This window comes from Muntiacus reevesi, chromosome 1 (genome assembly GCF_963930625.1).
Source record: "Muntiacus reevesi chromosome 1, mMunRee1.1, whole genome shotgun sequence".
Lineage (NCBI taxonomy): Eukaryota > Metazoa > Chordata > Mammalia > Artiodactyla > Cervidae > Muntiacus > Muntiacus reevesi.
Genome location: NC_089249.1, coordinates 225,371,644 through 225,443,732, shown reverse-complemented (window position 1 = coordinate 225,443,732; position 72,089 = coordinate 225,371,644). Strand labels below are relative to the sequence as shown.

The 72,089-nt window shown below is 40.2% G+C and overlaps 2 protein-coding genes across 2 annotated transcripts; one reads left to right on the top strand and one right to left on the bottom strand.

The window, feature by feature from the left end:
- The first annotated feature begins 17,733 nt into the window (after positions 1 to 17,733).
- On the top strand, positions 17,734 to 29,747 carry LECT2 (leukocyte cell derived chemotaxin 2). Its single transcript, XM_065935478.1, has 4 exons — positions 17,734 to 17,779; positions 19,842 to 19,938; positions 21,566 to 21,711; positions 29,581 to 29,747. The coding sequence occupies exons 1-4, from the start codon at positions 17,734 to 17,736 to the stop codon at positions 29,745 to 29,747; spliced, it is 456 nt and encodes a 151-aa protein (XP_065791550.1).
- Positions 29,748 to 33,538: 3,791 nt separating this feature from the next.
- On the bottom strand, positions 33,539 to 50,366 carry LOC136167895 (F-box/LRR-repeat protein 21). Its single transcript, XM_065935469.1, has 5 exons — positions 50,253 to 50,366; positions 41,653 to 42,019; positions 41,077 to 41,199; positions 34,812 to 34,983; positions 33,539 to 34,182 (listed from the first exon to the last, which is right to left on the bottom strand). The coding sequence occupies exons 2-5, from the start codon at positions 42,016 to 42,018 to the stop codon at positions 33,539 to 33,541; spliced, it is 1,305 nt and encodes a 434-aa protein (XP_065791541.1). The 5' UTR covers position 42,019; positions 50,253 to 50,366.
- Between the last annotated feature and the right edge of the window lie 21,723 nt (positions 50,367 to 72,089).

Sequence of the window (72,089 nt, the reverse complement as noted above, 5' to 3'; positions counted from 1 at the left end):
AAAACTGATAAAAGATATTAAGCCACAGATTCTAGAAGCTCTAGGAACCCAAAGAAAATCCACACACAGATAAATCATAATAAGCCTGTTGAAAACCAAAGACAAAAACAAACAAAAACAGATTACCTTCAATGGAGTCCCTACTGAACTAACACTGACTTCTTAAAGACTGGGAGCCAGAAGATTCTGGAATAATACCTCCAGAGGACTGAAAAACATAACTACTAACCTAGAATTCTATACCCACAAAAAATGTTCTTTAGAAACTGTGACATGATAAAATCCAGACAAATAAAAAATGAGGTAAGTTTTTCTCCAACTACTTTGCACTAAAAGAAATATTAAAAAGTATCTTTCAGGTAGAAGAAAAATGATCCCAGATGGGAGTCTGGAGATGTGGAAAGAGACAATGAAAATGGAAAATATGTGAATAAATTGAAATTACTTTCCAGTGCACAAAATAATAAAAATGCATTGTATGTTTAAAAGATATAAGCATTAAAATACAAACAACAGAGAGTGAAAGTATTAAATAAAACCAATAGTGTCCAGAAAGAAATATCAATTAAGACCAGATTTTGATGATATATATTATAATCTCTACAATGAATAACTATTAAAAGAATGACTATAACTTACATAAAACTTTCAAGTTAATAGAGTGATAAATGCCATACATAAATAATTAGTCAAAAGGAAGGCCAGAATGGGGAGAAATAAATAGAATAGGCAAGGAAAATAGAAAACACTGAGTAAGATGGTAGATTTAATTCAAAATGTATCAATTTTTACATTAAGTGAATTGGTTGAGGTAGAAAAAGTCTGCCTCCATTTGGGGATGTTCGCTGACAGTTCTTTAGTCTCTGCCTTCCCTCTTGCCCTCTGTTGTACATCAGAGAAGAAAAATATGGTGCTTCCTTCTAAGGCGCCAGTGGGAGCTGCAAGCCACACACGCCCTCTTGTTTGGGGACATCCCAGTACCAACACAATCTCCTAACTGTAGTCCCCTTTCCTTGCTCTCAAGTCATTTCAGGCCTGTGTGGGAGGTCTCATCGCTTTCTCAGGCAGTCAGCAATAAATCTTTCACATCCTCTTGATGTGTATGTATGTTGTCATTGGTTTCCACTTTCAAACCAAAATCTGGGTAGGGGTCTATCCTGCTTCTTCAGGGTGGTTAAAACAAGCTCTAATTAAAAGACCAAGATTACAAGACTTGATTAAAACTACAAACCCAAATACATACCATTTACAAGAGCTGAATCTAAAACAGAGGCATACCAGAGAGACTGAAAAGATTGAAAAAGATAATATGGAAGTCACTGAATATATTTGGTTTTTCCAAAGACAGACTGCAAAATAAAATGCATTACCGGCATCAAGAGAATACTTCTAAAAACACTTAGAGGACAATGTAAGTATTCTAAAACTGTAGCCTCTAATAAAAGAGCCTCAAAACATCAGTGCACAAATCAAGCTTCAAACATGAAGAGAAGCAGAAATGTGCAGTCATAGCGGAAACTATTGCACACCAATTTCAGTAACTGGAAGAACAAGGAGATAAAAAGCTGGTAGAAATACAGGAGAGGTAACAACATGATCAAACTGACACAGTGGACATATTTCCTACACTTCACACTGCAAGATACATTTTTATTCTCTCAAGTGGTATTATATAGAGCTTTCTTTTTTATCAATCACTGAGCTGTATTTAAAGTTTTATTTATATTACTGCTTTTGTACTACTTTTCACAATACTTTAGAGGTTCTCCACCTAGGATCAAGACCCTTCACGGTGTCAGAAACCCAGCCTTGTTCTATTTTGCTGTTCCACTATATATATATTTCCACTTTGAAGGCTGCCTCAGTCCAAAGTGGCTGCTGAAAACTCCAGCTATTAGGATCACATTCCGAACGCAGGAAGGAGAAGGATTTCATAACCTCCTTTTAAATACACTTTCTACAATTTGCAAGTACTATTTCTACTTATATCTCATTGGCCAGAACTTAGTTACTTTCACATCTAGCTCCACAGAAAGCTGGGAATAGAGTCTTTATTTTGGTTGGCCATGTACCTAGTGAAAAAAAATTGAAGATTTCATTATTACACAGGGAAAATTATAATGATATGCAGATACTGAAATAGAGAGGGGAAAAAAAAGATTCACATTTTATCTTATTTAATGGACATTTTCTCCAGCCTCAGCCTATCACCATCGAACAAAAATGACAGAATTTGCCCCCTAGGATCCCCTCTGTGTTCCTTTGGTGTGGTATGAGGGGGGACAGCAGGGAGGAACAGGCAAGCAAGCAATTACTAAGTCAAGGGAGCTTTGCATCCATACCCTAAACATAGTAGGTTGACTAAATAGGCTGTGGAGGTCTTGCTTTGCAAGTTAAAGTGAGTGACTACACGGAAACTGAAGTCATTAATAAGTACAGCCTCTATTTCATGTAGGATATCCAAGTCTAAATCAAATGCAACTGTTGGAAGGCCAGATGTTATTCCCATTGCTACACTGCAGTGTTTTCCTGGAAGTGATCTCACCCTGATGGTAACGCTGTTGTCCAACTGTTCATACTATTTATATCTAGAAACCCAGCTTTCAGGTTTAAAATGCATCAAGCTGCAAATAGCTATTGCTTTGAATGCTGAGCCTGTTATCGAAAATTCAAGCAGAATCCTCAGGCAGTGAGGTGTTAACTTTGATGGCTGTTAGGAGGCAAAGTCTTATGTAACTTGTAAACATGTGGGTCTATCATTACTCATGGTTCTGGACAACACCACCACATTAACTGATGTGGGGAATCAAAGTCTTTGCTGTCCTCTTCTATGAAGAAAAAAGTTAACTTGATGAGTTATCTGCTATAGATTAGAAATTATATCACCTCAAAGCCAAAAAGGATATTTAGTAAGAGCCATAAACAGAGTGCCAATCCTTAAAAGAATAAACAAACAAAAAAGAGCTACCAGAAAAAAGTGTGATGATAACCTTTGTCTGAAATATTTTCTTCTTTTTTTCTCTTTTTAAAATTTGAGGGTAAAGAAAGGCACTGTGAGAAAATAAGCTGTTTTTGAAGAATAGATTTTTTAAGGATAATTATATCATTTTGGTTTTACCTATTCATCTCACAAAAACATGACTAGTATGATGAAGCAAAAACAGTACAGTTATTAACACATCAATAGGTATACACACACAGCAGTTCATTCACATTATAAAAGAAATGGAACATTTAGATGGTTCCTATGTTGAGCAGCAGTATGAGGACAACTAAAGCCTAAGACTGATAATCACGACAGCTTCCATTTCTGGGCGGGATACTTTCTATGGGCCGGGCCCTGTGCTAAGTGGTTAGTATGCTTTATCTCACCAAACAGACAGAGGTCCTATAGTTATCCCCAGGTTCAGCAGACGAAAGTATGGTGCAGGAAGGCTATGTCACTGGCCCCAACCCACATGGCCCGTGAGGAGTGCAGCTGGGTCTTAAGCCCAGGTTGCCTACTCCAGACCCCATCCTTGTAGGCCTGGGATTAGATGAAACATGTTGTGTTATGGGTATAACAGTAGTTAGAGCTGAGCTGTCCCTAGTGGCTCAGCTGGGAAAGAATCCACCTGCAGTGCAGAGACCTCAGTTCGATACCTAGGAGGGGAAGATTCCCCTGGAGAAGGGGTAGGCTACCCGCTCCCGTATTCATGGGCTTACCTGGTGGCTCAGATGGTAAAGCATCCGCCTGCAAAACGGGAGACTGGGTTCGATCCCTGGGTTGGGAAGATCCCCTGGAGGAGGGCATGGCAACCCACTGTAGTATTCTTGCCTGGAGAATCCCATGGACAAAGGAATCTGGTGGGCTACAGCCCATGGGGTTGCAAAGAGTCAGACACACACACTATGTTACGGTAACTTAGTCACGCACCTGGCATCTAATGAGCTGCCAATAAAGGTAAAATGTAGGATATTTACACAAAAACAAGCTAAAGCAAGTTGCAATACACATACCATATCACTTCCATATCACTGAAGGTGCCTGAGAAGACAGTTAAGGTAATGAAAGATAACCTGGTCAAGGGTCCCTTTTTGGTTCTACCACTGCTTCACAGTTACCCCTGGGGAGCAGCCCTGGATCACTCCCCAAGAGGCTGTGTGGCTTTGGACTAATCACTTACCCTCTCTGGACTGACTTTCTGGCTGGAATGATTCCTAAACTTTCCCTTTGCTCTGAATTTCTACAATTTTAAGTCACCTCTAAGATTTTGCCTGTGAGAACCAGTCCAGGAACCCAGGGAAGCTAAAAGCTTCCTTTGCTATTTAGAAAAGATTAACTGCCCTATTAAGAAAGAGAGCCAGGCACTGAAAGGATCAGCATTTTCCACAAAGGATCAGCTCTTGTTTCGATGGCAACAGGCTGTGGTAGCAAAACTGCAAGCTTCCAGAGTGGGCATGACTCAAAACCAGAGGGCCAGGGAAGGCGTTTAGAAGAGCTGATGGAATCGAATTATGCCAACGACTTTCATAATCCTGCTCTGTGTGAGACCCAAGTGCGTCAGTCCAGATGGAATCGCACACAGGCTTTCTGCCGGGGGCAGAGGCAGAGGCTCCGAAGTCCGCTCCATGGCGCCCACTAGTGGAAGGCCGCACTGTGGAAGGCAGACTTGCTGGCTGCGGAGGTTCCAACAGCTCCACACTGTGTAAGCCCAAAGTCCAGGTCTGCATCTCCTGACTAGGAAAACAGGAGACAAAGGAAGTGTCTTGTCCAAGGCCATCAGCTAGCTAGAGGCAGAGCTGACCTTCTGGCAGCCATTGTGGTCAACACGGAGAAGTTATCTTTTGTACAACCACCAATGGTTCTCCAGCATAACCTACTATTTCATATTCGTTTGTTGCAAGATCCTGATCGTCATATGAAAAGAAAATGCAAACTTGCTCTATCCTTAACCCAAGGAAATATAAAATGTCTGGACAAAGTCTTAGGTCTTCTGATTTTTGTCATTTAATAGCTGTGTAAATAAATGCTAGGGATCCTATGAATATTTTATTCACTAATATTTTATTGGAATCAGAACTCCCATGAATATTTTATTGGAATCAGAATGGTTCAGAGAAAAAAATTATATTGGAAGTAAGAATTATTTGACAGATACTTTGAACTTCTCATGAGTGACCAGAAGAGCATAGTACTAACTCTCAAATATAAAAAATCTGACAAAATCCACCAAGTCATCTCAAGTATTGTAGTGTATATCTGTGTGTGTTAGTCAGTCACTCAGTCATGTGCAACTCTTTGAGACCCTATGGACTGTAGCCCGCCAGGCTCCTCTGTCCATGGGAAAGAGTGGGTTGCCATTTCCTCCTCTGGAGGGTCATTCCAACCAGGGATTGGACCTGTGTGTCTTGTATTGCAGGCAGATTCTTCACCATCTGAGCCACCAGGGAAGCCCCCAAGTATTATGGTAGTAATGCCATTTATTTTCTGGATAGTTAACCATACTTGAAACATTTAAGAGTATCTGTGTTCAAACAGTGTTTAATCATGTTAGGAAAATAAAAGCAGCATGTGACTCAATTCTTATCCCCCGAGAAGCTGTACATCTTCACAAGGAAATGAGATATACACAGTGTATACAGCATGTGACTGTATCTGAAATAAATTTAACACCCCAGAAAAAAGTTTGGAGGGAGTCTCAAGAAGGGCTACTGACAAATCTAGAAACAGCTAGGAGAACTTCATGGAGCAGACAGGACTTGAGACAGGACTCCCAACCTTAAAGGCTGAGAAGGGCACTGAAGTAGAAGGAAAGGAAGACAAGCGTTCAGAAAAGGCAAACGCACAAGGACGCAGGGTGGTGGCTGAGGCAGGAGGAAGCTCCACAGAGAGAAAGAGTGTGTTCAGAGCAGTCCTGTCATGGCTCATCGCATCGTGACTTTAGTTTCCCAAACCTCGCCCAATCCCTAGCTGGCTTCTCTCTTGCCTCTCTATCCAGGCTAGATCTCACGGTCAGCCTTTCCAATCAAGGTTGTCGACCCTATGCTTTAGCTATCCTGGGGCCTCCCTTTGCTCCTGGTCCTGGGCAGTCGGACACTCCTGGGGCATCACAGAGACTGGGCTCCTGAGTCCCAGCTGCCTGGCAATCCTTTTCTTCGTTTCCCATTTATCAGTGACCAGTCCAAACCACGTCCAATCTCATTCTGGTGGTCATTTCCTTGTCACCCTCATATTTTCTATGCCTCTCATCTCAGAAGATTGAGGCTCTTCTACACGGGCACCAACATAACTTCTCCCCCTTGAAAATGTTTCTTTATTGCCACTTATTCTCCATGTTCCAGATCACCCCCTCACCTTTACACATCACATCCTCAGGTTAGACTATAATTAGGTCCCCCTAGTCCCCATATCTTCAGTCTCTTGCAGAAGAGAGCACTGTCTTTGCTATTTGGCATTCTGTGTGTTACGTGAATATGACACACACAGAGGAAAACATCTAACTTACGGAGTCAGTCCTGTAGCTTCTTTGATTTCAACTGGGATTAGTAACTGCCCAGGGAGACTGTCCTTGGAGACAAGAGGATGGATTCAAGAGAACTTCTCAGGAGTCAAGGTCAGACCATCATCGCTTCACCTGCCTGAGCTTCAGTTTTGGTACAAACAAGGAGTAGGGACAAATGAGGTAGTAAACTTGAAAACGAAAAGGTGTTTTTTTCTTTAAATGGAACACACCAAGGAATGAACTCCCCTCAATTGTTAAATGAAAGACTACTGAGTAAGCATTCTAATTTTGGTACAAAATTGTTTTCTTTCTTTCTTTTTCTGTCCACCCCTCCCACTCTCCTCCCGCCCCACCTTCCTTTCTTTCTTTTCTTTCCTACAAGATTTGGGGGGAAAAGGAATAAACTAACTTTTGATAGTAAAAAGATGTTTCAGAATATGTGATAATGACAACAAAACCCTAAGTCATTTAGCCTGTAATCTGTTTTCATGTAGCAGGTTTTGTTTCAAAAACTATGGGGCAGAAAATCTTTTTTTAACTAATCTTTTTTTTTTTTTTGCTCTTAAATGATAAATTGGAACAGTGTATTATTTGCTATTTGTTATGAAAATGTGGAGGCTGCAGGCTAACCTCAATGCATGCTCCCTCCCTTGTGAGATTCTGTTTGCTCCACACACCGCCTACTCTTCGCTCTAACAGCCCTTCTGTTTCTGTATGGTTTGGCACTGGTAAAACAGAAAGATGTGCGGAGTGCTCACAAAATGCAAAACATGCTAATGAAACGTGGGAGTTAGGGATTTTTTCCCCCACTGGCTCCATCATTTTCATTATGTCTTATTTCTTCTCTAACTCCTCATCAAAGGTTTTAAATTGAACAGACTATAAGGAAAGTTTTCAATGAGATTGTAATTGAGTATATAAAGTGTCCATAAATTAAACCAACAGAATGAAATTTTCTGAAGTCTCTTGAAAGCTCCGACGGCATGCCAAGCTTTCCTTCTGTCCTGGTTCAACTCTTGGAAATCAAACCACAGAGTTTAATTTTTTAATTCCTGAAGCAAAGGCACTGCAGTGTTGTGCTACTTAATTTTATGTATCAACTTGGATAGGTCATAGTACTCAGATATTTTGTCAAAAGACTATATAAATGTCTCTGTGAAGGTATATTTTAGATTAACACTTAAACCAGCAGACTGTGAGTAAAGCAACTTACTCTATAATGTGGGAAGGTTTGAGTCAATCAAGTTGAAGATTTTGAGAGAAAAAAGATAGAGAGGTATCTAAGGAAGGTAACTTAGGTACCTGCCCTCAGACTGCCTTGGACTCCAACCTGTAGCATCAATTCATTCCTGAGTCTCCATCCTGCCCACCTGCCCTGGAGATTTTGGAGTTGTCAGCCTCCATTACTACATAAGTCAATTGCTTAAAATAACATACACTCTCTCTTTTAGAATATAGTATGGTAGTGGTGGTTTAGTTGCTAAGTCATATCCGACTCTTGTGACCCCCATGGACTGTAGCCCTCCAGGGTCCTCTGTCCATGGGATTTCCCAGGCAAGAATACTGGAGTGGGTTGCCATTTCATACTCTTGGGGATCCTTCCTGACCCAGGGATCAAACTCGGGTCTCCTGCATTGCAGGCAGTCTCCTGCATTGCAGGCAGATTATTGAAACTGAGCCAGCAGGGAAGCTCATAGTATACCGAGGGTTATTTTATATATATATATATAGAAAAAATATATTGCTATTTTGTGTACACACTCAACACCCCCCCCCCCCACGGGTGCTGTTTCTCTGGAGAACCCTAATAAAACTGGATATTCTTTGTTAATTGCAGAGAGAAAACAACATCCCCAGCAGAAATAAATTCTCTGAATTTGGAATTACAGAGGATACTCTCCAGGCTAGGACTGTTATACTTTCCCTGAAAAGTTCTATTTACCCTGCTGTCTGGCAAAGGTTTAGGTAGAGTCATCTAGTCTGAAGGTCACTCTGTCTTTTATGTCTATCAGGTCCAACCAAGTTCCTTTCTTTGATAGTTCCTATTTAGCAATAACAGGAAAAACCTGTTTTATGTCTCTGATATATCTTCTGATAAAACAATTTAAAAGCAAAATTTGAAAACACAAGTGTATCTAGTCTTTGCACAAATATCTAAACACCCAGCAATGACTCACCTGTCCTCTCTCACAGCATCCAACACAAGTATTCCTGTAGCAATTCCAGACCTCCCTAGGATGAAATGAAATTTAAAAATTCCATCTTTTTTGTTAGAAGTAAGCAAACAGTGGGATTAGTCTCGATTTACAAGGCCGTCTGAAATGCTTCATGGGCTCAGCCAATGACAGGACCATCAACACTCCCCCTACCTGTTTCCCTCCACCGACCCCTGCACTCGCCCTCATCCTCACATCCAGGGCTGACCCCTCCGTGTTCGCAGTCTTTCCTGGCTTGCCTGCCTCCCTGATCACCTTTGCATTTTCACAGCACTTAGCTGAGTGCCTTGTACAAGCCACTCACTAAACATGAGCTAGAGCTGTTGAACAGTGGGGCAATGCTGTAACTTTCGGAGCTATTTATGTTGACAGTTCCTTTTTTAGAAGGTGTCAGTAGCTAGAGAGACAATGTAGTCCCCAAACAGGGGAGCATCATTTCTTCCATTATCATAATTCATTTATTACTCAGTTTAAGATGTTCAGCTGGCCTGAGTCAATCTGAACAATGGCGCCAAGAATGTGTGTGTTGTAACCTCTGGCAACACTCTGACTATGTCTGTGTGTGGTGCAATTTCAGGTTCAAAGCTCAGCGGGCCAATCACATCTGTTTACCATTGCTTGGGGTAATCTTGGTCTTTGTTTCCCTAGGTGGCCCTGGGATGTTTGCTTTCTGTTGGTCAAAGTACTAGCAGATGGTGAAACTGGGTGAGGAAATATGCCCACTGGGGGTCTGTAAGTATTTGATAGAGTGAAGACTGTCTATTGACTGGGCTTAGTACATTCTGGAAACTTAAATGGTCAGTTCTGACACAAAATTCTCAAAAATCCTCTGGTGGGATTTTAAAATCAAGAGACTCGCATCTGAACAAACAGATTTAAATAAAGAATAGGTTTTTTGCATATTTGTATCCAGTGAGATAAAGGACAGCTTCACTGGTAAAAGTTCAAGTCCAATTTAAATCTAACAGGCTAGAATGATCTTGTTTTGCATAGATGACCACCACTGCCTTTTAGCTACAAAGGTATGCAAGAGATAATCAGTTGGTTCACAAGTGTCCTTGAGAGCAATCTTAGGTAAAATACTGATGGCTGTAGGCAGAGAAGGTAGACATGGTAAATTAAGAGTTGGGAGGAGTAGCCTTCTCATTTTTGACCCCCTGCCCTTAGCACACAGTAGACAGAAAAAAGGAGGACCTTTACATCCTACATAGGTATAAGCATTTCCCCGGGGTCATGGCCAGATAGAGACATACAACTTCATGTAGGGACTATGCACAGAGAATAACCAATAGATACCGCCCCTTGGGAAAACCTGACATTCCACATACCAGACAAAGACTATAAATCAGCTACTTTAAATAATCAAAGAACTAAGGGAAATCATGTATAAAGAAGTAAAGCATGAAGAACAATGTCTCAACAAATAGAGAATTTAAATAAAGAACAGAAACTACATGTAAGAGAATCAGAGGAGAATTCTAGGGTTGGAAAACACAATTATTGAATTAAAAAATTTTCTAGTGGGGCTTAAAGAAGATTTGAGCAGGGAGAAGAAGGAATTAAGATACTTGAAGATAGGTCAATTGAGATGATCCAGTCTAAGAAACAGGAAGAAAAACGAGTGAAGAAAAATGAACTTAGAGGTTTAGGAAACTGTGAGGAACCCCCAAGAACACCAGTATATGCATAATGGAAGTCCCAGGAGGACAGAGGAGAGATAGAAAGGGGTAGAAAGAATATTTAAAGAAACAATAACTGAAAATTTATCAAATTTGATGAACAACATTAATCTACACATCCAAGAAGATAAACAAAATCCAGATAAGATAAACTCAAAAATGCAAAGATTGGACACATCATAACCAAACTTTCAAAAAACAAAGCCAAAAATAGATTCTTAAAAACAAGAAGAGAAAATGAATTCTTCACAAACAAGGAATTCTCAAAGAGGCTAACAGTTGATTTATCATCAGAAATCGTGGTGGCCAGAGGCAGTGGTAGGATACAGAAGAAACATATCGAAAGTACTAAAAGAAAGTTGTCAACCAAGAATTCTGTATCTGGCAAAATTGTCCTTTAAAGAGCCTCTTGATTAAAGTGAAAGAGCAGAGTGAAAAAGTTGGCTTAAAACTCAACATTCAGAAAACTAAGATCATGGCATTTGGTCCCATCGCTTCATGGCAAATAGATGGGAAAACAATGGAAACAGTGAGAGACTTTATTTTTGGGGGCTTCAAAATCACTGCAGATGGTGACTGCAGCCATGAAATTAAAAGATGCTTGCTCCTTGGAAGAAAAACTGTGACCAACCTAGAGAGCATATTAAAAAGTAGAGACATTACTTTACCCACAAAGGTCTGTCTAGTCAAAGCTATGGTTTTTCCAGTAGTCATGTATGGATGTGAGAGTTGGACTCTCACATCCAGCTTTCTAAGAAAGCTGAGTGCCAAAGAATTGATGCTTTTGAACTGTGGTATTGGAGAAGACTCTTGAGAATCACTTGAACTGCAAGGAGATCCAATCAACCCATCCTAAAGGAAATCAGTCCTGAATATTCACTGGAAGGACTGATGTTGAAACTGAAACTCCAGTACTTTGGCCACCTGATGTGAAGAATTGACTCTTTGGAAAAGACCCTGACGCTGGGAAAGATTGAAGGCAGGAAGAGAAGGGGATGACATTAGGAGGAGATGGTTGGATGGCATCGTCGACAGGATGGACATGAGGTTGAGTAGGCTCTGGGAGTTGGTGATGGACAGGGAAGCCTGGTGTGCTGCAGTCCATGGGGTCGCAAAGAGTTGAACACGACTGAGTGACTGAACTGACTGATCCTTTAAAAAATGAAGGATAAAAAAAATGAAGTATAAGTTAAGACTTTCTTAGGTAAAAACTGAGAGAATTTGTTACTAGCAGATCTGCTCTAGGGAAATGTTATGGAACTCCTTCAAGCTGAAATCAAAGGACACCAGACAGTAACCTGAATCTCTGTGGAAAAAACAGCGTGTACTAATAAAACTACAAAAGTAAATAAAGCAACAAACATAAATCTGTATATTGATGAGCACACAATGTGTAAAGGTATAATTTATATGACAAAGCACAAAGGAAGAGGGGAAGAGTGAGACAAAGTTTCTGTATACTACTGTAGTTAATTTGGTATTAATCTGAACTAGATCATTGTAAGTTAATTTATAATCACCAGGGCAACCACTAAGGAAATAATTCAAAAGTATACAGCAAAAGAAATGACAAGGATGGGATTTTCCTGGTGTTCCAGTGACTAGGACTCCATGTTCCCCAAGCAGGGAACTAGAACCCCCTGGTCAGGGAACTAGAACCCACATGCCACAACTAAGAGTTCCCATGCTGCAACAAGAAATGACAAGGAAATTATAAAGTCCAATAGAAAATATTTATTGAACACAAAAGAAGGCAGTAAACAGATGAATAAAAAACACTATTTTCAGATTAAATGAACTTGTATATAGACAATTCTAAGGAATTCATAAAAAAAATCTGTAACATCTAAGAAACTAATTTGGCAAGCTCACAGGATACAAGACATATATACAAAAAGCATTTGTGTTTCTATATATTAGGAATGAAAATGGTATTGATGAACTTATTCCCAGGGAAGGAATAGAGATGCAGATATAGAGAACAGACTGTGGTCACAGTGGGGGAAGGAGAGTGTGGGACGAATGGAGAAAGTAACACAGACATATACACACTATCATGTGTAAAACAGATAGGAGTGAGAAGTTGTGATATAACACATGGAGCACAGCCAGACACTCTGTGATGATTTAAAGTGGTGGGATGGGGTGAGCGGAGGAAGGCTCAAGGAGGTGATATAAGGCTGATATATATATATATATATTTAATTATGGCTGATTTGCATTGTTCTCCAATTAAAAAATAAATTTAAAAAGTTTCATTTATAATGGCATCAAAAGGAATAAAACATTTCATAATACACTTAACTGAAGAAGTGCAAGATATGTACCCTGGAACTGCAAAATTTATTGAAAGAAATTAAAGAGAACCTAAATAAATGGAAAGACCCCCACCATGTTCAAAGGTTGTAAGACTTTATAATGTTAAAATGGCAATACTCCCCCAATTGATCTACAGATTCAACTCAATCTCTATCAAAATTTCATCTACCTTTCAATTTTGTTCAGAAACTGACAAGATGATTCTAAAATTAACATTGAAATGCAAAGGATCCAGAATAATCAAAACAATTTTGAAAAAAGTAGAAAAAGCTGGAAGACTCATACTTCCAGATTTCAATATTTATGCTAAAGCTACAAATCAAATCTGTGTGGTACTTCCATAGGATATACCTATAGATCAGTGAAACAGAACTGAGATTCCAGAACAGCCAAAGTAATTTGGGCAAGGGTTCCAAGAACATTAAATGGGGCAATAATAGTCTTTTTAATAAATAATGTTGAAAGAACTGGCCACCTACATACAAAAAAATATGAATTTGAACCCTCTACTTCATCCCATACAAAAAAGTTAACTTGAAATGGATCAAAAACTTAAATGAAAGAGATAAAATTATAACATTATTAGAATAAAACATAGGCATAAATCTTCATGAATTTGGATTAGATAACCATTTCTTATATATGACATATAAAGCATGAGTAGCCAAAGCAGGAGGAAGATATATTTAACTTCATTAAAACTAAAAGTTTCTATGATTCAAAGGACACTATCAAGAAAATGAAAAGACACCCCACATATGGGAAAACGATATTTGCAAATCATCTGTCTAATAAAGATTTTGCATCCAGAATATATAAAGAACCCTTACAACTCAACAATAGAAAGATAAATAATCCAATTAAAAACTGGGCAAAGGATTTGAATAGACATTTAAAAGACAAAGAAAATAGACAAAAGGGCAAAAAGCACATGAAAAGATGTTCAACTTCATGAGTTATGAGAGAAATTCAAGTCAAAACCACAACTATATACTACTTTATATCTACTAGAATAGCTATAATTAAAAAGATGGATAATAACAAGCGTTGGTGAGGATGCAGAGAAATTGCAACTCTTAGTGCTGGTAGGAATGTAAACTGAAGTAGCCACTTTGGAAAACCATTTAACAGTTCCTCAAAAATCTAAATACAGAGATACCATATGACCCAGCAATCCCACTCTTAGGTATATGCCCAAGAGAACTGAAAACACATGTCCAGATAAAAACTTGTACATGAATGTTCATAGTTCCGTTACTCGTAATAGCCCAAAGTGAAGATAATCCAACTGTTCACCAACTGATGAATGGAGAAACAAAACATAGTCTATTCATTCAATAGAATATCATCCAGTGATAAAAAAGAAATAAAGTACTTACCCATGGTAAAATGTGAATGAACCTTGAAAACATTATGCTAAGAAGCCAGACATGAAAAATCACATATTCTCCGATTTCATTCATGTAAAATGTCCAAAACAGGCAAGTCCAGAGAGCGAAAAAGTAGACTAATTGTTGCCAGGGGCTGGAGAAAGTAGGGAATGAGGAGTGACTGCTCATGTGTCAGACTTTTTGTTTTGGGGTGATGAAAATGTTCTAGAATTAGATAGAGGCATGAGTATATGATATTGTGAATACACTAAAAAACCACTGAATTGTGCATTTTAAAAAGGTAAATTTTATGATATGTGAAGTCTCAATTTAAAAAAGATCAAGCTATGTTAGCAGATATAAAACATGCATGATATTTCTATGTATACAAATATACACAAAACTATAGTTGTCAGGTGATTAGCAACTATAATTTCATCTGCATTCTTGTTTCTTCCTTGCCATGTACATTATAATTCACAGGGTCTAGGGTTTGGTATGTAAATTTGAGGGAGGGAGTTACTTTGTGTATCACACAGAATTACACTTAATAAATGTAAAAGGAATGATGTAAATAGAAAAAAAGTATGTTGTTTTATTCCTCTTCGTTTTGCCCCATTTCCAAATCCAAAAGAAATATTGACAACCTATGCTTATCCTTTGGCTTTTTGTGTTATCTGGCCCACCTGCAAGTACTCCTGGTTGAAAAACATGGGCCTAGGAAGCCAGGAAGGAAATCAAGGAGCAAGATGTTTGTAAACCCATTTGGTGTCACTCAAGGAGGATACATTTTCTAGTCCATTTTATCATGGAAAAGGAAAGATTTCTGACTAGACCATACAGTTTGTTGGAAAACCACTTAAAATTCTGTCTTTTTTGTTCTCATTCCACATTCACCAAGCCACTTTCCCAAGGGTTGTAACACCAAGAGAGCACATCCTCCCAGTAGAGAGGAGTCATCTCTGTTGAAAATCATCTATCAAGATAGCTAGCTAGCTATCATCTATCTATCTCTGCATTCAGCTTCCTATAATCTGATGAACTCAAGTCATTCTCCCTGAGTCAGTCTTAGACAGCGAAAAGACTAAGGGTTAGACTCTGGATTAAGGGAAATTTACCTCAGTCGAGGATGATAAGCAGGTTTTTATATGCTAACCGACCATACTGGCACCATGATCTTGGACTTCCAGACTCTAGAACTGTAAGAGATAAATTTCTGTTGTTTACGAGCCACCCCGTCTCTGGCGGTCTCTACAGCAGCCCAAACAGACCAAGATAAACACAAACTATTAACATACCAGAATCAATTTGTTCATAACCTCCTGCCATTTGGCCAGCATGATCACTCTGCTATTTCAGCACAAGTTCACTACCTACCTCATCAGAAGCAGAAGGCAGAGTTGCAGAGAAGCAGAGACAGGACAGGAAACAATCGAGCCTTGCAACTGGGTGAGAGCCCGGTGGGCTACAGTCCATGGGGTCACAAAGAGTCGGACACGACTGAGCGACCACCACACTTACATGACTTTATCTCAAGCTTTTCTAACAAGAGATGAGACTAATGAGCTGAAAGTAACTTAGTTCATCACAATATAGGAAAAGAATAGTTTTACCACCACTGCCCTCAAATTTAAATTTATAGCCAGTTTTGAATTTCTCCTCATCTCGGGACTCCCTACCTTTAGTGAAATGCTAAGAAAAAAAATGAAAAGATCAAGGCGTGAGGTACAGGTCGGGGCATAGTTGGTGGGGCTGGGGGTGGTGTCCAGGGGCTGGGGGTGAGTAGGAGAGAAATGTGAAGCCAACTTACAGGGCTGATAGCTGACTACATCTTCCAAAAGTTAAATACCCATAATTGTAGCCCAACAAGAATTTGTAGTTCCACATGTATTTCTTTATGAAGTATAGCTTAGAGAAGATAAAGCTGTCTATTAACAGATCAGTGTTTAATCAAAAGATTTCTACCACGTAGCAACCATCTGATCGTACCTTGTAATCGCTGGTTATACAAAAGAACAATGACAGTGCCTTCTGGTCCTCAGATCCCATTTCAAAATGGACACTTGCCAGCTTTGTTCAGAACAAATTTTCAGTTAGCTAGCTTATAAACAACATTTGCTTTAATCCCCATATTTTTTCCTTAAACATAATGGAGTTTAATTATTGTATTCAATAATTAACATTACAATTATTGGAAGCTGGTAATTTTTTGATGTAAATTTAGGAATATGGTTCAAGTAATTTAATGTGTTGATTCCCATCATGATGTTTTTAAAATTGTCAGTTAACACCTAGACAAATTTAATTCAACATGTTCTTCATTCTAGTTACAGAGAAATTGTTAGGTATACTTTAGCTCGGGCTTCCCAGGTGGCACTAGAGGTAAAGAACCTGCCGATGCAGGAGACATAAGAGACGCAGGTTCCATTCCTGGGTCAGGAAGATTCCCTGGAGAAGGGCATGGCAACCCACTCCAGTATTCTTGCCTGGAGAATCCCATGGACAGAGGAGCCTGGTGGGCTACAGTCCATGGGTCGCAGAGTCGGACACGGCTGAAGTGACTTAGCACAGCACAGCATACTTCCTATTAGGGATGTACAACTTTGGCACGATGAACATTTTGGGCCAGATAATTCTTTGCCCTGGGGTATGTTCTATGTCTGGTATGATGTTTAGTAGTAGCCCTGGCCTCTGCCCACTATGTTCCAACAGCGGCTGTGTAGCAGTGACAACCAAAAACATTTCTAGACACTTCCAAGTGTTTCCTGGGGGACAAAACTACTCCAGGTGAGAACCACTGCTGTGGATAAAAGACCAATGAATGCCTAAGAGAGAATCTCTCTAGATGATTCTAACACAGCAAAATTCCCCTCTTCCCCATAGGTTTGAATCCCAAATCTGTTACGTCCCCTCCACGTGATCTTGAGTGAATTCACCTAATCAAACTGTGCCTTTGTCTTCTCTCCTGGAAAATGGGAATGACAATATATATTCCAACTGCTATTATACTCCATCGTATGACTATATCTTTCAACCTTTTCTCTACTTATGGGTACTGTGGATGTTAATTTTTCATTATTACAAACAAGCAAACATTTAAAATCACATATTCAAAGAAATATAATTTTCTCAAAATTAGAAAAGTATTTGTAAACATTACACAGATAAAATTAACTGATCATCCAAAAAAACCCAAGGGATATACTAAAGAATATACTATAGAAGGTCATACATTATTAATCTTCTTTTCTGAAACATGCCCTACCCAGGGAATGAAAGATAGATCTACTAGCAGACAACATTAAATATTCATTTTTTCATGTGGATATCCTCCCACCAGTCACAGCCCAGAGAAAAATCACTCTTCACCCAGCCTTGTCATATCACTTCTGTTAATATTTAGTCAGCATTTCCAATACAGTTAACTTCTTCAGATGAAAAGCTTTTACGTAGGTCCTACATAGTCGTCCACAGAGTATTAAAATCTGACTTCTTCCATTCTCCTAAATTTTTGGGTCTCGTACCAAATTGAAGATACGAGAGATGCAGAATTCTAAGGCTAAATAGCTAGAAAATACTAATTCAGACTGGAATATTCTTCACAGAGTGCGTGGGGGCAAGCCTAAGTGTCAGAGGAAGAAGCATTCTAGAGAGACAAAGACAAATGTTTTCCGTAGGAGCCCTCCTTCTGGCTGCTCTGATTTCTCCTGGTAAGTCAAAATTACTGTCTTAGAATCCTGGCTGACTTAAAAATTGATTCCAAGCACAGATTTGAAAGTCATTAACATTACAATCATAACAGAAACTTGTATACTTGGTTGTTAACAGTGGAATAGGAAGCAAAGCTGAAATAGAGACACCGACGCAGAGAACAAACATATGGACATCAAGAGGCTAATGGCAGGGTGGGATGAACTGGGAGACTGGCGGTGACATATATACACTACCACGTATAAGATAGAAATCTAATGAGAACCTACCGTATTGCATAGGGGAAGAAGAAGCTTTGTCTGTGTGTAGGACATACATTGTTAACTTTAAAAATGCATTCCAATAAACATTAGGTGCAGACATATATTATTTGATTCTGCTTATACAAAGTAACTAAAATAGTCAAGCTCATAGAGTTAGAAGGTATACTGGTAGATGCTATTGGAGAGGGGCAGTGAGGGGAGTGGGGAGTTGGTGTTTATTGGGGACAGAGTTTCCACTTAGGAAGGTGAACAAGTTGGGAGATGGATGAAGAGTTGCACAACAATATGAATGTACTTAGTGTCACTGAAATGCACGGTTAGATATGGTTAACACAGTATGTTTTATGTTATGTGACTTTTACCACAATTAAAAAAAACATTAAAAAAAAAAGCAGAATAGGAAGAATACACAGGGTCAGGAGTGGTTCTCAATGATTTCCACCTGAATGTTCTATTTCTTTAATGAAAGAAGCAGAAAAGGAAGAACAATCTTAGTTTGGAATTAATTAGAACAAAATTATAAAATAAAGTTTGTATGAGAATCTGATTTAGAAAACCCCTGACACAAAAATTGGTATGGATTAGGACAAGGGGAACACTCCCCTGTCATAGCAAAAGAACAAATGAATACATTAATTTTTTTTTCTCTTTATTTTCATTAGTTGGAGGCTAATTACTTTACAATATTGTAGTGGTTTTTGCCATACATTGACATGAACACTAATTTCTAATAATAACAACTAATATCTGCCTCAATTCTGAAGGATAAATATTAGTGCCAAAGTGGTTTGAAACTTGGTCCCAAGGCATAAGACTTGTGAAACCCACCTTTTAGAAGTATATTCAAGAATATGCTTAATGGTCATATTCTGTAGCTTCTTTTCATAACATATATTAATGAATAGCAAAATAGCTTTAAATACAATCAACAACCAAATTAGCAGATTCCTGTTTTTGCTTCCATTTTTGTTAGTTTGCTTTGAAGTAAAACAATGAGTTTCTTAATGTATCTCTCTGTGAATATAAATAATTAGAAATCCAGGAAACAATTTAAAGGAACATTTATCAAGTGCTTACTTTAATAATGAGAAGTTGCCTGGAAAGTTTGCACAAAACATAGGAAGACAGCCAGCCCCCTCCCTCCATGTTTTACTGCTTCTCAATTTTTCAAATAATTGTTATTACTCACTTCCCCACCTTCTCTTCACACTCCACTCTAGGCTAAATTAGTTTGACATGTTCTTATTTCTAAGAATCTCCTCTTCTATGTTAACGAATATGAAAGAGATCCATTTAGTGTTAAATAAACTTTGCTAACTCATAGTTTGTTTTTCCTTAAATTCAAACATCTTCTTGGATCAAGACTAAAAATAAAGAACATTTCAAAGTTACTCTAGAATCATTTCTTTGAGCCATGTTGTTCGATTATTTTGTTTAACCTAATCATAGAGTTCCCCACGCCAAGTCATAAACAAAGAAAAATTTTAAAGCACAATCTACAACTTTTTTTGGGGGGGGGGGATAATACAAAACAAATAATAACAATAAAGGTGAATGCTTGTAAATAAACTTACAAATACTCTACATGTCAGAAAACAAACTTCCACGGCCAGGGAAAAAAGGGCCATCTTATAGCTGAATCAGGAGTTAAAGGCAGGCCACCCCATAAACTACAGAAAAAATCAGAGAAAAAGTGTAATGAAAAAAGAGAAATTTTGAATCTACTGGGAGACATGAGGATAATGGATATTGGGAATATGTGGTCAGGAAATCTGCTTCTCATGTTTTTCCTTTTCAGCACTGGCTGGACCATGGGCTATTATATGTGCTGGCAAGTCTTCCAACGAGATCAGGACATGTGATGGCCACGGCTGTGGCCAGTACACGGCTCAAAGGTAGCGGGCTTTCACACATACGCTCTTTCAGCTCAACCCCTTTGCTCAGTGTCCTTGCTGTAAGTTTCCACAAGTGCTCACCATCCTCTCCCTTCTGACAGCAGGAAAATTCAGAGGCAAAACCAGTTACATTACCATGTCTGGAGCAACTTCCAAGAACAGGGCTTCAACTGGGGGCTCTGAATTGAGAAGAGAGCGCTGCATACGGGCCTCAGAGAGGAGAGCAGTGTTTTCTCTCTCAGTGTTTTCAAATGTTGACTCGTCTCACCTGGATTTTCCAGCATGAAAACCAAACTTTACCATCCCATTTTACAGATGAGGAACTTGAAATGGGACACCAAAGGGTTGAGGGACCTGCCAAACACAGTTGAAGGTGGTTGAAGGCTGGGGGACTAGGATTCAGGCTTTCAGCTCTTCTTCCTAGCAGACTATGGTGTTATTGACCCAGGCTCTGGGAGGTAAATACCAAAGTCTGGCCCTAAGCAGGTAATCTCTTCCAGACAGTGAGGGACATACTATGAATTTTCAACAATTCCCAGTACTACTTAGAGAGTGCCACTTTGTGATGAAATAGCAACATGTCCAATTGCATTTAGAGAAGGAAATGGCAATCCACTCCAGTACTCTTACCTGGAAAATCCCATGGACAGAGGAGCCTCGTGGGCTACAGTCTGTGGGGTCGCAATGAGTCAGACATCACTAAGTGTGTACAGCACATGCAGCAATTGCATTACCAGTCACCGCTCTAATCACAGAACTCTCACTCACACAGACACTACTCACAAAGCAACGTCTCATACATAGAACAGGGCTGAGAAATGGGACACAGGGGAAAGTGGCCTCTGAATTGCCAAAATTAAGGCCCAGTTAGTTCATAAACCCTAAAGTTTATGCACTTGACTCATTCAGTAACTTACTGGCCCCTCACATGGAACCTGCTCGATGTTGCTGTACACATAATTCTGGTGTATCTGGCTAACAATCCTGGTGAATCTGATGTTCAGGTAGCCTATTAGAAGGGAGAAGAGCCTGGTAAGAGAAGGAAGAGTGAGGACTGTTTGAGACAACCTCAGGAAACCTTACAACCTGGGATCATTGTGCATTTGTGCTCCACACAGTTTAATAATTGCAGGAGGTATCAGTCACTATATTAAGATGTCATACACAATAAATGATGTGTATAGATCACTGACAGAAAATAAGACTATGATTCTTTTTATATAATAGGTTCCCATAAAAAGTCAACTCTCTTCTAAGTGGTCTTGCAGATGTAAAGATTCAGGTATCTATTATTCAGGTATCAATTTATTTAAATTGATTGCCTCATCTCCCCCAGATGCCATATAATATTAATGGCTAACATTTTTTTTAAATGCCTCTTGTGAAAAAAAAGAAAAAAAACCCGCCTCTTGTGTAACAAATACTATCTTACATGCTTTAACCTTTACAACATGATTATGAATACCTGCAGAGAGGGAGGTGAAAACTGACTAAACAGAGTGAGGAAACCGGGGACATCCCAACATTTTTGATACCCTGGACTGGGAACAGTGAGTTAACCTCTGTTCCTGGCCAATAAAATTTCCAGGGCAGTTCTTCAGTCTGTTCACTCTTATTTACATCCTAGAAATCAGAGGCTTCACCAGGGTGTAGATGTCTTGTGCTCAGATGGCTCTACTGTTTACGCACCTTTCACCGGAATGATCATGGGCCAGGAGAAGCCTTATAAAAACAAAAATGCCATCAATAATGGTGTTCGGATCTCTGGAAGAGGTAAGAAGCGGTGTATGTACCTGAGGCATATAGTGGAGATCTCTGATGCTTATTTAATGTATATTCTATACAGAGAAGTTTCATTCTTCTTTCAAAGGAACAAAACCTAGGAACTAAAGGACAAGGGTACCATACTAAAACAGCCCACACATTTTCCAAGATGTTTCACCACTTTCCCTACAGTCATCTTTTCTATGCATACACTCCCCACCTGGCTCTATACCTCACTGGGGCACTGTCCTCCTGAGGCCCACGTGGCTTTGCTTAATATCCTCCAAGCAAAATCACTTTCAGCAATATTAGCTATAAAGAATAGATGCTTTCATTTACCAGTTCCACAACTGGAAAATGTTGGCATTTCTGCAAGAGTTGATGTGAACTATTTTCATATGTTCAGCTGTACACGTGTCTAGTGGTGAAAGTGAAGTCCGAAGCTGTAAAGAACAATATGGCATAGGGACCTGGAATGTTAGGTCCATGAATCAAGGTAAACTGGATGTGGTCAAGCAGGAGATGGCAAGATTGAACATAAACATTTTAGGAATCAGTGAACTAAAATGGACGGGAATGGTCAAATTTAATTCAGATGACCATTAAACCTGTTACTGTGGGCAAGAACCACTTAGAAGAAATGGAGTAGCCCTCATAGTCAGAAAGAGTCTGAAATGCAGTACTTGGGTGCAATCTTAAAAACAACAAAATAATCTCAGTTGATTTCCAAGACAAACCATTCAACATCACACTAATCCAAGTCTATGCCCCAACTACTGATGCTGAAGAAGGTGAAGTTCATCAGTTCTATGAAGACTGACAAGACCTTCTAGAACTAACACCAAAAGAGAGATGACCTTTTCATCATAGAGCACTGGAATGCAAAAGTAGAAAGTCAAGAGATACCTGGAATAACAGGCAAGTTTGGCCTTAGAGTACAAAATGAAGCAGAGCAAAGGCTAACAGAATATTGTCAAGAGAATGCACTGGTCATAGCAAATTCCCTTTTCCAACAGCTCAAGAGACAGTTTACATATGGACATTACCAGATAGTCAATACCCAAATTTGATTATGTTCTTTGCAGCCAGAGATGAAGAAGTGATATACCATCAGCAAAGATGATAACTGGAGCTGACTGTGGCTCAGATCATGAACTCCTTATTGCAAAATTCAGGCTTAAATTGAAGAAAGTAAGGAAAACCACTAGGCCATTCAGATATGACCTAAAGCAAATCCCTGATGATTAAACAGCGGAAGTGACAAATAGATTCAAGGGATTAGATCTGGAGACAGAATGCCTGAAGAACTACAGACAGAGGTTTGTGTAACACTATTGGGGCTTCCCTTGTAGCTCAGTTGGTAAAGAATCTGCCTGCAGTGCAGGAGACCTGCGTTTAATCCCTGGGTTGGGAAGATTTCCTGGAGAAGGAAATAGCAACCCACTCCAGTATCCTTGCCTAGAAAATCTCATGGACAGAGGAGCCTGGTGGGCCGCAGTCCATGGGGTCGCAAAGAGTCGGGCACGACTGAGCAATTAACACTAACACTATATAGGAGGCAGTGACAAAAACAATCCCAAAGAAACAGAAACGCAAGAAGGCAAAGTGGTTGTCTGAGGAGGCCTTACAAATAGCTGAGAAGAGAAGAAAAGTGAAAAGCAAAGGAGAAAGGCAAAGATAGACTCAACTGAGTGCACAGTTCAGAGAATAGAAAGGAGAGACAAGAAGCCCTTCTTAAATGAATAATGCCAGGAAATAGAGGAAAATAGAGAAATAGAGGAAAAATAGAATGGGTAAGACTAAAGATCTCTTCAAAAAAAAGGAGATATAAAGGGAACATTTCATGCAAGAATGGGGTATGATAAAGGACAGAAACGGTAAGCAAAAACAGAAGAGATTAAGAAGAGGTGGCAAGAATACACAGAAGAACTATACAGGAAAGGTCTTAATGACCCAGATAATCACAATGATATGGTTACTTACCTAGAGGCAGAGTATGAAGTCAAGTGGGCCTTATGAAGCATTACTAAAAACAAAGCTAGTGGAGGTGACAGAATTCCAGCTGAGCTATTTAAAATCCTAAAAGATGATGCTGTTAAAGTGCTGCACTCAACATGTCAGCAAATTTGGAAAACTCAACAGTGGCCACAGGACTGGAAAAGGTCAGCTTTCGTTCCAGTCCCAAGGAAGGGCAATGCCAAAGATCATTCAATCTGCTGAACAGTTGTACTCATTTCACATGCTAGCAAGGTTATGCTTAAAATTCTTCAAGCTAGGCTTCAGCAGCACATGAACCAAGAACTTCCAGGTGTACAAGCTGGGTTTTGAAGAGGCAGAGGAACCAGGGATCAAATTGCAAACATTTGTTGTATCATGGAGAAAGAAAGAGAGTTTCAGAAAAACATCTGCTTCATTGACTAGGCTAAAGTCTTTGACTATGTGGTTCACAATGAACTGTGGAAAATTCTTAAAGAGATGGGAATAACAGAACACCTTACCTGCCTCCTGAGAAAGCTGTATGTGGGTCAGGAAGAAACAGTTAGAACTGGGTTTGGAACAACTGACTGGTTCAAAATTGAGAAAGAAGTATGACAAGGCTACGTATTGTCACCCTGCTAATTTAAGTTATATGCAGAGTACATTATGTGAAAAGCCAGGCTGGATGAATCACAAGCTAAAATCAAGATTGCTGGGAGAAATATCAACAACCTCAGGTATGCAGATGATACCACTCTAATGGTAGAAAGTGAAGAGGAACTAAAGAGCCTCTTGATGAAAGTGAAAGGGAAGAGTGAAAAAACTGGCTTAAAACTCAACATTCAAAAAACTAAGATCATGGCATCCAGTGCCATCATTTCATGGCAGAGATGGGGGGAAACTGTAAACAGTGACAGATTTTATTGTCTCGGGCTCCAAAATCACTGTGGATGGTGACTGCAACCATAAAGTTAAAAAACACTTGCTCCTTGAAGGAAAACTATGACAAACCTAGACAGTGTATTAAAAAGCAGAGACATCATTTTGCCAACAAAGGTCCATATAGTCAAAGCTATGGCTTTTCCAGTAGTCATGTAGAGATGTGATAGTTGGACCATAAAGAAGGCTGAGCACCGAAGAATTGATGCTTTTGAACTGTGGTGCTGGAGAACTCTTTATAGAGTCCCCTGGATTGCAAGGAGATCAAATCCTGAAGGTAATCAACCCTGAATATTTATTGGAAGGACTGATGCTGAAGCTGATGCTCAAATACTTTTGCCACCAGATGCGAAGAGCAGACTCAATGGAAAAGATCCAGATGCTGGGCAAGATTGAAGGCAAAAGGAGAAGAGGGTGACAAGAGGATGAGATGGTTAGATGGTATCACCAATTTAATGGACAAAAATTTAAGCAAACTCCAGGAGAGAGTGGAGGACAGAGGAGCCTGCTGTGCCACAGTCCACAGACTCACAAAGAGTGGGACACAACTTAGCAACTGAACAAAAACAACATTTTCAAAAGTTCTATGTTCTAGGTAAAGTCAGGTCTCCTGGTACTTCAGGTCCTAGGCTTCTTATTTGGTTGTTTTAAATCTATTGCAGTAGAATATACACACAGCCAAGTGCACAAAGCAAAAATGGCCAGCTCTATGAATTTTCACGAAGTAAGCACACCAGTGTAACCTGCTGGTTACACTATTTCAAGAAAAAATAACAACAGCAGCAACCCAGAGAGCCCTTGTACTACTTTCTAACTTTTTAAAATCTTTTTGCCTAGTTTTTGAAAATGACTTAAATAGAATTAAACAGCGTGCACTCTTTTGAGTGGGGGCCTTCTTTTATTCCCATGATGTTTGTAAGATTCATTCATCGTTATTTACCTATAGTATCCATTGCATGCACGTATATTTATTGAATCATTCTCTAAATGGACATATGGGCAGTATCCAGTTTTAAGCAATTAGGAAAATGCTACTATGAACTTTCTAATACATGTCTTTTCATGAACATAGATTTGCATTCCTGCCGGGGGTGGGTTCAGTGACACTCCTCTCACCAAGGCTATGAGAAACACTTTGCTGGGCAGCCCGCGTCCTTAAGGAGCTATCTGGAGGCTATCTTCTCTAGGCTTAAAATAAGAGAAACGACTGCCATTGAAAGGACTCCACTGAACAGTCACAGTTGGCTACCTTGACTATCTACCCTACAGGCAGCAGAGGTGAAACAGTCATCAGATGCATCAGAAACAAGGATCTATGGCATTGTCTGGTAAACCACAGTGACCTAGAACCAAATAGATGGGCAGCATACTAAAGCTTTATTTGATTTGTATAAAAGGAAACACTCTAGGTCTGATGAACAAAAAATTCTGACCTCAATCAATTCTGGGTCTGAAAATCTTCCCCCAACGCTATCAACTGACTCCCAGACTTGAGTCAGTTTACAGTCCTGGGGCTCTCTTGAATGAAAGGGAGGCCGAGCCTTTCTAAGGAAGGGCTGTCACAAAGCCAAAAATTTATACTATAAACCTTACTTGTAGCCATTCTCAAAGGGACCTGCTCTAGCCTTTGGGCAGGATGACTGCACACTGGAGATGAAGACACTTAAAACTGACACTAATTCCTAAAGACACAGAAGGCACTGTGGTCCCTGACTAGGGCTCATGGAGTCAGGTGATCAAGCTAGTTTTTCACTAGGGTCCATCTTACAAGTGGACGGAGTGCATCCACATGACTCCCTTGTAGCAACTTCCTCAGTCCAGAATGCATAGCTGGAATCAATATACTCAGCAACTGGCAGACGCTAGAGGAGTGGAGTTGCTGGGTCACTTGGTGGATGTATCTGCGCATTAGCAGATACCGCCACCCGGTTTCCCAAAGTGGTGCTGTTCATTCACACTCCCACGAGGAGTGTGTGAAAATTCCACTTGCTCCATACACAATACTTGGTATTATCTACTTTTCTCATTTCAGCCATTCTCATGAGTGTGTAATGGAATCTCCTTTAACTTTAATCTTCATTTCCCTATGGCTAATGATATTGAGCCCTTTTTCATATTTATTGATAACATTGATACTGTGAAGTGCCTATCCACATATTTTGCAAAATGTCTGGTGTTGTCTTAGAGGTATGTGGGAGCTTTTTGTGTATTTTGGACACAAGTTCTTTGCCAAATATGTATTATAACTATCTTCTCCCATTTTATGGGTTCCTTTTTTACTTTTCAAATATTGTTTTTTAATAAACCAAAATTCATATTTTTTTTTCAAAATTCTTATTTTTAATGCAGTCTAATTTAGTAATATCTTCCTTTACTGTTAATACATTTTTATTACCTAAGTTTAAGACACATTTGCCCACCCTGAAGCCCTAAAGATATTCACCTTATGCTTTTGTCCACAAGCTTTATTGCTTGACCTTTCACAGTTAGATTTATAATCCTTCTGGAATTGGCTTTTGTGTAAGGAATGAGAAGAATCAAATTCTTCTCCTATATGGATAACTGACTCCATACCATTAACATGCCAATACTGTTTTCTCCTCACTGCACAGCAGTATCTTGTCATAAATCAAGGTCTGCAAATATGTGGGTCTGTTTATAATCTTTCTACTGTGTTTCATTGGCCAGTTGGTTAATCTTCCAGCAGTACTGCATTGTCTTAATTATCTAAGCTATAAAATACATCTTGATCTCTAATAGTATAAATCTTCCAACTCTGCTCTTCTTTTCAGGTTGCCTTGCCAAGTCCTGGGTTATCTGAATTTCCAAATAAATTGCAGAAGCAGTTTGTCAATCTCCACCAAAAATCTTGCTGGGTCTTAGATTGGGTTTGCATTGATTATACAGATCAAACTGAGAAGAACTGATGTCTTAGAAGTAATGGGTCTTCCAATCAATGAGCATGTTATATCTTTCATTTATTTAGATCTTCTTGCACTGCTATACTAGTAGTTGTATTAGTATCAATGTAGCACTCCTGGACATATTCTGTTTAACTTACATATATAAAATGTAGCTTATGGATTTCGCTTAGATTTTCTACAGCAGTATAATAAAAGCCACATATGTAATCTTAATTTTTCTGCATCCACATTAAGTAAAAAGAAACAACTTAATTTTAATATTTTAAGATCTCCAAATTATTAACATTTCAAAATGCAATTAATATAAAATTAGTAATGCTTAACTTTGGGGGGGTACTGTCTTCAAAATCCAATGTGTATCTTATACTTAAAGTGCACCTAATTAGCTACATTTCCAGTGCTGGCCAGTCAGTGGCTAGCAGCTACTGGGTTGGGCAGGACACGTCCATAGCCTTTCTTACACTTTCTGTCCAGCTGACCTGTTTGCACTGACACCAGATGTGCTGAAGTCTTCTACTACTACTGGGTTTCTATTTCTCCTTGTATCTCCTGTAATCTCTCCTTTATATGATTTTTCGTGTTATATAATGACTATAATGATTTCTGTGTTATTTAGTGCCTGGATAGTTTTAACTATTATATCTTCATTGGACTTAGCATTATAATTGTCATTCTTTGTCTTGCTTCAATGCTTTCTGGCCTGAAGGTAACAAGATCATAACCCTTGTTTTCCCTTTCCTTCCATTTGCAAGGTAAGTCTTTTCCGGCCCTGAATTTTTATTTTTTTTTATTTTTCAGTGGGTTTTGTCATACATTGATATGAATCAGCCATAGAGCTACACGTATTCCCCATCCCGGTCCCCCATCCCACCTCCCTCTCCACCCGATTCCTCTGGGTCTTCCCAGCCCATCAGGCCCGAGCATTTGACTCATGCATCCCACCTGGGCTGGTGGTCTGTTTTACCACAGATAATATACATGCTGTTCTTTCGAAACATCCCACCCTCACCTTCTCCCAGAGTTCAAAAGTCTGTTCTGTACTTCTGCGTCTCTTCTTCTGCCCTGCATATAGGGCCATCGTTACCATCTCTCTAAATTCCGTATATACGTGTCAGTATACTGTAATGTTCTTTATCTTTCTGGCTTACTTCACTCTGTATAATGGGCTCCAGTTTCATCCATCTCATTAGAACTGATTCAAATGAATTCTTTTTAACGGCTGAGTAATATTCCATGGTGTATATGTACCACAGCTTCCTTATCCATTCATCTGCTGATGGGCATCTAGGTTGCTTCCATGTCCTGGCTATTATAAACAGTGCTGCGATGAACATTGGGGTGCACGTGTCTCTTTCAGATCTGGATTCCTCAGTGTGTATGCCCAGAAGTGGTATTGCTGGGTCATATGGTAGTTCTATTTCCAGTTTTTTAAGAAATCTCCACACTGTTTTCCACAGTCCGGCCCTGAATTTTTATACCTTTTCAGTGACTGTCTAATTGTACACAGCACAGACTTTCATTTTGCTTTTCAAGACAATATGAAAATCTTTTTAATACATGAATTAACATTTATAGATACAACTCATATATTTGGTCCCAACACTGTTATTATTTTATAATTATGGTATTATAATGGTATTATTTCTATGCTCTGACAGGTCTTTTTTTTCTTCTGGTATTTAGAAAGCTTTGTATTCTTGTGTCTGTTATTTCTATTTTGCTTTAAGTCTGTTTTATCAGAATCTGTCTTGAAGTTGACATTGTTCTGGGTCAATTTTTTCAGCTAGCTGGTGTTTCTCAGCTATTCTTCAATGCCTTTTTAAACTACTCATTTGAGTCTATTCTTTCTTCAGCATCTTGTAATTTTAGTCTTCATTTCTGATATGATTTTGTCATTTTCTTCTGTTCTCTCACTGAGTTCAATCAACCATCCTTTCTTTTTGTCTTTTTTTCATTTTTGCTCTTAAAAAAAAAAACTTCTGATTCAAGGCTACTAAAATCTAGATAATGAATAACTTTACTTCTTCTTTTCTTTTAGGTTTCTGCATTAAAATGTTCTACATCAAGCCAGTTAAATATAAAGGTTCTATCAAGAAGGGAGAAAAACTGGGCACTGTGCTGCCCTTGCAGAAAGTTTACCCTGGAATACAATCCCACATACATATTGAAAACTGTGACTTGAGTGATCCTACTGTTTACCTATAGATGGAAGACAAGCCGATCTTCTAAAAAGACAGCCACCTTCTTAAAACCTAGGCACTTATCCTGCTTTTCAATAAATTCGTGCTCAAATAGAAACATGATGAATGAAAGAAAGAAAAAAGCATTTTGATTTCAACTCACTGCCACTTTGATGTTTTGAGGGTCAGTTCATTTCTCAGGTCTGATCTGTAACCTATGGGATCAGGGGTGTGTTTTTTCTTAAAGATTTCTCAGTCTTAAATAAACAGGATGAACAAACATACAATTTCAAACTGGTGCCAACAGCAATGTTGACATTTCTAAAACTAGCTTTCTGCTTGAAAATAAGAAAAAAACCTTAAGTGTTTTTAGGGCACAAGATTAGAGTGTTGTATAATGCTAGACACATAAAGTTCATAAATACCAAGGGAATAAACTCAAGGCTTCTTTTGAGTTAAGGCAGTAAAGAATTTCAAGAATACCCTTAGGTTTTGGTATTGGTATACCCAACCACTTTGGTGGTTGGAGGGTGAAGGGTTTACATGGATAAGACAGAATTTGCCAGTCTTGACATCCACACATTCCCACACTCTATATAAGTTGTCGATCTTCCAGGTAACGAATGATAGTAGTCCAAGGGAATATGGAACATTGATTTCAGAAAGTCTACATTACAAGGAATACTAAAAAGAAAAAGAGAGCTACCCTGACCTGAAGTATCTCATGCAATCAAGTCTGTCAGCCTCATCGAGCCATATGTCTGCAACAGCTACTTATTTTTACACATCATTGTATATCCTTATGATTCTTTCCTGGTTATGCTGACAACAGGTATAAGAGGGAAATAAGACCATATGACTATTCAAAGGACCAGAAATAATACGGCTCTGTAGATCTTAGTAAGAAATGAGTGAGGCGAATTCCTCCTTCTGGAAACTTTCTTCATGAATTTTTGCTTAAACTTTTTGGAATGTAGAAAACTCCAGTTGAATGACTCCATTCCTAGTGTAGCTATGCTATTGGAAATGTAGTCAACTGAACTTTTTTACTAGAGAGAAGGGGCTGCATTGGTATACAGCATCTATGTACAAGAATGTTCATGATATTACTATCTGTCATAGCAAAACCCGGAACAACTCAAATGCCTGTCAACAGTCAGATGGGCAAACTGTGGTTTCATTACAGAATGGAATATTATACAGCAATCGTAATAAATGAACCTCAGCTAAACATAACAAAATTGATGAATCATTAAAAAAGCTCAAAAGAGCATATAGCATGATACTGTTTTATAAAGCAAAAACAGAATTTTTAGGAACACATGTATATATGATAAAAACATATAAAAAAGAAATCAAGCAAATAATAAACACTAGTTATCTCAGGACTGGATAGGGAAGGACCACACAGAAAAATTTAGGTTACTATCAATGCTGTAGTTTTATGGTTGGGAGGTGACTTCACAAGTATTTATCGTTATGAATAAGATGTTACAGAGGCAATGGGACTCAGGTGGGTATCCAGGAAGACGACTCACTGATGGCTCTCAGGTAGTTTAGAGTCTACACAACACCATCAGTACTTTCTCATATCCTGTTAGATACTACTCTCTACTGTGTCATAACATCTTACACAAGGCTAGCAAATTAAGACTTTACGTTTTGGTTAAAAAGAAGAAAACTGTAACACTGGCACTATCTGGTTTGATCATCTACCTTATTCATCTCCCTAGTGCCAAATAACTTTAGGTCATTCCCAAAGATTACATTTCTCTTCAAAAAACAAAGTCTGTGCTCCCATTGAGATCACAAAAAAGGAAATAGCATACAGATTTCAAAGGCAATTTTAAAAGGAGCTCTAAAATTTTTGAACAATGAAATATACACTTAGCCTTCTAAATAATCAACCTTCTGAAGTGACTGTTTTAGAAACCAGACTCATTACCCGGAACAGACGGCTTCTCCAAGGTAGAGCAAAATTGCTGCCTTCTGCCTAGCCTCCCACAGGCACTCTCATATCTGTTGAACGCAAATGCAAACTTCAGACTAAAGGATTTCCTTCCTCAGAATCACTAGAATATAGCGCCCTCTAGTGCACTGTATCAGAAGGTCGTTTTGTTTTCTTAATTTCCTTTTCCTTTAGGTTTGAGTGTTAAAATGTTCAGTCTAAAGAACTGCACAGGTTCAAATAAAAGGGAGGTAACAGCACCGAGTAACTTAATTTTCATTATTGAAGGTGACTATAACATATACGTAAAATTTTGGTGTCAGATATTAGCTTAAATCGGAGAAGGCAATGGCAACCCACTTTAGTAACTCTTGCCTGGAAAAATCCCATGGACAGAGGAGCCTGGTGGGCTGCCATCTATGGGGTCGCACACACTTAGACACAACTGAAGCAACTTAGCAGCAGCAGCATTAGCTTAAATGACTATAAAATCCATCTTTATTTAGAAAATGTTTTTAGTTTTCTGAAAGTAAGTAATTTAATGAAAGAACAAGATAAGTGGTCAATTAAGAAGCCAGAGCTGGACAGGAAAGAGTTACTACATTCTTGTGACAACATTTATCACATTCAGAGCATATTAACAATAACATATGACTTTAAAAGCTGCCTAGAATATGTACAAATGCGCTCTGACTAGGGGGTGCACAGCAGTTTTAAGGAACTGAAAGAGGATGAGAACAGCAGTGCCAAGGGCACCTGGTGGGAGGAAACAAGGTCACAGAAGTAGGGAGAAGCCAGAAGCCAGAACCTGGAGGGTCTTATGGGTCATTTTAAGTACACATTCATCTTAAAGGCATTAAATCGTAGCCATTGAAGAGTTTTGGTTGTGTTACTAACTAAACAACCACTTCTGCAAAGGATCTGGTATAGTTTCAGATACACAGTAAATATATCCAATAAACACTGATTCCCTCACAAACACCCTCTAAGAAATTTACTTTTTATCTCAGTAGTGTATTTAACCAATTACAATCACAGGATCTTTATAAAATGAATTAGGGTTATTTAATGCTAATGTTGGAGAAGGAAATGACAACCCACTCCAGTATTCTTGCCTGGAGAATCCCATGGACGGAGGAGCCTGGTGGGCTACAGTCCATGGGGTCGCAAAGAGTTGGACATGACGGAGAGATTTCACTTTCTTAATGTTAATCTAATGCCCATTTTCTCACAAGTTAATACAACAAAGTAGAATTTGAAATGCACTAGAAATTACAATTATTTATTTATTGTAATTATTTTTTACATATTACATATGTAATTTTACATATAAAATTATTATATGTAATTATTTATTGAATTATTTATTGAATCATAACATGATCTTATATACTGCTAAAAAACAGAGTACAATTAAGCCAGCCTTTGTATGTCTACTTTGAGTGTACTCTTAGTTTCTAATACCAAATATTTTGTAAAGTGCCAAGATGAAACAGAAACAATCAACAATATAAAATTGTAAGTGACATAATTTAAGGGATCCAAAGCTCAATATTACAAATTTATTCAGCAAGTCAAAATACGCCTTCAAGGAAGGTTGAGGAACTTACCTAGAAACCGACTATTTCTATCAACTATCTAACCCACCATACAGTGTCTGTGCTCTATTTATGATTTCTGTCTTTTCAAATCTCTCAGAGTTTCTCAAATGCTTCTGCTATAATCCATTAAGACAGTTTGTAAACAATACAAGATTTCACCTAACACATTTCAGCAATGCATCTTAAAATTTACATTTGCATAGACAGAAAGAAGCTAACCTTACAGATTAAAAAAAAAAAGTTAATAATCTTTGGTTCAGTAGTCAATTACCAGAGAGGCATGACATCAGGAAACCATATTCTTCCCAGGTATTTGGAGACGTCAGTGTGAATTTCATCTAGGCTATAAACATCATCAGGTATCAAAACTTCCTCCATGATAGAGAGGTGGGTTAGCTTTCTCCCACACAGTCTCACAAACTGAATGAATGCACTGCAGCTAACTTCACATTCACTGAGGCCCAAGGCTGTTAAGTTTTTACAGTGTTCAGCAATACAAATAAGTTCATTATCAATGACCTGAAGACCATTAGCACATACAACCAACTCTATCAGTCGGGGACAGCTAAGACCTAGCCGTCCTAGAATCTCTTTGCTGACTGAACGACCAAAATAAAGATGAGTAACAGGGGTTTCTTCTTTGAAGAACGTCTCCATTTCCTCTTCATATAAAAAGAAGTACATAACAACGTTCACTCCAGGGGAGTGTTTAGTAAGTGCATCCCAACTTTCTCTTTTAATAGAATGAAATTCAGTTTGTCCGGGATTTTCACTCACAACATCTATTCGAAGATGCTCAAGGTTAGCATGAGTCTCATTTGAAAGTGCCAGGAGAAGTTCATCACTTAGCATGTAATAATTCAATGCCAGTTCTCTAAGACCTCGACAATGATCAGCTACACAAAGGATTCCTGCAGGAAATGGGGGAAAAATCCTTAAACACAAAGAGTATGGATACTCATACATTTTGTGAATTTAAATTTGTATCAGTTATTCACTATTTCCTAGAATAGACATCTAATGACTTCTGAGGAGATGGATGCTGATATATATAATTTGCATGCAAATCTGTATTCGTGTGTGTGTGTGCGTGTATATAAATAATTGTATGCATATGTATACTCAGTCATGTCTGACTCTTTTGCAACCCCATGGTCTGTAGACCTCCAGGCACCTCTGTCCATGGAAATTCCCAGGCAAGAATTCTGGAGTGGATTGCCATTTCCTTCTCCAGGGGATCTTCCCCATCCAGGGATCAAACTCGCACCTCTTCTGTCTCCTGCACTTGCGGGCAGACTTTTTACCACTGCACCACCTGAAAAGCCCTATATAATTATACATACAATAAAAAATATATATATAAGTAAGATACTCTTAGGAGAAGCAATTTAAACTATATTCAGCTTACATCAATACATTGAGTTCTTTTGAAAGAAAGATTAATGAATTATATCTCATAAGCATATAGTGTTCAACAGGAAATTGTATTACTACTATTACTATAATAAAAACATCATATAAGCTTAAAAATATAACCTACCATCAGATGAAACATGAGGACAGCTACTCATTTTTAGGCGTCTTAGAGTATCACTATTATTGGCCACAAGAATGCTCAAAGAAGGATCATCCACTGGCGTGTCTTCAATTTTGATTGACGATAATGATTTTGAGTTAACAAAAAGAACTGTAAGTGCTGACACAAAATGAGACTACCATGGCAATAAGAAAAAATTATAAAAACATTATTTTAAAATCTACAGCTGCAATAATTTCATCAAAACTATTTATTATCAATATATGTTTATAATAACATAATAAAAGTGATCAACATATTACTGCTTTTCACAATGCCATTAGCCAGGAGAAATAGCAAAGTATAGTTTTATTACTTTTATCATTGCTAAATGGAATAGTGAGAAAGGAAGAAGTTTCAAAGATTTCAAAAACACATCTTCCAATTATTTTCAATCTTAAGGATTTATTTTTCAACATTAAAAGGATATAATCTTATGTATTTCCTAGAATAGAGGTTGACAAGTTATGGTCCACTGGCCAAGTCCAGTCCACTTTATCGTATGGTTCATGAGTTAAGTACGAGAAGTGTTAGTCACTCATTCATGTCTGACTCTTTGCGACTCCATGGACTATAGTCCACCAGGTTCCTCTGACCACAGAACTCTCCACGCAAGACTACTGGAGTGGGTGGCCATTCCCTTCTCCAGGGTATCTTCCGGACCCAGGGATCGAACCCAGGTCTCCCACGTTGCAGGTAGATTCTTTATCATCTAAGCCACTGCATGGTTTTTACATTTTCAAATAGTTCAAAGAAAGTTTTTAAAGAGGAGTACTTTGTGATATGTAACAATTAAGTGAAGCTCTTTCAGGGTCCATAATTAAAGCCTGACTACAGAAGAGCAGTGCGGGACTCATCTATGCACTGCTATGCCTGCTTTCACACTACAGTGCTAGAGGTGAGCAGAATGACACGACCCACAAAGCCTGAAATTTACTATCTGGACTGAGTCAACACCCTAGTCCAGAATAAATAAACTCTTATCTGTTTTATTCATTCCTGTATTTCTAGCACCTAAAATAGTATCTGGCACATAGTAAAAGTCAACATTTACTGTTGATGAATAAATGATGTCATATTCTTCAGAGACATTTTTTTCTAGTCAATTATCTAAACAAAGATACATTTTGAAAACTTTCTCTGTTTTGAAGATTGACAAACAAAAGTTTAGTTACAGTTTGACTTCATAATGGGTGGAGCTCAGAACTTTTCAGATCCAGTATTTTTTGACACAAATAGAAAGTCTAGAAAACAAATCTATGCATTTTCCTTTTCAAAATCAACTTGGATTCTATCAAACGCTCTATTGTCCCTATCAGAATGACCAAATTGGTTATATATCCTAATTCCTTTACAAGAAAACAATGGTTTATACTATTGTAAACTAGTTGCACAAATTCTCAAATGGTGGACAGCTAAACCTCTTTACTCAACTTTGATGTTGCTGTCCAGTTGTGCACAATCCTTTGTGACCCCATGGACTGCAGCACACCAGGCCTCCCTGTCCTTCACCACCTCCCAAAGTTTGCCCAAGTTTGTGTCCACTGCATCACTGATGCCATTCAGCCATATCATTCTCTGACACCCTCTTCTCCTTCTACCCTCAATCTTTCCCAGCATCAGGGACTTCAATGAATCAGCTGTTCACATCAGCTCAGTTCAGTTGCTCAGTCACGTCCAACTCTTTCCAACCCCATGGGCTCCAGCATGCCAGGCTTCCCTGTCCATCACCAACTCTCGGAGCTTGCTCAAACTCATGTCTGTCAAGTCAGTGATGCCACCCAACCATCTCACCCTCTGTCATCCCCTTCTCCTCCTGCCTTCAATCTTTCCCAGTATCAGGGTCTTTTCCAAGGAGTCAGTTCTTTGCATCAGGTGGCCAAAATATTGGAGTTTCAGCTTCAGCATCAGGCCTTCCAATGAGTATTCAGGACTGATTTCCCTTAGGCTTGACTCGTTTTATCTCCTTGCAGTCCAAGGGACTCTCAAGTCTTCTCCAAAACCACAGTTCAAAAGCATCAATTCTTTGGAAATCAGCTTTCTTTATAGTCCAACTCTCACACCCATACATGACTACTGGAAAAACCATAGCTTTGACTAGAAGGACCTTTGTTGGCAAAGTAATGTCTCTGCTTTCTAATATGCTGTCTAGGTTGATCACAGATTTCCTTCCAAGGAGCAAGCGTCTTTTAATTTCATGGCTGCAGTCACCATCTGCAGTGATTTTGAAGCCCAAGAAAATAAAGTCTCTCACTGTTTCCATTGTTTTCCCATCTGTTTGCCATGAAGTGATGGGACCGGATGCCATGATCTTAATATTTTTAATGTTAAGTTTTAAGCCAGCTTTTTCACTCTCGTCTTTCACTTTCATCAAAAGGCTCTTTAGTTCCTCTTTACTTTCTGTCATGGGGTGGTATCATCTGCAAATCTGAGGTTATCGATATTTCTCCCAGCAATCTTGTTCCAGCTTGTGCTCCATCCAAGCTGGCATTTCGCATGATGTACTCTGCACATAAGTTAAATAAGCAAGGTGACAATACACAGCCTTGACATACTCCTTTCCCAATCTGGAACCAGTCTGTTGTTCCATGTCCAGTTCTAATTGCTGCTTCTTGACCTGCAAACAGATTTCTCAGGAGGCAGGTAAGGTGGTCTAGTATTCTCATCTCTTAAAGAATTTTACAGTTTGTTGTGATCTACACAGTCAAAGGCTTTGGCATAATCCATAAGGCAGAAATAGATGCTTTTCTGGAATTCTCTTGCTTTTTCTCGAAAATACTGGAGCTTCAGCTTCAGCATCAATCCTTGCAATGGGTATTCATGGTTGATTTTCCTTAAGATTGACTGGTTTGATCTTACTGTCCAAGGGACTTTTAGGAGTCTTCTCTAGCACCACAGTTTGAAGGCATCAATTCTTTGGTGCTCTGCCTTCTTCACGGTCCAGCTCTCACAACCATACATGACCACTGGGAAGACCACTATACAGACCTTTGTCAGCAGAGTGACGTCTCTGCTTTTCAACACACTGTCTAGGTTTGTGATAGTTTTCCTGCCAAGAAGCAATCATTTTCTGATTTCATAGCTGCAGTCGCCATCCACAGTGATTTTAGAGCCCAAGAAGAGGACATCTGACACTACTCCCATCTTTCCCCCTTCTCTTTGCCATGAATTAATGGGGCTGGATGCCATGATCTTAGTTTTAATATTTAGTTTTAAGCTGGCTCCTTCACTCTCCTCCCTCACCCTCATCAAGAGGCTCTTTAGTTCCTCTTTGCTTTCTGCCATTAGAGTGGTATCATCCTCATATCTAACGTTGTTGATGTTTGTCCCTTCTGTCTTGATTCCAGCTTGTAACTCATCCAGACCGGCATTTCTCATGATATGCTCAGTGTATAGGTTAAACAAACAGCGTGACAGCAGACAACACTGTTGTACTCCTTTCTCAATCCTGAACCAGTCAGTTGTTACATTCAGGGTTCTACCTGTTGCTTCTTGACCTACATACAGGTTTCTCAGGAGACAGGTAACATGGTGTGGTATTCCCATCTCTTTTAAGAGCTTTCCACAATTTATTATGCTCCACACAATCAAAGGCTTTGGAGTCGTCGATGAAACAGAGGTAGATGTTTTTCTGGAATTCCCTGGCTTTCTCTATGATCCACTGAATGTTGGCAATTTGATCTCTGGTTCCTCTTCCTTTTCTAAACCCAGGTTGGACATCTGGAAGTTCTTGGTTCTCAAAATGCTGAAGCCTAGCTTGCAAGATTTTAGCATGACCTTACTAGAGCAGGAGATGAGTGCAATTATCCGATGTTCAGCACATTCTTTAGTACTACCCTTCTTGGGAACTGGGATGAGGATTGACCTTTTCCAGTCCTGTGGTCACTGCTGGGTCTTCCAGATTTGCTAACATATTGAATGTAACACCTTGATGGCATCATTCTTTAGGGTTTTGAATAGTTCTACTAAATTTTATGGTGCCAAAAATTATTAGAGGAAAAGAAATAGCTTATTCTTTTTCCTTAAGAAATGTAAGGTTTACTTCACTTTTAATCAACTTCCAAAGGACTCTTTCAGTCCTGAAGGACACATTTAAGCATCAGAGTACATATTTCATTATAGTAACAATATATTAGTGCTTTTCAAAGACTTTAAAAAAAAATGCAGACCATTTTCAAAGCTTTTATTGAATTTATTACCATACTGCTTCTCTAAGTTTTTGGTTTTTTGGCTGCGAGGCATATGGGATCTTAGCTCCCCAATCAGGGACTGAATCCACATCCCCTGCACTGGAAGGCAAAGTCTTAACCACTGAACTGCCAGGGAAGTCCCTAAGTTAATACTTCTCAGGCAGATCAAAATTCTGTATCCATACATCACTTTCTCTCAGTCTACAAATCAAAGAACTGAGGCGCAGAGACATCCACAACTTTGCCAGAAGCCACAGAGCTCATTTCGTGTGGCGGCGGAGCTTGGAACGAAGCCTCTGGTGACTGCCTCAGCTAACCCAGAAGCTGGCCCTGGAAGCCGATGTGCAGCAGAAAGATAGCCCAGAATCTAAGAATTTCAGGCTAATCGGCTTCCCTATCTCATAAACAAGGAAATAATTATTTAGAAGTAGTAAGTTTTCATCTGATTACTTGAATCCCCAAGTGACCCATTTTTTTCAGCATACCTCTTAAAAAGATTAACAGGCTAAGCAGAAATGCATTCTAAAAGAGAGCCATGACCCAGTTAATGAGAAAGGAGATGCTGCTATTCCTCCATCCTCTTCTATAGGAAGGTTTCCATTAGTCAGTTTTACTGATGACCAGAGTTCAGTACTTATTACACATGAGGCACTATTCTAATTCTGGGTTTATTATGGTAAATAAGCAAAAGAGAATCCCTGCCTTCAAGGAGTTGATGTCTTCTGTTTGAAGAGAAGAAGAGTAAACATTAAATAAAAAGGTGATTTCAAGTCCTGATGAATGATGTAAAGAAAATAAAACATAGTTGAGAGTAACTAGAGGGGGTGTTGTTTTAGCAAAATGGGTCAAGGAGGGCCTCCCTGAGGACATGGCATTCAAGTCAAAGCCTGAATGAAGAGAAGTCAGTCATTAATTTCTGTGGCAGAGACTGCTGGTTGCTTCATAAGAACCATCATCCTTTCTTCTTTGGTAATCTGGTTCTAATTTTTACCTGGGCATACTGCCACCCAGCTAAAAGACTTTCCTCGCTTCCCAGAGATGTGCTGTGGCCACAGAGCTAAGCTGCCCAGTAAGACAGACAAAAGTCCTATGTGGTACTTACGGCTAGTCTTGCACACCTTGAAAGGGAGAGGGCACACTCTTCTCCCCCCATTTATTCCCTCCAGCGGTCTAAAACAAGGACGTGATGGCTGGAGCACAGAAAGCCATCTTGGGAAACGAAAATGAAGTAAACACCGTGGAGAGAAAGGAAGTGCCTAGGCGGAATGTGGGTTCCAAATGACTTCATACCAGCTAGGGACTGTGGCCCTATGGATTTCTTTAGTGTAACAGAAATAAACCTCACTCATGTTTTCAAGCCACTGTTATTCTGGAATTGCAAGGATGCCAACACTATCCTAATCAGTATAGTACATTTAGTTAAATATTACACTGTTCTACCTCCAATGGAGCAACTACAGAATTACAGGAAAGATATCCACTCCTGGCCCTACACATTCTACATTCAATGTAACTATGTAAACTGGCACTTGAAAATCCTAAATATAACACCTAGATTTTATATTAATGATATCTGCTGTGAAACAATTATTAAAATTACAAAGTAGATCTGAAGAATGAAACCATGCATTAGATATCTCACCAAAAATATCTAATGTGTATCTAAGTTCTAGTGAACAAAAACCTGCTTTTAAGTAATTATTTGAATGCAAGTAAGGTTGTGATCTATTTTTAGGAAAAGAATTATGTTTGACTGAAAGCATGCTCAGTCGCTTAGTCATGTCTGATTCTGCAGCTTCAGGGACTGTAGCCCTCGAGGCTCCTCTGTCCATGGAATTTTTCAGGCAAGAATACTGGAGTGGGTTTCCATTTCTCTCCCCAGGGAATCTTCCCAACCCAGGGATCAAACTCGCATCTCTTGCGTCTCCTGCATTGGCAGGGAGATTCTTTACCACTAGCACCACCCGGGAAGCCCTTTGTTTGTCTAGTTCAATAATATTTAACAATTGAAGTGGATCTCACAAAAAAATCATCTTTACCTTTGACATATTCATAAAACTTGGCTTGGCCGTTGAAATTAAGCCCAAAGTCTGGATAGAACAATTTACCAGCTGAGAAAGTATATCACAGGCAGCTTCTGCTGACTCAGTACTACTATCAACCTACAAAGACAATTTAAAATCTTAATTCCATGAATGTAACATTAGAAAGTTACTGGCAATATAATTATTTAACAGAATTCAATATGCAACTACAAAACTGTACTTATACCTTCAACCTATAAAATAAATGAGTATTTTTTCTCTAATACACACTATCTTGGACAAAAAAGGAAAAGCAGAGATGATGACAAATGAACGTTCTAAGCACTTTATACTGTCGAATCTTGTAAGATCACCTGAATTTTAATAATGGCATCTACATGAAGGAAGCTGAAGTTTATTCAATTGTAGCTCAAGTACTACATCTAAATCTATGCAAGTAATAACAAAGAAACAGGAAATAGTTTGGGATAAGAATTCTGAAAAATTCACTGACTGTTTCAATATAATGATCTAACACAAATACTAACAAAACTTAAGTCATTGCTTTTATATACTGCTTATTTTTCTTACCTTAAAGCTGACATACTGGAGATGGGCAGCATGCTTTTTAATGATCTGCTGAATGAGATCAGGATGAGTGGAGTTAAAATATGAAGTAGCTGACTGGTTCAGCTCAAACTCAAACTTTCTCCAAAGGTCAGGTATGTGGAAAACTTCATTCCATCTCCTACAGACAGAAGATGCCCGGGCTCGATCTATTAAAGGAAGATACTGAAAAACGTGTAACACTACGTGGTGAGGCAAATTTCCCCAGTCCAGAAGAGCAGCACACAAGTGAGTCTGGCTGAGAGAAGGACAGCACCCAAGTCTGGGCTGTTTCACTGCAGGTGAGGGCTGGAGAACTTCATTCATGCAAGGTAAACGGTTCCTCTTCATTCTGTAAACAGTAAACAATGGTAAGTGATAATTTCCCCCACATTCCCATCCTATATTTTGCTTTAACTGTACGAAATAACATCAGGAGATGAGAAGCAGTTTAAGACAATTTTGACAGGAATCTTTCTTTCATGCATTGATAGGCAATACTTAGCACTAGACATACAGAGATAAACAGGAGGGAAAAGTCAAAAGTGTTAGTCGCTCAGTCATGTTCGACTTGCTGCGAGCCCACGGACTGTAGCCCAGCAGGCTCCTCTGTCCAAGGGATTCCCCAGGCAAGAAAACTGGATTGGACAGCCATTCCCCTCTCCAGGTAATCTTCCTGACCCAGGTTTCCCACACTGCCGGGAGATTCTTTACCCTTTGAGCCACCAGAGAAGCCCTAAATAGGAGGGAATTTGTTCTCAAAGAGCTAGGGTGAAACAGAAAACCACGGTGATGAATGCCATCACTGAAACTGGGACCAGCTGACGGAAGTTTAAGGGGATGGCATGTTTCTGAGTTTGTATGTGGGAGGGGGTAGTTGGGGTAAGTTTCCAGGAAGAAAGGTCCAGGAAGCAGTGCATGTGCCTGGTTCATTCGTAGTCAATTACTGTATTCTCACTCTCACACTGTGACTGTTCTGAGAACTCCAGGCAGGGTGGGATTGTGGGGATCGGTGGGAGATAGAAAACATAATTAAAAGCATGGATCTGGGTAAGTCCCAACTCTACTATTTACCAACCATGTGATCCTGTCTGAGCAAATTAATACAAGCCTCAGCTTCCTCACCTGAAAAGCAGGGAGAACTACACTGCCAGTCTCATAATGTTGCTGAGAGAATTAAAGTAACTCAAGTGCCAGCCCACAGTAAGTGCTCAATAAATGCTGCAGTCATTGTTAAATCGTCTAATGCATTTTCCTGAACAAATTTCATTATGTTGCTTAAGTTGGAACACAGTTCCAACAAAAAGCCAAATGACTTGTGACGGTTTTCAGATGACACCCAGGACATGGGAGCTCTAGAGAAGCAGGATATGGCAGGGACAGAAGCCTTAGCAATATACTGGGTCCTCACCAGCTGATGTAAATATAGCAAAGGAATGAGCATTCTTTCCCAACAGAAAGAAAGGATGACTCCCTATCAGGTATTAGTCAGCTTGAGACAAAACTAAGCGCCAACAAAATTCAGGTCTAGATATACCCAAATATATAGGGCTATCTTGTACCTATATTTTACATAAAAATTCAAAGCATTTTAAGTATACAATATAAAATAATGATGAAGGTAGTTCTGAATTTTATTTAACTTTGGTTGACTCTTTAACCCTCTTCTCATCCTTGAATGCTAGGAATGCATATGTGGAAGATTTGGTATAACTGAAACATACCTCCAAATCTAATGAAATACTTATTTAATATGTAAATATCCCTATCTGGTGAGTCACTCTGTCTGATGGGAAACATTTCTTAACCACAACGTAGAGATGGATCCCAGAAACAGGAATGGCCTATAAAATCACTGAGCAAAATGAAACGTCATCTTTAGGGTTTGGGAAAGGGAAGGGGGGCGGGTAGGAAAAAATTGTATCTCAAGCACTAAGCAAAAGAGCCAGTGCACATCTTAATCTGACTAAACCAGTTTACGTGCATAACTGAGCAATACAATGTAGAATATGCACAACTGCTGACATCAATAATTCAAAGCGTATACTATTTTAAAGGGTTAATTCCCTAAAACGAAATACAAGGGAAAGCAAAGGAATGGATGTTAGATACTCACCTCTGAAGTTGAGCATATTTATTGACATTTTGCTTGTAACTGTTTTATTAGGAAGCCCACAGAATGGAAAGCTAAAATTTTACTAAGGAATTGCCAAAAAGTTATCCCTAACATAATCCCTCATTAAAAAAGCAGTGAAGCCAAAAATAAAACAAAGACTTCATCCAAATGCCCAGTTAGAAAACTGCCTTGTGATTCTAAATAAAGGAATTGTGCTATATGTTAAATCTGCATGCAACGGGGATTAAATGTTAAACCTGTGTATCTGTTAAAATCATTAAGTTGCCAATTCACTGACAGAGTCACCATAAATAACTAAACTATAGTATGCACCATAATTCTATCAAAAAATAACATCTTAGTTTCTTTTTCCTCATGTATATCAACATTCAAAATAGAAAACCCATCCACAAACCATAAATTTTATATGAAGTAACTGTTTAGCAATGAGCATCAGGAAAATAGTATCAAGTGCAAGACAAAGGGATCTTTATTAGCTTGAAAACCTTGACATAGAAATTCCAGCCTAAGCATATACAATCATTTTTCAGAACTGATCATTTTTCAAACTACCAACTTTCTTACCTAAAGAAGGCTCCCAAGTTACAGTTCACGGTGAATGAACGAAATGAAGTAACTGCTGCCATGGGGTACTCACCAATATCCATTTGATTTCACTTCCTAGCTTGGCAAAACACCACAAAAACACATTCATCAGAATATGTAAGCAAAAATTCAGCAATTTTTATGCTTAGGGCATTTATATATCATTGTAAATGTTGAAAGTTTTTATCAGAAAATTACTGATTCCCAAACTGTTTTCCACTCAGAAGAAAAGCTGTCCATTAAAGCAAAAACAAAAACAAAACAAAATACCACTAGCCTGATCAATAGAAATAGTGCAACACTCGCCAGGAATTACACAGGAAGCTCTACTCAAACAGAAGACTGTGGATCAAACAGTCAAATGAGGGCTTTAAAAATTCACATTTTAATAAAAACATATAGGGAGTTATTACAAAACAATCAAGGTAGCCCATGATTACATTTGTTAACAGGCTATATAAATCTTTCAGTTCCAGTTTTTAGAAGCACGTAACACCACTACTTTTCATACTGTTCATGGGGTTCTCAAGGTAAGAATACTGAAGTGGTTTGCCATTCCCTTCTCCAGTGGACCACGTTTTGTCAGAACTCTCCACCAGGACCCGTCCGTCTTGGGTGACCCTACATGGCACGGCTCATAGTTTCTGAGTTAGACAAGGCTGTGGTCCATGTGATCAGATTGGTTAGTTTTCCGTGACTGTGGTTTTCATTCTGTCTGCCCTCTGAAGGAGAAGGAATAGAGGCTTATAGAAGCTCGTGATGGGACAGACTGACTGAGGGGGAAACTGGGTCTTGTTCTGATGGGCAGGCCATGCTCAGTAAATCTTTAATTCAATTTTCTGTTGATGGGGAGGGCTGTGTTCCCTCCCTGTTGTTTGACCTGAGGCCAAACTATGGAGAAGGTAATGAAAATAATGGCGACTTCCTTCAAAAGGTCCCATGCATGTACTGCCGCACTCAGTGCCCCCAGCCCTGCAGCAGGCCACCGCCGACCCACGCCTCCACCGGAGACTCCCGGACACTCACGGGCAAGTCTGGCTCAGTCTCTTGTGGGGTCACTGCTCCTTTCTCCTGAGTCCTGGTACACACAAGGTTTTGTTCGTGCCCTCCAAGAGTCTGTTTCCGCAGTCTTGTGTAAGTTCTGGGGGCTCTATGGTGGGGTTAACAGCGACCTCTTCCAAGAGGCCTCATGCCATACCCAGGTCTGCTGCACCCAGAGCCCCTGACCCTGCAGCAGTCCACTGCTGACCCGCACCTCCGCAGGAGACGCTCAAACACAGTTCTGGCTCAGTCTCCACAGGGTATCTGGGTCCTGGTGCACACGAGGTTTGTTTGAGCCCTCTAAGAGTCTCTAGTGGGTAAGGGGTTTGATTCTAAACATGATTTTGCCCCTCCTACCATCTTGCTGGGGCTTCTCCTTTGCCCTTGGACGTGGGGTCTCTTTTTTTGGTGGGCTCCAACATTCTCCTGTTGACGGTTATTCAGCAGCAAGTTGTAATTTTGGAGTTCTTGCAAGAGAAGATGAGCGCACATCCCTCTACTCCACCATCTTGGAGAAAATATTGGCTTAAAACTCAACAATCAGAAAACTAAGATCATGGCATCTGGTTCCATCACTTCATGACAAATAGACAAGGAAACAGTGGAAACAGCAGTTGACTTTATTTTTCTGGGCTCAAAAATCACTGCAGATGGTGACTGCAGCCATGAAATTAAAAGACGCTAACTCCTTGGAAGAAAAGCTATGACCAACCTAGAGAGCATATTAAAAAGCAGAGACATTACTTTGCCAACAAAGGTCTGTTTAGTCAAAGCTATGGTTTTTCTAGTAGTCATGTATGGATGTGAGAGTTGGACTATAAAGAAAGCTGAGTTCCAAAGAATTGATGCTTTTGAACTGTGGTGTTGGAGAAGACTCTTGGGAGACCCCTATACTGCAAGGAGATCAAACCAGTCAATCCTAAAGGAAATCAGTCCTGAATATTCATTGGAAGGCCTGATGCTGAAGCTGAAGCTCCAATATTTAGGCCACCTGACGTAAAGAACTGACTCATTAGAAAAGACCCTGATACTGGGAAAGATTGAAGGCAGGAGGAGAGGGGAAAACAGAGGATAAGATGGTTGGATCGCATCACCGACTTGAAGGACATGAGTTTGAGCAAGCTCCGGGAGTTGGTGATGGACAGGGAAGCCTGGTGTGCTATAGTCCATGGGGTCGCAAAGAGTTGGACATGACTGAGCGACTGAACTGAACACTTCTACAGTTATAATAATTAAACAAGCAGACAGAACTTTTATTATTTATCATTCCCATATGAAAGTAGTTTGACTAGAGTGCTGTTAACATAAGCGTCCATGGTTTTTATATTTTTCACCTGTATTGACAGACATAATTGATTTGTTCATGATTGATTCATATTTTCTTTGAGGTTTGATCGATTTCTGTGACTTATCAGAGTTAGAAGCAGTCTATGGACACAGAAGAAAATAGTAACAGGTCTACACCAGGCATGGCAAATAGATGGGGAAGCAATGGAAACAATGACAGAACTTTATTTTCTTGCACTCCAAAATCACTGTGGACAGTGACTGCAGCCAAGAAATTAAAAGAAGCTTGCTCCTTGAAAGAAAAGCAATGACAAACTTAACAGCATATTTAAAAAGCACAGACATTACTTGGCTCTAAAAGGTCCATACAGTCAAAGCTATGGTTTTTCCAGTAGTCATGTATGCATGTGAGAGCTGGACAATAAAAAAAGGCTGAGCACTAAAGAACTGATGCCTTCAAACTGTGCTGCTGGAGAAGACTCTTAAAGAGTCCCTTGGACAGCCAGGAGATCAAACCAGTCAATCCTGAAGGAAATCAACCTTGAATATTCATTGGAATGACTGATGCTGAAGCTGAAGTTCCAACCCTTTGGTCACCTGATATGAAAAGCCAACTCCCTGGAAAAGACCCTGATGCTGGGAAAGATTAAAGACAGGAAGAGAAAGGGACAGCAGAGGAGGAGACGGTTGGATGGCATCACTGACTCAATGAACATGAGTTTGAGCAGGCTCTGGGAGACAGTGAAGGACAGAGAAGCCTGGGGTGCTGCAGTCCATGGGGTCATAAAGAGTCGGACACGACTGAGCGACTGAACAACAATACCAGGATAAAACTCATTGTCTGGGCATCACGGATAAGTGTCATAAAGTAAAAATAAATAAATGCACTCAGCTACTTTTTGTAAGCCTAACTCAGTTACACATATCGGGTGGGGGAAGACAACTTCTCAATAATCCACTAAAAACTTCTCTTCGATCTCTAACGCCCACCATCAGCCAGCTCTCTTCTCTCTGAATCCTACTCCTAAAACAGAGCTCTGGAGGACAGACGGAGAATGAATTAGAGCTCAATATCTCCAATTTGATTTCCAGACTGCCAAGTGTTGCTCTACTATCATACAAACCCTATCTTCCAGATAATGGCAAGGTCAACTCTCTCTCCTTTATATTCTACTCCAGGAGTAAGCAGATGGGGGCCACCAGGGACACTTTACAAAGGGAGAGGTAAGTCAAGTGATTTATACTTTCCGGACCAAATGACACAGTTTTATTTACCACAGAAACTCTTCTACTGAGTTATCAATATGGCTAATTCTGTGTATGCAGGCCATGCTTTATGCTAGAAAACACGGAAGAAATCTGAAAAGGATATATAAATAGGGAATCTCTACCTAAGACCCAGAAGTAGGTGTTGTGAAGGTACCTAACTCAAATCAGCTCACTGGAGTTTTTAAGATCAGATGAATTACTTTCCTGGTGGCTAAAGGAACTTGACTGCTATTTTAAGAGTCACCAAATAGTGAGGATTGCTGGAAGACAAAACCAGAATTTAGGACCCCAACAGGTGGTAAGCCACAATTTGAAACATGCAGAAATGAGAAAAACTGACAGTGATCACAAGCACAAAACAGGTTTATCAGCACTGGGGGGAAAAAAAGCGTTAACGATGATTCAAAGTCCACTTGGGGGCTTCACTAACCACCCTAACCCAGTTTCCCTTTTTAAAATATGCTTATTAATTTGGCAGATAGGTGACCCTGTGAATCAGAGCCTCTAAAAATATCTAGGAACTCTCCCACAGTACTCTTGAGGGAAAGATAATCAAAGACAGGTTACTAAACATCCAAAGCCCGCCTGGAAGCAGTAATGAAAGCAACTAGCTTCTGCACCATCACCAGGTTCTTCCAGATTGATGAAATGAATACACAGAACGCACTTCTAAAAACTTCAAGTTTTTAAGAGTCACAACAGCAGAAATACTGTGTAAATGCTACAGATAAAGAATAAAGATTTAAAACTATCTAAAAAATGAGACAAATTTGTTGGAAGCAACAAGATGAAAATGTACAAAAATAATGAACAAATGTCCTTAAACGACGTTTCTAAAGGGGCACACTGAGAAATCAGATTGCTCCCCCCACATACAGGCGACCTCTGTTAGGAGGTCTGCAATCCTAGTAGTCATCAGTGCAAGGACCAGAGAGGTGTGGCCTGGACAGGGGAGCAGAAGATTTATTATAAAATATAGTTTTGAAACTTGACTGCTTGACAGAATACTAATAAAAGAGTAAATTGTGCCAAAGGGCAAACTCTTCCCACTGAACATATCCCAGAGGACAAAACATAACTTTTTACAAATGTTATCAAAAATATTTATGTTCTTTACTACCCACATGACCTCTGAGTTCCATTCTAAATCTAAAATCTACAAGTGTGTTTAAAATATGAAAGTCAAACTACAGTATCACCAAAGTTCCAACAGGACATAAATAATTGGTATGTATTTATGTCAAGCAAACCTTTATTAAAGCAGTGACTGCCAACTTTCTACTGTTGTGACTCTTAAAAACTTGAAATGGGCAATGTGTTTAAATCCTTGAAACTGGGGTGGGGAAGGGCCTCAGCTGTTCCCCTCTCTTAACCCTCCCCGCCTCTCCTCCCAACTCCGAAGAGAAAAGGGAATGAAGACTGCAAGCCAGGCTCTCTACAGGGAAGGCTTCTGAAATGGGGAGAGTCTCTTCTCAGTGTTGGTTACACCCAGGGATCTTAACTAATACAAAGGGTTCAAGACGGCATTTTGCAACATTTTTCTGAGCAAATGATCCGTTTTTCCACTTCATATTTTGGGGGAAATTTCTGGGCACAGGTAATTAAAGACAAAACCAGTAACACCTAAAAGGGCACAGATTATTCCAAATCACAGGGAAAGCTTGTGTCTACTTTTCTCCAGGACATGCCTTTGTAAATATAAATTCTTAACAAGCTCCTCCTGTAAGGGAAAACACTTCAAGTCGTCGTGCAAAAGCGACCGCGTAATCAGTAATCATACAGGTAATGAAAACATCAACTAATACGCGTTTAAGAGGGAGGTTAAAACGAATATGATCCGTTCAGAGCTTACCCTCCAAAGATGAACAAAATGACTAAATTTGGGAAACCCGGGTCCCGGGCTGAGCTCTGCAGAAAAACCACCGTGGGAAGAAACGAACAACCCGAGGCTGTAAAGCCTCAGACAGAAGACCCCACCTCAAGGAAAAGCAAATGCGGGGGTGGGGGTTAGCCGCGGCAATCTGGCGTGGAGGCGGGGGGAGTCTCTAGCTGGGGGTGCCCCCTCCCGCTCCCCGTCTCGGGGAGCCCAGTGCCCGGGCTGAGGACGCCAGCTCGCGCCTCCTCGTTCCCGGAGAAAGCGCGCTGGCCGGGTCCCGAAACCACAACCCGCCCCAGGCAGGACCCGCGCTCCGACCCGCGGCTTCCTCAAACCTAGCGGAGGCGCAGCCCCCCACAGACCTCGGCGCTCCCCAGAAGGAAAGGATACCTGGAGACGTACAACCGCGTGTCCTTTCGCGCGCCCGGGCCTTCGCCGGCCGGGCTGCGGCGGCGGGACAGGTCCGCCGAGTTCGAGCTCTGGGCGGCTGCCCTGGAACCAGATGCGCTGGGCCCTGGGCGAAGACCCCAGAGCCCGCGGGCGTCCTCCAGGCCCTCCCCCGGCCCCGCCCCCGGGCGGCAACGCATGCGCGCAGCTCCAAATGTCTCAGGGGACCTGTGCGAGCCGGCTCCCACCTGCTCAGGGGCATCTCCTTAAGTGGTGCCTGGAAGGTTTTTCTGCCTGCTGGCCTTCAGCTAAATGACGGGACACCTGCGCGGTGAAATCTTAACGACCAGCCCATCCGAATGGGAGTGAATTCACAGTTCCAGCTTCTAGAACATAACTTCCCTGGAAAGTGCACCCTTTATTAATACACAGATGCATGAAACTTAAAATACTGAAAGTGTTAACAGTTCAGTGTTAAATATGTGTATATCAACTCCCTATCCTGTGCCACATCTCACTCCCTTGCGATAACCACTGTTTTTGGGTAAATTACTAGACCTTCCGTACATACACAGAAGTATCCAGCGAGAAGCAAGGATTATATTACTCTTATTAGTTAAGTTTGAAAAAAAACTCTGGGATCAAATTATATGTAATGTTCTGGAACTTTTTTTGCTTACTACACCATGGACATATTTCTCTATAAGCTTCTCTATCAACACTGATCCTCCTCATATTTTTTTTTTTTTTTGCAAACAACTCTATTAAGGTATAATTGACAAAATAAACTGCAAATACTTAAAACATACAATTCGATAAGTCTGAACACACACATTTCTTCCAAAAGTTTCATTATGACTGTCTATAATCCCTCCTCCAACACTTTCCCCATCTGCTTTCTGACACTACAGATTAGTTCACATTTTCTAGAATTTTACATAAATTGAAGCATAGAGTATGTACTCTTTTTATCTGGTTATTTGCACTTGGCATAATTACTTTGAGTATCACAGTGTTAGTCGCTCAGTTAGACTCTTTACTACCCCGTGGTCTATCCATCAGGCTCCTCTGTCCGTGCAATTCTCTAGGCAAGAATACTTGAGTGGGTAACCATTCCTTTCTCCAGGGGATCTTCCCTGACCAGGGACTGAACCCAGGTCTTCTTTATTACAGGTGGATTCTTTACCATCTGAACCACCAGGGAAACCACCAGGGGAATATCATAGCTCATTTGTTTTTATTGCTAAGCACTATTCCATTTTACAGATATAACACAGTTTATATATGCATTCACCTGAAGAGGAACATTTGGCTATTACAAATAAAGCTGCTATGAACATTACTGTACACATCTTTGGACATATGTTTCATTTCTCTTGGGTGAACACCCAGTATGGAAGAGCTGCACTGTATAATAGATGACACCACTCTTATGGAAGAAAGCCAAGAGGAACTGAAGAGCCTCTTGATGAAAGTGAAAGAGGAGAGTGAAAAAGCTGCCTTAAAACTCAACATTCAAAAATCTAAGATCATGGCATCTGGTCCCATCACTTTATGGCAAACAGATGGGGAAACAATGGAAACAATGACAAACTTTATTTTCTTGGGTTCCAAAATCACTGCAGATGGTGACTGCAGCCATGAAATTAAAAGCTTGCTCCTTCTATGGCCAACCTACATAATATATTAAAAAGCAGAGACATTACTTTGCCAACAAAGGTCCGTCTGGTCAAGGCTATGGTTTTTCCAGTGGTCATGTATGGATGTGAGAGTTGGACTATAAAGAAAGCTGAGTGCCGAAAAATTGATGCTTTTGAACTATGGTGTTGGAGAAGACTCCTGAGAGTCCCTAGGACTGCAAGGAGATCCAACCAGTCCATCCTAAAGGAGATCAGTCCTGAGTGTTCATTGGAAGGACTGATGATGAAGCTGAAACACCAGTACTTTGGCCACCTCACGTGAAGAGTTGACTCATTGGAAAAGGCCCTGATGCTGGGAGGGATTGGGGGCAGGAGGAGAAGGGGACGACAGAGGATGAGATGGTTGGATGGCATCACTGACTCGATGGACATGAGTTTGAGTAAACTCTGGGAGTTGGTCATGGACAGGGAGGCTTGGCGTGCTGCGATTCATGGGGTCGCAAAGAGTCGGACACGACTGAGCGACTGAGCGACTGAACTGAACTGAGAGGGCCACAGTTCATGGCGTGGCAAAGAGTTGGATACAACTGAGCAACTGAGCATGCACAAATCCTTAGCTTTCTAATCTTTTGGCTTCCCACGTGATACTGTGGTAAAGAATCCAACTGCCAGTGCAGGAGATGCAAGAGATGCAAGATACGTGAGTTTGAACCCTGGGTCAGGAAGATCCCCTGGAGGAGTAAATGGCAACCCACTCCAATATTCTTTCCTGGAAGACTCCACAGGCAGAGGAGCCTAGCATCTACAGTCCATGGTGGTCACAGAGAATCAGACATGACTGAGTGAGCAACACACACTCTAGGTATTTATAGTTTTTACAATGCTGCTGTAAACAGTATTTCTTTTTATGTTTTAATTCCTAATCATTTGATGCAAATATATAGAAATATAATTGACTTTTGTACATTGATCTTGTATCTTGCTGTGCTGTGCTTTGTCGCTCAGTCATGGCAGACTCATTGCAACCCCATGGACTGTAGCCCACCAGGCTCCTCTGTCCATGGAATTCTCCAGGCAAGAATGCTGGAGTGGGTAGACATTCCCTTCTCCAGGGGATCTTCCCAACCCAGGGATCATACCCAGGTCTCCTGCAATGCAGGCAGATTCTTTACCGTCTGAGACACCAGGGAGCAAACTTGCTCAAATCACTTTTAGTTCTAGAAGCCTCCATTGGCATCTAGTACATTCCACTGGATGTTCTACATAGACAATCATGTCATAAAGGCAGTTATTGTTTGTCCCAATTGAATGCTAAGCCAATATAATTATGCTCTGAAGATCTATTATGTCTTTCTTTTAAGAATTTGGTGTTTTAAGTCCAGGTTTGATGCATGAGACAGGGTGCTCAGGTCTGGAGCACTGGGATGACCCTGCAGGATGAGATGAGGACGGAGGTGGGAGGGGGGTTCAGGATGGGGAACACATGTACACCCATGGCTGATTGATGTCAACGTATGGCAAAAACCACTACAATATTGTAAAGTAATTAGCCTCCAATTAAAATAAATTAATTAAAAAAAGAATTTGGTGTTTAATATTTAAAAAGATATATAATCTATATTCTAAATAAGTTAAGACTTTTTGCTTTTGCTTCATATTCCTTTAAATTAAGCTTTCCCCAAAGGAAATTAGTAAATGTGAAATTAGTAAAGTAAAAATTAAGGGTTTTCATTTTGAAATCAGAAATGCCAGCTAGTGTGTCTCTATATGTGGAAGAACTTGCTACTGCTTTCAGTGTTTTCAGACACAGTATGAAGCCCCTGAAAAGAGAGGGAATTATGAAATGAGCATTTCTAAGTGGGTCAGGGCTAGTCATCCCTGACAATACTGATTCAAAGCCACTATCCTGTTTTGAAAAGTGAATAAAATCAAGGGGATTGTGTGGAGCTCAAGATTCCATAAACACTGTGTTCTGTCTCGTGTAAAGTAGCCTTGTTTTGTACCATTTTGTGGATCTGAACTTATCATTTCTTAAAACAGAGAAGAAAAATGATTTTAACATTTTCCTTTTCACCAATGCTTTTTTCTAAGTCAAGTTTTTATAGTGCAAAGTCTTTAAAATAAAATGTAACATTGACCTATGTGTTCCAACTGGTTTGAAAAGCTGTAACATAAATTACCTGGTTTGAAAAGCTGCAACATAAATTTATAATTTTTAAAGATAATTTTTGGTAACATTGAATTGTGTGTTCCAACTGATTTTAAAAACTGTAACATAGATTAGCTAGTTTTAAAAGCTGTAACATAAATTTGTAAATGATTCTGCAAATACACTTTATTTCAAAAGGACAGTGATTTATTGCTATGTTTAACTAAACATTTCATAGAAATAGTTAATTTAGAGATAATTTTCTGTAGTCATCTACAAAAGGCAAAATGTGTATTATTAATTTGACTGTCCACACAAATCTGGGATTATAGAGAGAAACAAGGTCAGTCATTTCAAATCATGTGATAAAAGTAGGTTAGTAGGTCATGTTTTATAGCTGTCCTGGTGATCAGCCATCTCTAAAGGCATTTCAAAAAGTAGTCATTAGCAAGAATGAAAATTTCTTAGCTTTTTAATTAGAGGAAAAATTTAATACTAAAATATTTTCCTTGTAAAGAACAACAAATGCTTTCAATGTGTTAAAATTTCCTCTTTATTATGTTTTCCTATGACAATTTAAAATCTTTGAAAAATGACAAGTCTTAAGATTGGAAATTAAATACACAATAGTTTAATTTGATGTACTGGCTTTATAAAGTAAATGCTCCAAAGTAGGTTTTGTTTTTAATAATTATTATTCATTATCATAAAGGATACACTATATTGCCAGTTGATTACACTACAGCTGTCAGAGGAAATGGAAAAGATACTACAATATTTTGGGGAAATCATAGTTTAAATATGACAGGATAGCAGTAGACTGGCAGCAAACACACCAATAAGTAAGCAAATAGAAGCAGGGTAGCTCTTTGTTACAAGGTATTAAGGAGACCCTATAAACACAGGCTCAGAGACATCAAGAGTTTGCCAATCAACAGCGACGGCAACCAGTCTAGCACAGAGAACAGAGCAAGAACAAACCGAGGGGACCTCTCTGGTGGGCCAGTGGTTAAGAATCTGCCTGCCAATGCTGGGGACCCAGGTCCGCTGCCTGGTCTCGGAAGATTCCACATGACGTGGGGCAACTGAACCTGTGTGCCCAACAACTGCACCTAGAGCCCGTGTTTGGCAACAAAGAAGCCACAAGAATAAAAAATCCACACACCACAACAAAGAGTATCCCCACCCGCCACAACAGGAGAAAGCCTGCACGCAGCAACAAAGACCCAGCACAGCCATAAATAAGCGAATAAGTAAAATTTAAAAAAATAACTGAGCTACAGAGTCACCTGTGCCACACAGGCCAATGTCACAACCATAATGTCCACTACTGCTCACATCACTGCCGATCAATCACACACCTCCCACCACGTCTCCTACATGGTGGTGTTAATGAAAGTATTACCTCAGTAGAAATTCAAACCAAGCACAGCATGTCTGGCTTTTACATTTCCTTGTGTGAACTCCCTGTGTTGAGTAAAATTGCAAAGCTCAACATTTAGAGAGACTGTTACAGCTTTGACTCTTTCAAATGAGTAGTCTTATTTGAGCTTTACAAACAAAGGATGAGGTATGCAAAACATGTCGAATAAGAATCAAAGTGAAAAAAAAGTCCAAGTGACACCTCTTTCCGGACCCCATGCATACCCAGTACGTGGCATGGTGTGGCTCTCAGTTGGGCTTTGAGGAAGAGTCTTGAGAACGCACGAAGCTTTTGAGAATGCACAAAACTTTGGGCTGAGGGGCAATAATTTTCCTCCAGAAGGGGGAAGCAGATCACATGTGTGAGTTGGAGCTATTTTCTTCCTTTAATGATGATTCACAGAGCATGTATTCAGTTTGGGCTGAATCATAGTAAAAAAGTGTATTTTAGATCCCCAAATCCTTACTGAGTATTTTTGCACTTACGTTTAATAAAAGAAGTTTTCTCTTCAGAGAAAATTTGGTTACTCACTTTCCTTTATCAACATCAATCACAACTTCTTGCCTTTAGGGAACTTTTCAAACCTTTGAAAGGAAATCACTACACCATCTACTATTGAATGAAGGGTGTTTCATTAAGAGCAAATTACTGTTGAGTCATATCCTGAAAGTGACTTTTCTTTTTAGCAGAAAACTTATATGTGTGCTTCAGAGAGGAACCAAGTCAAACTCTTAATATATTGATGTATTCCCTTTGGAGCAAAGGTTTCATTTTGAATCCAGAAAAAAATAACTAACACCAAGCTTGTAGAATGCCATATATAGGTTCCCTTTGACAAGTGACAGTCATGATGTGCAACTATGTCACTGACTCACATAAAATTTAGTTACATTTCCTTGAATTAACTACCTAGAGAATTACGCTAAAATCATTAATTAATGAACCACAGCATTTCTCCTACAATATTCATGGCATCCCTAGCACTTTTCCTAACCATTCTCAATATAGAGCTAGAACATTATCCATAAAAGATAATGAATTTGAGTAAAAATTCCTTTTCACAAACTCAAATTCCCCTATATTCTGGAAGCTGTACAAAATCTATTTTCAAGAAGCCTAAATTTAATTTAGACTTTTTTTGGCTAATATTCCATAGAAATATGTTGAGAATTATAATGACTTTACTTCTGAATAATGTCGGGGAAAAAAAATCCCTAAATAGTTTTTATACCAAATGCTTCAAATTTTAAACTTTGATGTGAAGCCTCTTGCAAAGTAGGAATAATGATGGGAAGGCATCAGTTTTCTCTGACCAGAAATCATATTAGCCTGTTCTTTTAGCTTTGGTTTCTTCTGCTTTCAACCCAAGTCACAGACACTTTTCTAGATATAGGACAGTAACATATAATGACTTTTTTTTAGTACACTATTTTATTACATTTATTTTTAATTGGAGGGTAAAGGCTTTATAGTATTGTATTGGCTTCTTCTGTACAATGTGAATCAGGTCATAAGTATACATATGGCCCCTCCCTCTTGAATCCCCCTGCCCCCAACCCCATGTCACTCCTCCAGGCTCTCCATGTATTGCTTTGAACTCCTGGGCTATACAGGAACTTCCCATTAGTTATCTATTTTACATAAGGTAATGTATATGTTAGAGAAGGAAATGGCAACCCACTCCAGTATTTTTGCCTGAAGAATCCCATGGACCGAGGAGCCTGGTGGGCTATAGTTCATGGGGTCGCAAAGAGTTGGACATGACTGAGCGACTGAGCACAGTGTATATGTTTCAATTCTTCTCTCTCAGTTCTCCCAAATCTAGATCTCCAGTCCTCCCTTCTCTCTTGAACTCCAGACTTTTATATCCAATTCTCCCTTTGACTTCTGCTGGATTTACGATAGTCATCTCAAACCTGTGTCCAAGGTGACTTCCAGATTCTCTTCTTAAAAACATGTTTCTCTTGCTGTTTTCCTATCTCATTAAATAGCAATACCATGTTTTTAGTTTTACAGGCCCAAAACTTTGGAATTCTCTATTTTCTTTCACATTTTATGTAAAACATGTCAGCAAATTTCAGCTCTAACTTCAAAACATGTCCAGAATCTAAATACCTCTCCACATCCTGACTATCACAACTCTGGTCCAAGCCACTACCATCTCACCTGGAGTGTTTGGTGGTCTCCTAATTGCTTCCCTGCCTCCACTCCTGGTTCTACAATGTATTCTAAATGGGGAGGGCCAGAGGACTCCTGTAAGGATGTCAACTCATGTCAATCCTCTGCTTGAAACCCACCAATGGTGTCCCTCCACTCAGAGTAAAAATAGTCCTTATAAGGACCTAAGAACCCTCCCTGCAATCTGTCCTCTGCTACCCCATCCCTTTGACTTCATCTTCTACTGCCTCCTCCCTCCATTCTTCACTCTAGTCTCTGTTCCCCAAATCTTGCAAGAATACTCTCGCCTTGGGCCTTCACTATTTACTTTCCCCTCTACCTGGAATGCTCTTTCCATAGATACCTACAAGGCTTACTCCCTCTTCTCCTTCAGAAAATGAAAATGTTAGTTGCTCAGTCATGTCAAACTCTTTGTGACCCCATGGTCTGTAGCCTGCCAGGCTCATCTGTCCATGGGATTCTCCAGGCAAGAATACTAGAGAGGATTGCTGTGCTCTTCTCCAGGGGATCTTCCCGATCCAGGGATTGAACCCAGGTCTCCTGCATTGCAGGCAGATTCTTTACCATTTGAGCTACTCGGAAAGCCCAGGGCTTTACTCAAATGTCACTTGCTTCATTTTCTTCTTAGTACTAACCACTGTATCATATACTATAGAGTGTGGCAGAGGATGAGATAGTTGCACAGCATCACTGACTCAATGGACATGAATTTGAGCAAACTCCAGGAGATAGTGAAGTGTTGCAGGAAGAGGGACACTTCCCAGGGCTTGAGAGTGGGCTCTTGTCTAACACTGGGAAATGAATTGTCTGAGGAGACACACGTGCTGACGAAACAAGAGGCTTTATTGGGAAAGGGTGCCCAGAAAGAGAGCCATAGGGTAAAGGAACCAGGAGAACTGCTCTTCCACGCGGCTCAGGGTCTCAGGTTTTATGGTGATGGGATTAGTTTCTGGGTTGTCTTTAGCCAATCATTCTGACTCAGAGTCCTTTCTGGAGGTGCAGGCATTGTTCAGCCAAGATGGATGCTAGTGAGAAGCATTCTGGGAGGTGGCTGGACATGTGCTGTGTCCTTTTGCGCTTTCTTGAACTCTTTTGGTTGGTGATGGCTTGTTAGTTCAGTGTTCCTTCCTAGGCCCTTCTGTCATAAAATAACTCACACAAATGGTTACTAGGGTGACCAGCCAGGGTGGGCGGTTTCAGTCCATGTGTTTCCCCTAACAGAAGGACAGAGAAGCCTGGAGTGATGCAGTCCATGGGGTTGCAAAGAGTCGGACACAACTTAGCCACTGAACAATAACAACAACCACAAATACGTTTTTCTTATCTGTCGTTCCCATTAGAATGTAAGCTCCAGGCAGTCAGGATATTTTTTTTTTTTAATATTATTTTATTAGTTGGAGGCCAATCACTTCACAACATTTCAGTGGGGCAGTCAGGATTTTTGTCTGTAGCAAGTACTCAATGCGCAATTGTAAAGGGGATGAGTAAACGAATGTCTTGTCTTCTCACAAAATTGTTCAAATAGATAGAAAATGCATGGGTGAATGGATGGATGGACAGAGTAAGCCTATATAGAGATAGGCTGGTATAACTTGTCACTACCACTCCCCCACTCCTACTCCAGGAAAAGCAGGATGAACACCACTACAGAATTACAGATAGAACTCCTCATTCTAGCCTTAGGATAGCATATAATCATTATACATTTTATATTTCTTAGAAATTAAGTGTTAAATAATACCTTTCATTGGAACAGCTTAAAATGTGTTTTTAAAAAAAGAGTACCATAATTACATGTACTTATACATCACTTTAAAAATCAGGCAGCGGTAGAAGGCTTAATGGATTCAAGATCTCACTGCTTTTGACACCTTTGTAATGGAACAAAAAATGCAAGAAAAGCCCCAGCAGCAGTCTGACATTTACAATATGTCATTTAAGCCTGAGAAAGTCTATTGTTGCCTTGCTCATTAGCATAAGAAAAAAGTGAACTGACACGTAGACTATCAACAGAGCGTGGTGCTAACCTTGGGCGAGCCAATGACCTCAGCTGATTTTACTTGGTTCTTCCTGTCTACTCAGTACTTCGCTGAGAGAAGGCGCTGAAAAGGAAGTGGGGTTCACTCTTGGCACTTTTTTCTTAACCAAAAGTGCTTTTCTGAGGTCAAAGTGGGAGTGAGACATATGCTCTGTGTTGACCACACTTACAATGTAAAGACAAGTGTTCTTTATGAGACTGAGCCCCTACAAAGCTGCGAATGTTTAGAATGTGGCTTTGGCGCCCTGGTTTCCTAAGGGCATGCTTCTAGCACCTTAAATGCCCTCTTCTGATACCCAGAACACTCACTCTTCTTGCTTTCAGACTAGCACACAGGAAAGCCTCTGACTATAGCTTAAACAAGTTGGCTTTTCCAAAGTTATTATATGTCCTTTTGGAGGGATCAAAGCCAGAAACCAAATGAATGAAGTGCCAGTGGTGAAGTTTCAGGAATCAATGAGCCAGACCTCTGTGTTGGGGGTTCAAGGCTTTGACTGCCAGTGCCCTGGAGATAGAAATCTAGTAGGCTGGACACCCACAACCCCTACACCCCAAGCATCTCCAGCAGGTAGCTGCTCTCAGTTAAAAAAAAAACAAACTCTGCCACATGGGTCTAAAGTCTGAAAGAAACTCCAACAGCTTTAAATCATATATGCACAGATTTCTGGAGCACCTTAGAAGTCATTTAGTCTAACTCTCCCACTTTATAGGTGAGAAAACTGAGGTTCCTAAATGTTAACTGCTGTCCTGTGGGCCCCTCAGTGCACATTTCATGCCTTGATTAATGTGCGCTTGTAAATGACTTGCAAAAGCTCCCATAATTCAACACAGTCATTCTGGACATCTTCTTAGTCAAAAGCAGTGCTGTTTGATTGAGCCTGACAGCCAGGATGCTCCAAAAATGCCTGTTTTCTAGGAATACAAGTCATAAAAAATAATAAAATTTTCAAGTTGGGCCTATAAGGAACTATTTTTCATCTGCCTCCAAACTAGAGAAGCCCATGACCCCAGGCACCAAGTGGTAAATCAGTATAAGCAAAGAAGCATGGTGGTATGAAGTGGACACTGGATGGGAGAAGGCAGGTATGAGTTTTAGCCCAGATTTCATCGCAGTCTAGTCATTTCACTTTGGGTGAGTGAAATGGTGGTGGCTCAGATGGTAAAGAATCTGCCTGCAATGCAGGAGACCTGGGTTTGATCCCTGGGTTGGGAAGATCCCCTGGAGAAGGGAATGGCTACCCACTCCAGTATTCTTGCCTGGAGAATTCCATGGACAGAGGAACCTAGCAGGCTATAGTCCATGGGGTAACAAAGAGTCGGACATGACTTTCACTTCACTCATCTCTTTGGGCAATAGAAACCCTCTTAGTAAGCAATCAAACTTAGTATTGTTCACGAGGGCAGGATGGAGAGATGAGCAAAGTAAATGGGTAACAGTTTTACTTTAAAGGTGAAGTTTTTACTTTAAAGGCTCTCTAGTTCAGTGTCTCCTCACCTAGCAAAGACTTGGAGAAACAGATTGCCTAGAAAGGCTGAGTGCAGAGCACACAACTAGTACTATCCCTCATCTTTTCAGTTATTTTCTGGGGCCAGAAAACAGATTATCAGGGCGGCAGCCAAGAAGATCCCACATCAAGCCAATTTCAGTGGTATACATGGTATCTATACATGGACGATGATAATAGCTACTCCCTCAGCAACAGAAATAGGGCCAAAGGATAGCCACAGGACTGAAGCAGACCCAGTCTCTGATTTCCTCATATTGGTATACAGGTCTTAGGAAATGAGTCCTTTTCTTTAGAGTGAATTGGGATGGCACAAACCTGAGGTTACAGTGGCTCCTTCCCTTGAGTCCACATGGGAATCCCATCTGCAGGAGGAGAGGTGAGGCCAATACAGAGACAAGCAGAGCAGAGAGAAAGACAATGTTCCAATGATGCTATTTGGTTCCTGGATTCAGCCATGCCTGAAGATGTTTGACTTGGAAATTTCTCTTTATTTTTGCCTGAATTACCTTTATCTCTATTTCTGTCACTTTTGATTAAAAGAGTCCTGAGTAATACATCTTCTAATTTTTCAAATGGGGAAAGTGAGGTTCACACAGAGGGAGTGATTGCCTAAAGGTTACATAGCACATTGGAGACAAAATTTGGACTTGAAATCAGATCTACTGATTTCCATTCCAACACATTTTCTACTGCACTGTGCTTTATATGCTCTGTCTTGTGAATTATTCAACACTTTCTAAATGGTAGTTCAGGTCTTTATTCATACCATACCACTTCATGGCAAAATTCATTTATTTAAGCAAAATACGGAGGACCATTTACCAAAGATTCTGTGATAGAATACGTGAGTTTAGACTAACTGATTTCTGTCTAGGTTAAGACCAAATAAAAGATCCAGTAACATCAGGATCAAAAGCAAAAACCATGTACTTGATTCTATTCTTTTGCCAATGGAATATCTTCTGTGCTCCAAGCACAGAACAGGTATTTATGAATGTGTTCATGTGGAGTTGCCTCACATCAGGCTTAATGCATGGCAGACATATGGAAGAACGGAGGAAAGCAGGCAATAAGGAGGAGAAAGAGGAAAGAAGAAAAGGAGAGTGGGTCTCAAGTACAAATTAATTGTTTTTTATACTGTTCAACTGAGTATGTATTAATGACTAGTATCATATAGTAATCTCAATAAGCACCACGAAACCGAGCCTGTTATGCAACTGCAGTGTTTCCTAAATTGAACAGAAGAAACTGGAAGTCAAGTCAGGACTCAGGTCACAGCTCATCTGCAGAGGACTGGACATTAGGAGCAAATGAGGTAACAGAAGATGCTGACTCTTGATGAATGCCCTAACCGCAGTAGTTCCATGAACTGATTACAACGCAGGTAGTCACAAGGAGTAACGTTCATTTACAAGGACTGTAGAGTAAACTGTAAACTGTGTGAAAGTGGCCAGTTCCTGGATTTAGTAACACAGTGAATAATGTTTTAGAAAACCTGAACACTTGATGATGAATAGATGTTAAGATTACTCTATTTGAATTATTGCTTAGTATATGTTAGTTATATCATTCTTTGTGATCAGACTTTTTAAACCACAAACAGGATGAGGACAAATAATGAAAAAAAAAGTTTCAGAGTCAGAAAATAAGATGATCACCAGGAGAATATGTTTCCCATGACTTTGTAAAGTACTCAGACACTTTAAAACTTGCTCCTTTCTTGTTTTAAATTCAGTAATGAAAGACAATACCCGCCAAGATTTCTTAGTATCACAAACACAGAACCGAGGGCATCTTTTACCATATTATACAGACATTTAAAAGGAAGGGGGTAGAGATCTCACTCTCACACTCATTAAATTAGCAAAACAGAATATAGTATGTGAATTATTTGTTCAAATAAGTTTTTCTTTAGGTAAGAAAGCTTTGCCTTAACTCATATGGTAACCTAGACAACAATAGTTTTCATCAAAGGTTTTATATTCCAAGCAGAGTACATTATTATAACTATTCCTGAACTTTTAAAATACTGATAAAACTTTACCTAAGTATGACTTTTGTTAAGATTCACCAATGCCGGGACTGCCCCAGTGATCTAGTGGTTAAGAACTTGCCTGCCAATGCAGGGGACATGGGTTTGATCCCTGCTCCAGGAAAATTATACATGCAGAGGGGCAACTACGCCCATGAGCCACCACTACTGAGACTCTTCCGTGCTGGAGCCTGAAGGTCACAGCTACTGAGCCAGCACTCTAGAGCCTGAGCTCTGCAACAAGAGAAACCACTACAATGAGAAGCCCGTGTCCCACAACACAGAGTGACCCCCATCCTCCGCAACTAGAGAAAGCCTGCACACAGCAACAGGAGACTCGGCACAGCCAATAAATAAATACATTTATTTTTCTAAAAAGATTCAACAATGTCACTGATATCAATTTGCCATATCATTTATTACTGAGAAATTTATAACATGAGTGCATGGTTCACTGTCCAGCAAACCGCTCACTGGTTTCCTGTGCTTATTCTTCCATCTGTACATGCCTAGGGCCACATCACTGTCTCTCGGAGAAACACTAAAGACTTGGCTTTGCCGATCAGCAGTGCAGTCTTTTTATGAAACATCTACAGTGGCACCACATGCATCTTCACCATTCATTCTTTAAGTGTTCATTCAACAAATAAGTGCTATTTATTGTTCAAGACTGAAAACCAAGAGAGATCAGACAAATATGGTTCCTGGTTTTAGAACCTTTATTCTTGAGAGACAGAGAGAGGCAACACAAAGTTTAGATTTTTAGAGGTTGGTAAAGCCTCACAGGATTGATGCTGAAGCTGAAACTCCAATACTTTGGCCACCTCATGTGAAGAGTTGACTCACTGGAAAAGACCCTGATGCTGGGAGGGATTGGGGGCAGGAGGAGAAGGGGACGACAGAGGATGAGATGGTTGGATGGCATCACCGACTCGATGGGCATGAGTTTGAGTAAACTCTGGAAGTTGGTGATGGACAGGGAGGCCTGGTGTGCTGCGATTCATGGGGTCGCAAAGAGTTGGACATGACTGAGTGACTGAACTGAAATGAACTGAACTGAAAGCCTCACAAGAAAACAAAACAGGTAATATGATAAAGGGTATGGGAGGAGGGTGGTGTGAATAGAGACATTTAGAAAAATTCTCACTGAGGAGGTGACATTTGAGCTCTAACCTGGAAGACAAGAAGGAGCCAGGCTGCATTTTCAAGTGTGAGGGAACAGCAGGAGCACAGGGAAAGCTCTGGCATCATGTTGGACGGAAGAGAGAGAGTGACTCCTAGGGAGTATGATGAAGCTGGAGAGGGAATCAGAGGTCCCAGCACACAGGACACTGTAGGTCAAGAGGTGACAGGAATGGGAAGCTGAAGTTCTGTGCTAAGGGCTTGGGTAAGACATGAACGGTTCACTCTGGCTGCTGGTGGGTATGGATGATGGGGAGAAGTTTAGGAGTGAGAAGGGCTGCTGGTACTGTTCATGTAGGTTGGATTCTATGCAAGGAAGGCAGGCGGAGTAGGTGAGTGGGGTTGAAATCCAGCTTTTGCACCACTGACTAAGGCTTGTGTCCAGCTTGGGGCTACATTCATTTGGAGAAAGGGGTATCTTTTTCTATCACACACAATGCATCATATGGGCAGGAAGCACCCTCAAGAATGAGAACAGAGAGTAAGATATTGAAATAACCTTTGCGGAGATAATAGTTATGGTGGAAAAGATAGAAATGGGTTTAGGATATGCCTGGATGAAGAGATGGCAGGACTTACTGATGGATTAGATGTGAGGGGCCAGGGGAAAGGGGAAATCAATGGTGCTCCTTAAACCCATGGAGTATGTTACTGTCACTGATGGAGCTAGGGACATTGGGGAATGGGCCAGGTTACTTTTAGACAGGGCTCAAGAATTCAATTCAATTCAATGTTAGCCTAAGATACATGTTAGATGTCTAACAGTCAGACTCATGAGTTGAGGACATTTTTCATTCCATTAAATATAACTCACAAGTGCAAAGAAATCGTAGCCTCTTCTCAGATCTTCCTTGAGATTCCTCACTCACTGAGGGATGGGGACAGGTGGAGGAACAGGACTAGAGTAAGCCTGGTTCTGCTCTTCTTCCACTGAGGGAAAAATTCAAACAGATTCAATCTCTCAGCTTTCCACCCTGACACTGCTCTCCCCACAAGGTGGTGGGTGCCCACGGTGCACATTCAGCTGTGCCTGGAAGGAGTCTTCATACCTTGTGGTGTCTTCTGCTGCCTTTGGACTCTACAGCAGCGGACCTTGTGTGTATGGCCCTGGTCACTGCTTGCTCTGCTGGCATTCACTGCTGACACCGGCAGCTAGGGGCTGATGAGAGTAAAGTAAAGGCTCTGGGACTCCCTGGCTGATTCAGCCTCTGGTCAGCTGGCCCTGTAAGGCCCTCTGGGTACCTGCCATATCCTCTGCCTAGCTCCTTACCCAAATTCACACTGTGGCCCTATGGATGGGTGGTGTTCAATCGCTAAGTCATGTCCAACTCTTTGAGACTCCATGAACTGCAGCATGCCAGGCTCCTCTGTCCTCCATTGCCTCCTGGAGTTTGTTCAAACTCATGTCCATTGAGTCAGTGATGCTATCTAACCATTTCACCCTCTGTTGCCTCCTCCTCCTCTTGTCCCCAGTCTTTCCCAGTATCAGGGACTTTTTCAATGAGTCAGCTCTTCGCATCAGATAGCCAAAGTATTGGAGCTTCAGCTTCAGCATCAGTTCTTCCAATGAATATTCAGGATCAATTTCCTTTTAGGATTGACTGGTTTGATCTCCTTGTAGTCCAAGGGACTCTCAAGAGTCTTCTCTAGCGCCACAATTTGAAAGCATCAATTCTTTGACATTCAGCTTTCTTCATGGTCCAACTCTCACATCCATACATGACTACTGGAAAAACCATAGCTTTGACTAAATGGACCATGTTTATTAGTTCTCTACCCAGCCGTAATCCATGGACACTTTGGTAACATGTGGGTGTTTCTGAGTCCCATGCTCACCACATGGGAACTGAGGGTAGCTATAGAGAGCTACCACCCACCCCTGTCTCTGCCTGGCTATGCTACAGCACTGATTTTACTCTGATATGCTTGTCCACCACCTGCCTCCCATCACCCAGTTTGGTATAAGGACCAGATGGGTGACAATCTCCTCTCTTAGCCTTCAAAGTAGGCTGAATAAAAACTTTCATTATCTGCCTCTTCTGCCCCACCTTCTTTCCCCAACAAGCCCTTCGTCCCAGAAGAAATGGGCTTCCAAGTTTCACTCATCCTGGTCCACTCTTCTCTTGTCCTTGGAAGCAAGCATCACAGCCCAGATAGCAGAGATGGGGTAGGGGACATGAAATCTCCCTATATGCAGAATTCTAATATGCTGAAGTATATAAAAATTCTTTCCAGTCACATTGCTATGGCCAAGGGATTGTGGGAAATGGTGATATAATTATTCAGAGGGAAACACAACCTAGACATCTTTAAATATATTACACTTAAAACACAAGTGTATGGCTTGCTGAAGCTGTCAGTGCTACAGATAAAATTAAGAGTAACCAGCAATGTGGACGGGATAAAGCTAGGAGTGAGGGAGAGCAGCTAAGTCACATAGAAAAGAGCTGAGAACCCAGAACTGAGTGCTGGGACAACCCAGTACAGAGACGCTGGACAGGTGGCAGGAGCCAGTGAAGGACACTGAGAAGTCAGGCAGGAGATAGGAGAAAGTTAAGAGCATGTGCGTCACCGGGCCCACAAGAGGAGCAAGCCTTCAGAAAAAAGGAGTGTTCAACCGAATCAAACATTCCCAGGAGAACAAGCCTAAGAAAGCACCCTCTCCACTCTGATCCTGACCCTATCTCAGACCCCAATTTCTTCCTTAGAAGGAAAATAAGAATGAGTTGGAATGAATAAAACAATACCTTATCTAAAAGGACCATTAGTTAGTAGCAAAACTTCAAAATATCATGTAATCCTTTTTAACTAAGATGATACTCTATTCAGCAATTTCTGCAGTCTTTGAGCCAAAGTGAAACCCCATCAGGATGACTGAAGTGATGATCACTGGCTATTGGAGATCCACACTGTCACTGATAACTTTTAAAAGTCCTGCACAGGATCTCCAGTCTACCTCTTAGGCAACAGCAGCAGCAGCAAGGTGACTCTTTGTTTCTTTGCTTTGGGTCCAAAAGATCTCTCTGAGGAGGCCACAGCAACCCACTCCAGTATTCTTGCCTGGAGAATCCCATGGACAGAGGATCCCGGCAAGCTACAGTCCATGGGGTCGCAAAGAGTTGGACACGACTGAAGTGACTGAGCATGCACACAGACTATGGAGAGAACAATACAAACAGTGCTTGAGTTTGAACTATCTGTTTACTTTAATGGTCAACCTGAGAGACAAAATGAGATAATACAAAGAGTGTGGGCTGGAGCCTGGCTCTGCCTCTCACTAGCTGAGTGGCCCTGGAAGTCTAAGTAATCTGGTGGGTTATGGAGTAGATAGTGAGAAACCAGCCCTCTGAGCTGAGCTGAGCTTCTGAGACCTGTCACGAGTCACGGAGGAGGGGCAGGGCTTGCCATGACTATAAGGAGACTGAGTCAAGAACTGAGGAGACTGTCATCTTGGTGCATTCCGTCATCAAGGGAGCCAAATAGAGAGGTGGAAACTGAAACAGGCAATGGTTTGCATATGAGGCCGATTAGATAGAGCTAACAGATGGGAGGGGAGCACAGGAAGTGGACTCCACTGCAGTCTGGAAGTGTTACTACACAGAACCCTGTCCCCTTTGAGATGAGTCAGCCAGCCCTGGGCTAGGAGGGAGCTGCTTAGGATGTCACGATGCTCAGACACTGGGAACTTACCTCCATTCCCTATTTCTCAACTTTCTGAAGCCCACATTCCACTTAGCAATACCTTCCTCAAACAACTGGTGTGATGTTTTAAGAGACAGTATATACAGAATATCTAACTTAACAGTTGACTTACAGGAAATGTTAAAAGAATTACTATTAAGCGAACAACAGGATGACCATTTTCACCAGAAACTCTTTCCATAATCTCAAACTCAAAACATAAAAAAGCAAGCTCATGAGGAAGACAATGTTTTACACCCACTTGTCTTACGTGTGTTCTTTCCCAACATCCCACAGAATCAACCCAACTATACCTGAGAAAAAATTATGTATCCCAACTGAAGACTGGAGTAGGATCCCATCCTTATATGTGGTAGGCCAGCTTTGAAGATAGCCCGAAGGATCCCCATCTCCTGGTATTCAGGTTCCTGTGTCATCCTTTCCCCTTGAATATGGGCTGGACCTAGTGATAGGGTGTCATTTCTATGATTAGGTTATAAAAGATTGTGACTCCTGTTAGCAGATGCTCTCTACAGGCCACTTTGGTGACAATGGGTCTTATATTGGGGAGACCCTTGTGACAAGAACTGACAGCCTTCACCAAGAGAGGAATCAAAGTCCTCAGTCCAGCCACCCCTGAGGAAGTGATTCCTGCCCAAACCATGTGGGCTTGAAAGCAGGTCCTTCTCCCCCAAAACTGAGCCTTTGGATGAGGTCACACAGCCTTTGCTGACACTTGACTGCAATCTTGTGAGAGACCTTGAAGTAGGGGACCCGGCTAAGCCATTCCTGATTCCTGACAGAAACTACGAGACAATAAACGTGTGTATATTTAAGCTGGTAGGTTTCAGAGTAATTTGTTACACAGCAGCCAGTATGGCTTTCCAGTGGTCATGTATGGATGTGAGAGTTGGACCATAAAGAAGGCTGAGCATCGAAGAATTGACGCTTTTGACCTGTGGTGTTGGAGAAGACTCTTGAGAGTCTGTTGGACTGCAAGGAGATCAAACCAGTCAATCCTAAAGGAAATCAGTCCTGAATATTCGTTGGAAGGACTGACGCTGAAGCTGAAACTCTAATACTTTGGCCATCTGATGGGAAGAACTGACTCATTGGAAAAGACCCTGATGCTGGGAAAGATCGAAGGCAGAAGGAGAAGGGGATGACAGAGGATGAGATGGCTGGATGGCAACACTGACTCAGTGGACATGAGTTTGAGCAAGCTGCAGGAGATGGTGAAGGACAGGGAGGCCCCATGGACATACTGCAGTCCATGGGGTCACAAAGAGTCAGACATGACTGAGCGACTGAACAACAAGCAGTCAATAACTAATATGCCAACCTTGTCATTTTATCAGTTTTCAGTTGGAATGGTTCAGGTAAGATTGGAGTAAGGGAAAGCTGGTTGGACATCCCACCATGAGAGGATGTTCACCTGGGGTAAGTGAAAGGATTGCCATCATACCCTCTCAGGGAGCTAGAGGGAGAGCAGGTTACTGAAAAGGAGTGAGAAGGGACAAAGTTTGTTTGGGTTTTTTTTTTTTTTTTTTTTTTTTTTTTTAGTATTTTTACCTAAAGTACCCAGAGCAGGTGCTAGAGACCAAGGGGAGTAGAAGCTAGTAACCTTGCTTAAAATCTGCATCCTTGATGCTGCTGAGGGCAGGGCTTGTCCTCTGGGTGGAGGGAGACTGTGAGGTCACTGATGGCCAAGATGTCACCTAGAGGGAGGCTCTGTGTCAGGTAATATCCAACTTCCAACACAAGAAGGAGACTTTGCTCTCGCGCTAAGATGAAATTTCACCCAAGCAGCTCAGTTCAGCTTACAGCACCATTCCTGTCCTGAACAAACCATTCAGTCACTGAGGCACTAAAGGAAAAGTATACATCTAAAGTTGTCTTCTATTTTTGTTAAGGACAGAAAGAAATGACACTGGCTTACATAGTGCCTGTTGGGACCCATCTCAGCTACCTATCCTGATTATCTTTCTGAACAACTGACGCATACAACATACGCATCAGCAGAGCAAAAAATTACCAGATACATAAAAATACTCAGTGGTTTAAATGAAACAATCAGAGCAAATAACCCTGAATGAAAAGCACTTCATAAGAGAACTTTTCCCTCCCCGTTTCCTGTGTATGTATTTTTAATAATTCTTATTCTTACACTGTATCAATAAAGTAAGACCAGGCTCTTAGGGGAAGGAAACAATATATAACAATTCTTACAGATAAAAATATAACTGCATAATGGAAAAGAAAAAAAAAACCAGCAGCAATGAACACAGCTGGTTTGCTTCAATCTTGCTTTCTAATGCCATCCCCTAATAAAACGTATCAACTCTCTTTGGAGAAATGGTTGACTCTAGGATTGATGAAGCAAATAGATAATATGAGCCTGGAATATCTTATAATGCCAGAAAGTAATACAGTGATCAAAAAAACAAAACAAAAAACCACAACGATGGGGTCCAAAGGGACACAGAAGACAATTTAAACAGCTCCCGGGACTTCCCTGGTGGTCCCGGGGAAGCATCAATTCTTCGGTGCTCAGTCTTCTTTATGGTCCAACTCTCACATCCATACATGACCACTGGAAAAACCATAGCTTTGACTAGACAGACCCTTGTCGGCAAAGTAATGTCTCTGCTTTTTAATATGCTGTCTAGGTTGGTCATAGATTTTCTTCCAAGAAGCAGGCATCTTTTAATTTCACGGCTATAGTCACCATCTGCAGTGATTTTGGAGCACAAGAAAATAAAGTCTCTCACTGTTTCCATTGTTTCCCCCATCTATTTGCCATGAAGTGATCGGACAAGATGTCATGATCTTCGTTTTTTGAATGTTGAATTTTAAGCCAGCTTTTTCACTCTCCTCTTTCACTTTCATCAAGAGGCTCTTCAGTTCTTCGTTTTCTGCCATAAAGGTGGTGTCATCTGCATATCTGAGGTTATTGATATTTCTCCTGGCAATCTCGATTCCCCGTATGCTTCACCCAGCCCAGCATTTCTCATGATGTACTCTGCATATAAGTTAAATAAACAGGATGACAATATACAGCCTTGACATACCCCTTTCCCAATTTGGAATGATTCTGTTGTTCCGTGTTCAGTTCTGTTGCTTCTTGACTTGCATACAGATTTCTCAGGAGGCAGGTAAGGTGGTCTGGTATTCCCATCTCTTGAAGAATTTCCCACAGTTTGTTGTGATCCACACAGTGAAAGGCTTTGGCATAATCATAAAGCAGAAGCAGATAATCTCCCGAGGAGGAGAACCCCAAATAACTTATGTAAATACTCAGCCCTCAAGGAAATGGAAAATAGCTCCCTGTTCCTTATGTGTAGATTATTTATGGTGACTTCCTTCCAAAGACTACAGTATGGGAAAAGGAGAAAAGAATAATCAACAGTAAGAACCTGAAAAATGCTACCTCAACCAGATGATCAAGGTCAACAGCAACAGGGACAAGTCATATTGATGCATGTACTTTCATGTGATCTGACAAAAATAACACTTCTGTGGTCTTCCTCCCAAAACACACAGCTTCAGTTTAATCATGAGAAAAACATCAGGCTAATCTTAATTAATGGACATTCTACAAAACATCTGATCAGTTCTCTGACACATACACACTACTATATATAAAACAGATAACTAATAAGGATCTACTGTATAGCACAGGGAATTCTACTCAATACTCTGAAATGGCCTATCAGGGAAAACAATCTTAAAAAGAGTGGATATATTTATATGTATAACAGATTCACTTTGATGTACATCTGAAACTAATACAACATTGTAAATCAACTATACCCCAATTAAGAAAAAAAAAAAGAACGATAAAAAAAAACTGTCAAGGTTATCAAAAACAAGGAAAGTCTGAGAAACTATCACAACCAAAGAGAGCCTAAAGAGATATAACGACTAAATGTAATGTGATGTCCTGGATAGGATCAGAACAAGGACATAAAGGAAAAACTAAGAAAATCTGAATAAGGTGAGGACTTCA

Coding starts and splice junctions, on each gene's coding strand:
- LOC136167895 (XM_065935469.1), bottom strand. CDS start 42,018: ATGAAGAGGAACCGTTTACCTTGCATGAATGAAGTTCTCCAGCCCTCA. Junction 41,200..41,652: donor TCCAGTATGTCAGCTTTAAG/GTAAGAAAAATA, acceptor TTGTCTTTGTAG/GTTGATAGTAGTACTGAGTC. Junction 34,984..41,076: donor GTTTTATGAATATGTCAAAG/GTAAAGATGATT, acceptor TTGCCATGGTAG/TCTCATTTTGTGTCAGCACT.
- LECT2 (XM_065935478.1), top strand. CDS start 17,734: ATGTTTTCCGTAGGAGCCCTCCTTCTGGCTGCTCTGATTTCTCCTG. Junction 17,780..19,841: donor GGCTGCTCTGATTTCTCCTG/GTAAGTCAAAAT, acceptor TTTCCTTTTCAG/CACTGGCTGGACCATGGGCT. Junction 21,712..29,580: donor TGTTCGGATCTCTGGAAGAG/GTAAGAAGCGGT, acceptor CTTTTCTTTTAG/GTTTCTGCATTAAAATGTTC.